The sequence below is a fragment of the Phaseolus vulgaris genome, chromosome 3 (genome assembly GCF_051622355.1).
Source record: "Phaseolus vulgaris cultivar YP4 chromosome 3, ASM5162235v1, whole genome shotgun sequence".
NCBI classification, from domain to species: domain Eukaryota; kingdom Viridiplantae; phylum Streptophyta; class Magnoliopsida; order Fabales; family Fabaceae; genus Phaseolus; species Phaseolus vulgaris.
Genome location: NC_143500.1, coordinates 18239025 through 18310537, shown reverse-complemented (window position 1 = coordinate 18310537; position 71513 = coordinate 18239025). Strand labels below are relative to the sequence as shown.

At 39.0% G+C, this 71513-nt stretch overlaps 4 protein-coding genes and 2 pseudogenes across 21 annotated transcripts; 2 read left to right on the top strand and 4 right to left on the bottom strand.

Annotated features, from left to right (window-relative positions):
* Positions 1 to 14114: 14114 nt before the first annotated feature.
* LOC150028730 (uncharacterized) lies at positions 14115 to 29448 on the bottom strand (annotated as a pseudogene).
* A 5588-nt stretch (positions 29449 to 35036) lies between these two features.
* LOC137808877 (small nucleolar RNA R71) lies at positions 35037 to 35142 on the bottom strand (annotated as a pseudogene).
* A 9271-nt stretch (positions 35143 to 44413) lies between these two features.
* PFK2 (phosphofructokinase 2) lies at positions 44414 to 46557 on the top strand. Its single transcript, XM_068607111.2, has 2 exons — positions 44414 to 45087; positions 45501 to 46557. The coding sequence occupies exons 1-2, from the start codon at positions 44527 to 44529 to the stop codon at positions 46320 to 46322; spliced, it is 1383 nt and encodes a 460-aa protein (XP_068463212.1). The 5' UTR covers positions 44414 to 44526; the 3' UTR covers positions 46323 to 46557.
* Positions 46558 to 52069: 5512 nt separating this feature from the next.
* Positions 52070 to 54745, top strand: LOC137806811 (glucan endo-1,3-beta-glucosidase 5). The gene is made up of 2 exons (XM_068607110.2): positions 52070 to 52592; positions 53428 to 54745. Exons 1-2 carry the CDS (start codon positions 52243 to 52245, stop codon positions 54539 to 54541), a joined length of 1464 nt encoding a protein of 487 aa, XP_068463211.1. The 5' UTR covers positions 52070 to 52242; the 3' UTR covers positions 54542 to 54745.
* Positions 54746 to 55869: 1124 nt separating this feature from the next.
* On the bottom strand, positions 55870 to 62751 carry LOC137806810 (calcineurin B-like protein 3). Its single transcript, XM_068607109.1, has 9 exons — positions 62412 to 62751; positions 60827 to 60981; positions 60105 to 60187; positions 59805 to 59864; positions 59314 to 59422; positions 59062 to 59114; positions 58197 to 58277; positions 57475 to 57587; positions 55870 to 56526 (listed from the first exon to the last, which is right to left on the bottom strand). Exons 2-9 carry the CDS (start codon positions 60948 to 60950, stop codon positions 56469 to 56471), a joined length of 681 nt encoding a protein of 226 aa, XP_068463210.1. The 5' UTR covers positions 60951 to 60981; positions 62412 to 62751; the 3' UTR covers positions 55870 to 56468.
* A 1239-nt stretch (positions 62752 to 63990) lies between these two features.
* On the bottom strand, positions 63991 to 70277 carry LOC137806809 (BTB/POZ domain-containing protein At5g47800). Of its 18 annotated transcripts, XM_090300286.1 has the most exons (10): positions 69730 to 70135; positions 69563 to 69604; positions 69004 to 69100; positions 67295 to 67357; positions 67046 to 67102; positions 66625 to 66728; positions 66465 to 66534; positions 65971 to 66375; positions 65145 to 65885; positions 63991 to 64673 (listed from the first exon to the last, which is right to left on the bottom strand). In XM_090300286.1, the coding sequence occupies exons 6-10, from the start codon at positions 66681 to 66683 to the stop codon at positions 64158 to 64160; spliced, it is 1791 nt and encodes a 596-aa protein (XP_090156412.1). In that variant the 5' UTR covers positions 66684 to 66728; positions 67046 to 67102; positions 67295 to 67357; positions 69004 to 69100; positions 69563 to 69604; positions 69730 to 70135; the 3' UTR covers positions 63991 to 64157. The 18 variants fall into 18 exon arrangements, with proteins under 18 accessions (XP_090156412.1, XP_068463207.2, XP_068463206.2 ...); XM_068607106.2 differs by having other exon boundaries at positions 65971 to 66369; positions 67046 to 67357; positions 69730 to 69903; XM_068607105.2 differs by lacking the exon at positions 69004 to 69100 and having other exon boundaries at positions 65971 to 66369; positions 67046 to 67357; positions 69730 to 70008.
* Between the last annotated feature and the right edge of the window lie 1236 nt (positions 70278 to 71513).

The following is a 71513-nucleotide window of genomic DNA, read 5'->3' as shown; positions in this document are numbered from 1 at the left end:
CCCTGGAAAAGAGCAGGCACATCGCCGATTTAGAAGAGTTGTTCGTAACCATCGCCAGGTACAAGCTGAAACTGAATCCTGAGAAGTGTGTTTATGGCGTGGAGGCAGGGAAATTTCTGGGATTTCTCTTGTCGGAAAGGGGAATCGAGGCCAACCCCGAAAAATGTGCTGCCATATTGGCGATGAAGAGTCCCACCACCGTGAAGGAGGTACAACAGCTCACGGGACGGATGGCCGCTCTGCTCCGATTCGTGTCCGCCAGTGGAGATAAGGGCCACCCATACTTCCAATGTTTGAAGAGGAATAACATATTCATCTAGACGAGGGAGTGTGAAGAAGCTTTCATAAAGCTCAAAGAATACTTGGCGAGCCCTCCAGTTCTATGCAAACCTTAAGCAACAACGCCTCTCAGGCTGTATTTCTCCATAACTGAGAGGGCAATAAGCACGGTGCTCGTCCAGGATCAGGACCAGGTCCAGAAACCCATCTACTTTTTTAGCAAGGTGCTGCAAGGCCCAGAAGTGAGGTGCCAGGCCTTAGAAAAGGTGGCGCTGGCAGTTGTATTTTCGGCGAGGAGGCTGCGCCATTACTTCCAGAGCTTTACGATGTTGGTAATGACTGACTTACCCATCCAGAAGGTTTTGAAGAAACCGGATGTAGCTGGGAGAATGGTGAAGTGGGCGGTGGAACTGTCGGAATTCGACATCAAGTATGAGCCCCGGGGACCGATCAAGGGGCAAATCTTCGTCGATTTTGTGGTCGAGCTGTCTTTCGGAACAACACAAAACGCCAAGGATGACTTTCGTTGGGTGCTCTCGGTAGATGGGTCGTCTAACCAGCTTGGTAGCGGGGCTGGGGTTATTTTGGAGGGACCCAACGGGGTGTTGATAGAGCAATCACTGAGGTTCGCTTTTAAAGAAAGCAACAATCAAGCGGAGTATGAGGCTTTGATCGTCGGTATTCTGTTGGCAAAGAAGATGGGAGCAAAGGTGTTGATGGCCAAAAGTGATTCGCTGTTGGTCACTGGGCAGGTAAATGGTGAGTTCCAAGCCAAAGATCCGCAGATGGCTGCCTACCTGGAGTACGTGCAAGAGTTAAGGAGATCCTTTGTTTTGTTTGAAGTGGTGCACGTGCCAAGAGAGCATAATGCCCGAGCTTACTTGCTAGCCAAGTTCGCCAGTTCGAGCAAGGGGGGCAGACAGAGGACCGTTATTCAAGAAACTTTGAAGACCCCTCGGGCTTTTATCGCAGATCACCAGGTCCTTCACGTTTGCAGATCGATGGAAAGGACGGCAATGAGCCATAGATCTCTAACACAGGAGACCTTGAGGACGCCGAGGGTCAGAGCACGCCCAGTGGAAAAGGTAAAAACAATGCAAGTTTGCGCTATCCACGAACCAGATACGTGGATAACGCCATACCAGCGCTACTTGGCAGATGGCATGCTCCCGATGGACTCAACAGAGGCCAGGAAGATAAAGAAGAGCTCCAGCAAGTTTACCCTCATCGACGGTGAGCTGTACAGGTTCGGATTTACACACCCTCTTCTTGTATGCATACATGGAGAGAAGTGCACGAGAATTATGGCCAAGCTCCATGAAGGGATTTGTGGGAGCCACATTGGAGGTCGAGCTCTGGCAACAAGGACTGTCCGTGCAGGTTATTACTGGCCCACAATGAGGGAAGATTGCAAGAGATATGCCCAGCGTTGCAAGCAATGCCAGCAGCACGCCGATTGGCACAAGGCGCCCCCAGAAGAGTTAAAGTCAATCTACAGCCCCTGGCCGTTCCACACATGGGGAATCAACATTCTGGGACCCTTCCCGTTGGAGATCAGGCAAATGAAGTATTTGGTTGTGGCGATCGAATACTTCACGAAATGGATTGAGGCAGAACCAGTAGCCCAGATCACCGCGCACAAAATCCAGAGTTTCGTGTGGAAGAATATTGTGTGTCGTTTTGGCGTGCCCAAGCGTCTAGTATCAGACAATGGGACTCAGTTTGCAAGCTACCTGCTGAAGAAGTTGTGCGAGGACATCGGGACACAACAGGTGTTTGCTTCCGTGGAACACCCGTAAACGAATGGGCAAGTGGAGTCCGCTAATCGGGTTCTGCTGAGAGGCTTGAAGAGGAGGTTGGAAAAGGCCAAGGGGTCTTGAGCCGAGGAAGTTCCCCGCATAGTGTGGGCATAAGAGCAATCGGGAACCCATGAAACCCCGTTTAGCTTAGTGTATGGATGCGATGCGATGATTCCAGTCGAAATCCAGGAAAGCTCGCCGAGATTCCAGAACTTCGTGGCGGAAGACTTGAACGAAGAAAGGAGAATGAACTTGGATTTGCTGGACGAGGTCAGGGAGGAAGCACGGGTGAAGGCCGAAGCAGTAAAGAGAAGAGTTGAGCGTAAGTACAACTCCAAGATATTGCCGAGGCAGTTCAGAGATGGCGACCTAGTGATGAGGAAGGCCCACCAGTACGAGATGGAGAACAAATTGTCACCCAAGTGGACAAGACCGTTCAGAATAATCGAAGCACTCAGGAACGGCGCCTACCGCTTGGAGACGCTGGAAGGAGGGGCGATTCCTCGCACTTGGAACGCCACCCATCTCAAGTTTTACTACAGTTAAGGCGTTGTAAGTAGCAATTAACTCAAACAATTTAAGATGAATCAGTTTAAACAATCTTTCAAGGGGACACTCTTTTTTCCCTAAGGAGGGTTTTTAATGAGGCCACCCAATAAAGAAGGTTTCAAAGTTTATCGAAGTTTCCCAGTTATTAAGTTTGCATGTTGTTTGTTTTTCAAGCTTGTGGGGAGAGATTTTATTGCCCTTATGTAGTTTTAAACAATGGTAAATCCAAATCGCATGCATCCAGTACAAAATTTTCGAAACATGAAGTTTTAAACCCTCATCGCCACCCGGCGATCGGAGGTGCAAGTTTAAGTTTTAAGTCCTCACCGCCACCCGGCGATCGGAGGCACAAGTATTAAATTTTCTGATCGCTACTAGGCAAGAAAGAGATTTAAAAGACCTCCTCGCCTTGAGCGAGTGTAGGCGAGAAAGAGATTTGAAAGACCTCCTCGCCTTGAGCGAGTGTAGGCGAGAAAGAGATTTAAAAGACCTCCTCGCCTTGAGCGAGCGTGGGCGAGAAAAGATCAAAGACCTCCTCGCCTTGAGCGAGTGTAGGCGAGAAAAGATTAAAGTCCTCCTCGCCCTGAGCGAGCACAGGCAAGAGCAGATCACAAGACCTCTTTGCGTGAGCAAATTGAGGCAAGTTGAAAGCCCTCAATGCATCTAGGGGAGGAGATGTATTCCCTGGGCAAGTTGAGGCATCCAGAAAAGTTCTTCTCACCCTCGAGTGAGTTCAGGCAAGATGAAACTGAAAAGTCAAGGGTGTTAATAATCTTAAGTATGGGAAAGGAGGGTTGGAGAAGAACTCTTTTCCCCTTGAGTGAGACATCAATATTGACCTAGTAAGACCAGTTAAAAAATAGGTTAAAGGGTGGTCGGGGAAGGTTCACAGAGGACACCTCACCACCTAAGTCATTGTTCTAAAACTCAGGGAGGTAGAGAAGGATCCGAAAGGCGGCTCTACCCCCAGATGAGGGGACAATGATTTAAGCTATCTCAAGTTAAAGACTCGGGGAAGGTAGAGGGAGATCCGAAAGGCAGCTCTCCTTCCAGATGAGCAAAGGTGAAGTCATGAGGTGGTCCCGCAAGGGATGTTTTCAGTCAAAGGAAAATGGCGTCGCCAAAGGCCCATGGCTTTGAGATCGAAATAGTAAGAGGATCACACGGAGAGAGCCAGATCAGCGAAGTTTGGGCGATAACATAGAAATACGCTTGTCCTTTGGCAGATCAGGCGAGTGAGATTTCAAATGCTAAGATCGACCTACGCCTTTTTGCCAAGTAAGTGATTTCGCGTTAAACGTTATTGCTACAGACTAACCGTTTGTTCAAGTTAAGCTGATTTCAAGATAATCAAGTACCAATTTGTGCAAAGTGCATTGGGTTGAGTAAAAATCAGCCAGTCAAACCAGGTAATCGCACAACAGATAAATTAGAAGACCACATATATTTATATATATATATATACACACAGGTATATGAAACAGTTCAAGCAGAGTGAAAGTTATTACATACAAGTCAAATTAGATACAAGAATTCCAAAGATACAAGAGTTTCAAAGGCAGTAAAGTTGAAGTGGCAGATGGGAGCAGCAGTTAAGTCGGAGGCATGATCTTGCCATCCACCACTTCATTGTACACTGAAAACTCAGAGAGGTCGAGATCAGGAAATTTGCAAGCGAACTACATCAAAGCCGAAGTAAGAACTTGGGTAGCCTCAAGCTGAAGCTCGTCGATCTTTGTCTTGAACCCGTTGTTCTCTTCACGAACCCGGGTGATTTCAAGTTGAAGCTCGTTGATCTTTTGCGTGAACCCGCTGTTCTCCTCACGAACTCGGGCAAGCTCGGTTGCTGTCTCACTCAAATCTTTGGCTGCCTTATCCCGATCTTGCTCGACCTTGCCCAAAAGAGTTTCCCGCTCAGTCGACCTTTTCTCCAGTTTAGACATTTGCTCCGCGTCGGACCTTTGGGCCTCCTCCAGCCCCGCGATTCGCTTCCTCATAGGAACGATTTTGCTCTCCAGCTCAACGGCGTCCTGAAGCTTGTCGTGCAACTTCTTGCGCAATTCTTTCTTGTCCTTACACAAGCTTCAGAGCTCTTCATTGAGAGCGTTCTCGACCCGCGAGAACTCTAGGCCTTGCATCATCATGTCGCACTTGACTTTCTCGGCCTCGGCTCTCGCGGTGCTTGCCACCTCCTGATGGATGTGGCAATCGAGCTCAAGTTTCTCCAAGGAGCCCCTCAGCCCTTCGGCGGCGATTTGAGGGAGGCATTCATCGGCCATGGCGTGTAGGCGCACGTTGAAAGTTCTCAAGGCTTCTTGGAGGGAAGCTGGGAGGCCCGGTGTTAGAGGAGGAGGTGGGGGTTGGTGCTCACCACCACCCTCGCAAGGTTGGATGGCAAGGTGAGTCTCGAGGCGTGGTGGTGAGGAGGGAAGTTCTTCGGCGGCTTGAGAAGAGGCTTGCGTATCGGCAAGTTGTTCAGGCATAGCTTCAGCAACTAAGGTGTTTGAAGCAAGAACGTTCCCTGCAGACTCGAACGGCGTGGAGGCGTTGGGGGGGGGGGGTTCTCGACGAAGTCTGGGGTGGCGCTCTCAGTTGCTGGGGGCTCGATCGCAGCTCTCCTCTTCCTCTTGCAAACTAGCCCATCCTCGGTGCTTTCGTCTGCCTCTTCGTCCGACACCACCCTGGGGGCTTCCTTTTAGCCTTTTTTGAGTGGTAGTTTCTTACGCTGGGGGGCTGGAAGAGCAGCGGCAGCGGGTGGGCTGACTGGCGGAGATTGGGCTTGGGCAGCGGCGATCTCTGCAACAGAGTTCGGAACAGTTTGGGAGCCCGCTGCAAGGTTGTGGAGCTTGGCTATAGAGCGTAGCTCAGCCATCCTATCCTTCCCCAGCATCATATCTGCATAAAGAGGCCAACAGTTAGCAACCAGCACAAAAATTCGGTAGTTAACAATGCACAGGAAGATAAGCAGTGTAAGACAATGCATGGGGAAAGTTAAAACCGTACGCAAATCAGAACAGCAACGTCAAAGTAAAGACAGGGCGATGCAAGTGTAAACTAGGGGAACTCAAGGACTTAAGGACAAACCTATGTGAACATCCAGCTGGCCTTCGAGAAACTCGTAGGCGATGATGGAGGAAGTAGGCAGAGTCACGTTGGAAGAGGCAACTCTTTTCCAGAAGTTGCACACGTCCTTGTCGAGCTCCCCCATTTTTTCTGGCTCCCTGGCCTTCCTGAAGCTCGACTCTTTCTTTCCCTTGTTCACCCAGTACAAGGGAAACCCGTCGAGGAGGGAGGGGTCTCGGTCGTTGCAGCGAACGCGAACGAATTTTCCCTTCCAGTGCTTATAAGATTGCTGAAAGATGGAAAGGACAGACCTCCCGGCGACCCCGTTCAGGCTAACCCATAAACGATCGCCCGGGTTCTTGGCCTCGAACAGATAGAGGAACACGTCCACTGAGGCCGGATGTCCCAAGTGCACGCAAATGATTTGGTAGGCCAGGACGAACGCCCAGCTGTTGGGATGAAGCGGGCAGGGGCTATGTCGAGTTCAGTTAGGAGTTTGGTCACCTTTCTTGAGACGGAGGATATCGTGGTCAGAGTTGATGGATGAAGTCTCACCCAGCAATGTTGCGGAGGCCCACGAATATAGTTGTTTGTAGTTGGGAAGGGGCCTCACAGCTGCGCTGGTGTGAGGTGGGTTTGGCTGCGCTTCGTTGGGTCGAGAAGGCACGGGTCTCACGACCTGGCTCGAAGGGACGTTAGGGTCCCTTGGGGGGTCGCGGGAGGAGGAAGGGTTTGCCCTACGGGTGTTCGCCAGAGGGTTGCGAGGAGATGGAGGAGGGTTTGGTGTAATTTTGGAGCGAGCCATCGAAGAAGATGCAAGAAGACGAAAAGGGAAGATATGAGAGTTCGTAAGCAGAGAGACTCGACAGAAGAGAAGGAGATAGAAGAACAAGGGGGGCTCGTAGAGAAAGATCCAGAAACCCTAAGCGCAGAAAAAAAGTGAAGCAAGAAAAACATCCCACAACGTATGCTCCAGACAATTAATGGATGATGCAAACAGATTAAAATGCAACTAATATCAGTAAAAGTGATAAAAAAGTTACCTTTTGATGATCGGAAGAGCGCTCAGAAAGATGGTGATTAAGGAGACGAAGCATTCGCTAGAGTATTTTCTCTAGAGTATTCAGGGAGTTTGGAGCGAAGAAGAAGTTAATGAAACAGTGACGTGGCGCGAAGTGTTTAAAGGTTGAAGAATCCCGAACGTTGTGAGAAGCGCAAGCGACGCAGAATTATGGTCGTTGATACGTCCACGTGTCGAGCGATCGAAGGGGGTTGGTGAAGTGTCAAATCGATGAACAGAATGAGCGCCAACGCGCAAGGCCACGTAGGTCGCCGAAAATTTAACTGTATAGCCTTTTCGCTGAACAAGTCGCAACTCAAGACTGGGGGGCTTGTGTACCGACCAGGTCATCGGTTGTGATGATGTGCCTGGCACGTGACCGTGTGGGGCGTGCTCAGCAGAACACGTGGACAAAGTGAGAAACGAATGGTCCAGGAGTAAGCATAGTCGCTGATTCATGGAACTGGCGTTCTATAATGAACGTGGTCAGTTGTCGCCGGGTTTGTGTGTCATCGACGTGTTAGATAATGGGAGATCAGGTGGTCTGACGTCGCCGCGAGGAGCACATCACCGGATCTCCCAGTAAACTCAGTTGAAGCTGCTGGAGGCTCGGAAGGGTAAGTTCAAGCGTATAATTTCAGTAAGATGATTGTTGTGCCAACACAGGGCGTGAAGGTCGTGTGGGTTGAAGCGAACAGCTTGCCCATCAGCGACAGGATTCCCATAGTGGACATTCGTTGGTGGCAAGGTTTCCTCAGCTAGAACGTGCATGGCGCAGTGATGAGGAAGGTGCCACTAGCGACAAGCGATATCACAGAGATGGCGCTCTTTGCTGCACCCAATACTCGCCTTGTCAGGTGGTGTTCTAGGGCATATTGCGTGCTAGCTTGCTCCTTGAGTAGAGGACTTAACCGCGCAGCTGGTTACTACACAGAAATAACGTCCAAGTTGCCCCAACCCAGATGACGACACGTGTAAGGTTGGATGCTACCTGTTACTCCAACCCAGATGATAACACGTGTAGGGTTGGATGCAATAGAGAAATGACGCTCGGGCTATCCTAGCTCAGATGATGACACGTGTAGGGCTGGGTACTACCTGGGACCCCAGCCCAGATGGTGACACGTGCAGGGTTGGATGCGAGCCACGCGTCCAAAGTGTAACTTCCTGGAGAGAGAAAAAACCTAGCTATAAAGGTAAACTTAACAGAATCTGGAGAGGTACATTTTTCATTACGGCTCATTGCTAGGGTTGTGTGCACTTTAGTACGGTTCTACAGAGTATATTTTCTCTCAGTTTTTGGGTGTTTGTGTCACTAACTTGAGCGTCGGAGCGCCACCGGCCGCAGAGGCGCCACCTTATGTTTTTCAGGTTCTTAGAGAGGCTATTTGTGGTGTGGACTTGAAGGGCACGTGGTGTCAAGCTGGTGAGGAGGATCGTGATGAGGCAACGCTCTTGCGCTAGGTCAACCGGTAGGATCAGAAATTTTTACCAGACATTCCTTATTTTTTGTATTAAGATGTGACTGAGATTTGAGCCTCATATTCGTTCCACAATATTTGCAATGATTTTTTTTTATTCATCATTGCCACGATTGAAAGGAATGTTCATTTCTGTGTGAAACCCTTTCGTCATTTTCCTAACTGAATACTCGTCCGTTTGAGCTAAAATTGGTCGCGTTTCGTTCTAAATTCTGTTGGGGTTCTTCCATAAGATTTTAACAACAAATTATTTATGGAAAATGTTCTAGAAAATTCTTGCACTCCAAGGCACTCCGCTTTCCAGATTTGCGAAATTTTCTTTAGTTTCTGCAATTTTATTCTTACACAAGTAATTTCATATGTCCTCTGTATCTAGTCAAGGAGGCACGTCCAAAAAAGAAAACACAAAAAAAAGATATAATGAAGAAAAGCCAGAACGTTCTGCTTTCAGAAAAAAAAAAAAAAAAAAAAAAAAGATTTTCAAGTTTTGTTTGCTCTCGGTCTGGGACTTACTACGCCTTATTCCTTGGGTGTTTAGATTTGAAATTTTTACTAGACATTCCTTATTGTGTGTATTGAGATGTGGCTGAGATTTGATCCTCAAATTCATCCCACAAGATTTGCAATGAATTTTTTATTCATCATTGCCACGACTGAAAGGAAGGTTTGTTTTTGTGTGAAAGTTTTTGATCATTTTCCAACTGAATACTCGTTCGTTTGAGCTGAAATTTGCATTGATTTGTCCCAAATTTTGTTGGGATTCTTCCATAATATTTCAACAAGAAATTAGTTTTGGAAAATGTTCCAGAAAGTTCTTGCACTCCAAGGTGCTCCACTTTCAAGATTTGCGAAATTTTGCTCTAGTTTCTCCAATTTTATTCTGAGTTCATATGACGTTGAAAAGTTCTCAAAAACACTTACAGAAGTAATTTCCTATGTCGTTTGTATCTAATCAAGGAGACACGTTCAAAAAGAAAACACATAAACAAATATAAGAAAGAAAAACAAGGACGTTCTGTTTTTAAGAAAAACAAGTTTTCCAGTTTTTTTGGTTTCGGTCTAGGACTTATTACGCTTTTTCCTTGGATGTTTCGATTTGAAAGTTTTACCAGACATTCATTATTGTGTATATTGAGATATGACTGAAATTTGAGCTTCAAATTCATTCGACAAGATTTGCAATGATTTTTTTATCGATCATTGCCACAACAAAAAGGAAAATTCGCATGAACTTAAATATATCGTGTTTCGTCCCAAATTCTGTTGGGATTATTCCATAAGATTTGAAAAAGAAATTATTTTTGAAAAATGTTCCAGAAACTTCTTGCGCTCCGCTTTCCAGATTTGCGAAATTTTGCTTTAGTTTCTGAAATTTTATTATGAGTTAATATTACGCTAAAAAGTTCTCAAAAACACTTACACAAGTACTTTCACATGTCGTTTGTATCCAGTCAAGGAAGCACGTCCAAAAAACAACAAAGAAAAAGATATAAGGAAGAAAAGTCAGGATGTTCTGTTTTCAAGAAAACAAGTTTTTGAGTTTTGTTTGCTCTCAGTCCGAGACTTATTATGCCTTATTCCTTGAGTGTTTATATTTGAAACTTTTATCAGACATTCCTTATTGTGTGTATTGAGATGTGGCTGAGATTTGAGCCTCAAATTCGTTCGACAAAATTTGCAATGAATTTTTTATTCATCATTGCCACGACTGAAAGGAAGGTTTGTTTCTATGTGAAACCCTTTGATCATTTTCTAACTGAATACTTGTTCGTTTTAGCTTAAATTTGTCGCGTTTCATCCAAAATTCTCTTGGGATTCTTCCATAAGATTTCAAAAAGAAATATTTTTTGGAAAATGTTCCTGAAAGTTCTTGCACTCCAAGGCGCTCCTTTTTCCTCTTTAGCGAAATTTTGCTCTAGTTTCTGCAATTTTATTATGAGTTCATATTACGCTGAAAAGTTCTCGAAAACACTTACACAAGTACTTTCATATGTCGTTTGTTTCCATTCAAGGAGGCACGTCCAAAAAGAAAACACAGAAAAAGATATAAGGAAGAAAAGCAAGGACGTTTTGTGTTTAAGAAAAACAAGTTTTCCAGTTTTGTTTGCCCTCGGTCCGGGATTTATTACGCCTTATTCGTTGGGTGTTTATATTTGAAATTTTTACCAGACATTCCTTATTGTGTGTATTAAGATGTGGCTGAGATTTGAGCCTAAAATTCGTTCCATTTGATTTGCAATGAATTTTTTATTCATCATTGCCACGATTGAAAGGACGGTTCGTTTCTGTTTGAAACTGTTTGATCATTTTCTAACTGAATATTCGTCCCTTTGAGCTTAAATTTGTCGCGTTTCGTTCCAAATTCTCTTGTGATTATTCCATAAGATTTCAACAAGAAATAATTTTTGGAAAATGTACCAGAAACTTCTTACAATTTGTTCTTGTCGGTTGACTCGATTGCCCTCGTGCCTCCAACGAAAATCACACGCCCGATTCCCTCTGCATTGGTTCGTGCTTTGCTTTGATCGAAACACTTTGTACCTGCAAAGACAAAGGGGCGCCCTAGAGGGCGTTTGCACTCCGACGCTCAAGTCAATATTGGGGAAAAGAAACAGAATGTGTGTAATAGTTCTAGTCTCAAGAACTGCATACCGTGTGGGTTTTCTTACTACCCTTTATATATTCTAGGGTTTCTTCTTGTTTCTGTTACCCGCATTTAGGGTTTCTGGGGGAATGCCCTTGCGCCGCTATTGCCCAATCTTAGTGCAATCTAGCGTGTAAGGCTATCCTATTGGATTGCAACCTCTAACAGAATGGTCGCCTGGGTACCTACTTGTGCACCTAATCTCTGGGGGCATCCGTTCTGGGGGTGCCTTAACTATCACGTGCCATGCATGCAGCCTCCCTTGGAAACCCTAACCCTAACAGGCATTCACGGCTTACAAGGCTCTTTAGTCGTGTCGTGCCCAATGGCGCCATTCACACCGCTTGCATGGGCACCCTGTGACTTAGTCTTTCCCCTACTGATAATTGATGTGTTGTCTGGGACCCACCTTCCGTGGTTCAATTCTGTTGTTTGAATCACCGATGTCCGATGTCACATAGGCCTTACTCTGTTGCCGAGGACACACGACACATCCTAGTGATCGACATCCGACCACTAATCGGTACCCTAGCTCATGCCGCTTGCGAGACACTAGCCCATGCCGCTTGTGGGACCCAACTTACGTGACCCACCATTACTAGCAATCAACGATGTCCGAGGAAATGTGGAACATTCTTGAAGTCACACATGAAGGGACAAATGATGTCAAGAGAGCTAGAAACATGCTCTTATCCAAGAGTTTGAGCTCTTTAGAATGCAGAAAGGAGAAACCATTTTTGATGTGCAGAAAAGGTTCTCCCACATAGTCAATCATTTGATGAGTCTTGGTAAGTATTTTTATAAGAAGAAGTTGAACATTAAGATCTTGAAATGTCTTGATAGAACATGGCAACCAAAGGTCACTGCCATCTCAGAATCAAAAGATTTGACATCAATTACAGCTGTTTCCTTGTTTGGTAAGCTTAGGGAGCATGAGCTTGAGATTAATAGGCTTGTTGTCCAAGAAAGTGAGGACAAACACAGCAAAGGCAATGCACTCAAAGCTTGCAATCATAAACAAAAACAAGACTCAAGTGAGAGTGATGAAGACACCATGAGTTTGTTGTCAAGAAAATTCAGCAAGTTCTTGAAGAAGAAATGCCAAGCTTCAAAAAGGTATAACTCTAAAAAATCTAGTGATTTTAATCTTAACAAGTACACTTGCTATGGCTTTGGTGAATAGGGTCATATCAAGGCAAAATGCCCCAACAATGAAAGCAAAGAAAGAGCAGATTTCAAAAATGAGAAAAGGTGAAAAGCCAAGAAGGCATATGTTGCATGGGATGACAATAAGGTATCTTCCTCTAGCTCTTCTGATGATGAAGAAGCAAACCTGTGCCTTAGAACATTTGTATCCAGTAGCATGAGTTTATCCTCTTCAATCAAATGTAACAACTATTATCAATTGCTTGAAGCTTTTAAAGAAACTCATGAAGAGGCTAACCGATTAGCACTATCTCACAACCGGTTGAAAGGTCTAAATAACTAGCTGGAAAATAGAGTCAAGTCTCTCGAAGAAGAGTTGGGAAAAACAGGAAGATTTTGAAAACATTGATTTCATTTACAAAAACTCAATTTGCAGTTGTGACTCAAAAGTTTGTGAAAATTGTGAAAATCTTGAAAGAAAGATTCACTATCTTTTGAAAACCTTTTACAAACTTACAACTGGAAAATCCAACTTAGAAGATGTTCTTGCATCTCAAAATTGTGTTTTTGGAAAAGCTCGTTTAGGTTTTTATCCACAAAGCAAAGGAAAAGAGATTTCAAAACCTTTTTCGTCTGTACCAAAAAAACAATCGGTTAAAAGGTCGATTCAACCGGTTCTTACATGCTTCTATTGCATGAAGAAAGGTCATTCAATTACGTTTTGTAGGTTTCGAAAGTCTCTTATTCCTAAAGGGATCTTTAAATGGATTCCAAGATGATTTGATGGTTCCAAAGACAAGTCTAACACAAAAGGTCCCAAGTTCTTTAAGGGATCAAATCTTGTGATTTAACAAGTTCTGTTTTGCAAATTTTTTACTCTACTTGAAGGGTCAGAATGATCAGGATCTCAAGAAGATTTGCTTGTAATTCAAAGCCTTGTCCTGACTCTATGTACTGCTTACTTTTGTGTATCTTAAATCTGAAGGATAATTACTTGTTTTTTTCACTGTTGAACATTGGTTCTTAAATCCAATTCTATGTTGTTATCTATGCTTATATTATAATTAGCATGTATTCCTTTTGTTCTTATATAAATTTGTGTGCATTATAAACCTTGATGTTTGAATATAGCATGACTGTTTGAAAATATGATTTTCTCAAAACTTTTTATCAATGCAGAAATTCAACCGATTGTTTCCTCCTTGTTAGCACTAGCAAATCTGTTTTTAATTTCTAAGTCTTGATTTGTAATTTTGTTCAAACACAATGATATATGTGGTCAATATTGTATTAATTACATGTTTGAATACAAATTATCTCTGCTATAACTACTCTTTATGAATCAGATTCCTCTTAATCTTGGAAATTAAAACTACTTTTAAAGTTTGGTCAAATCAACATGTGATTTTCTATACTTTCTGTTTGACTGACAAAAACAGTTTTATGGTTCTGATTTGATTTGTTTTTCTGTTTTGAAAACAACCCACATAATGCTAACTTTAACCAAGGGTTATGGCTATATAAGATCATAATGATCATAGGACTTCCTGGTTTGTGTAATCTCAGGTGTTTTTTATTCCTTTCATGATTCTTGTTATTGTACTTTCATAAACTTGTAAGTGTGTGTGAAATCCTGCACAGTCAGAGGGTGTTCTGACTTGAGGTGTGTAGTTGCAAAGAGGGTGAGTGGGTCTTGTGGTTTTCAAGGTCACCTCTTTGTGGTTGGGTGTTGTAATATGTGAGTGATTACTAGTGGAACTCAGAGGTTGTTCTGAGTTCTGGATGTAGCTCAAGGTTGAGTGAACTAGTATAAAATTTGTTGTGTAAATCTTTCTATCTAAAACTGCTTATAACTGTTTGTTTTAATTCTGCTTTTGTTGCTGATATAAACAACCGATTAAAACGTAATTTCAATCGGTTAAAATTATGTAAATAGTTTTTGTATCATTGTTTGATTGCTTTCCTTAATTTCTTATCTGTGATTGTTTGATAAAGGTTCATTCTTAAATCAATATTTGCAAAAATCTTAGATAAATAATTCACCCCCTTCTTGTTTAAGCCATCAATTCTTACATTTCCTTCTTGAACCAAAATTAAATGAAGTTGATTGGATCGAAAATGACAAATTTCATTGCAGAAAGTGCATGACAACAAGGTATTCCAGTCAACATCCATTTTTGGCAACTACAGTTATGTATGTCCAAGTTAACCGTAAACTTTTCTCCAATGGTAGAGGTATGTCTCAATTCAAATAGATGATCTACGGAAGAGTTGTGATGATGAAATTGGTTAGACATATGTATCAAGTAACCTGCTTAACTTTTTTAAAGAGTGTATCAATGTTGTTGTTCCGGCCGGTTGACCTGGGTACGTCTTTGTGCGCAACCTTGCCCGTCAGCTAGGGACACCTTCCCTCTGGCAATCTGTGGATAACTGCAAAGAAGGACAAATGGGCGCCCTAGCGGCCGTTTGCACTCCGAGGCTCAAGTCAGCTAGCAAGAAATACCAAAACTCTGCACCTCCGTATCGGAGCAGCAAGAATGGTACTCTGAAGGTGGTAAAAGGAACTGTGTATTGTGTATATTTTCTCCTTCTGGCAAACAACCTTTCTCTAGTCCCTTGTGCGTAGCCTCAAGACTCGAGCAAGCAACTAGAGTGTGTTCTGGGAAAATTTTCCAAAAGTTCCAACCGCGTTTCCAACATCCAAGGTTCTATTTAAACGCCTCTAGCATTTAAAGCGTCTTAAAGCGCATTTAAGGTTATGAAACGTTCAGCGCCTTTAAGACGTTTAAACCGCCTAAAGCATTTAAAGTACCTTAAAACGCTCGAAACGTAAACTTTAATTACCTTTAAATAGCTTTAACTACCTTATACCTGACAAATGGATGTTTCTGTTCTGACTTGGCTGTTATTCCACGTGGAGGGCCTCACAGCATTGTGACCTAACTTGGGGGTATTTCGTCGTGTGAGTCCTCCTTCTTTGGAGTGCATCTGGCGCAAGGGGTGACTTTTTGGATGCCAACTCATGCCCCCAAACCTCTAGTCACGCGCTTTGAGAGCGTATCTACCTTCCTCTCGTACGCTGCACCCGGTTAGCCCTTGGCGTGACCCTCTCATGAGTCGTATCTATCCCAAGGGCCTCTCTGGGGTGACATGGGCACTTCGCGAGTCAGATTGCTCTCCATTGGCGCTAGTACTATGGCCTTGAAGCCACCCTTCTCTTCACTTTATCATTGTTTCTGCACTTGGCGGGCCCGAAGCCTCCATGGCGTCACTCCCTCCATGGTCTTTCCTACCCACGGGTATCGGGGAGTGACACTACCGGTGGCTTGTTTGGCGACGCCGTATCTTGGCGGCACCTTGTCTAGGCGACGCCTTATCTCGGCGACGCCATGTTAAGGCGACGCCCCTTCTTTGGCGACGCCTTGTGTAATTATTCTATTGACTTCCTTTCTTTGACCCCTTCGCATGGTCTCACCACATGTTGACCTTGGCCCCGACGTTGACTTTGACTTTGGTCAACGCCCAGGGGCGGGACGGTACACAAGCCCCCCCAGTCTTGAGCTGATGACTTGTCTTCAGCGGAAAGACTAAGGCCTCGCCCACACCATCCATGTGGCATCCTGATGATGTGTTATTCTTGCTAACACGACACTCCTCAAACCATTGACGTGACATTCCCTGAGTCGTTGAAACGTTCTTAATGGCTGATGGGACATCCTCTGAGACGGGAAAAGTGATGCTTTTTGGGCCATGCTTAATCGCTCTCACGTGGCCCATCACGCGGTCATCATCAAAAGTCCCTTGCGCTCCCAGCGAGCGCTTAATCCTACGACACGTGGCATCATCGAACGGTCACCATCTATTGCCCCTCGCGCTCCTCGTAACGTTTAAGTTACCCAAACTTCGTGCTCGAAACCACTGTTTCATTCATTCTCTTCGCATTTCGCACTGTTCATCTCCTTCGAGCTCTCTCTCTCTGCAATCTCTGTTCTCTCCTTCGCTCTTCCACTCCTCCCCTACTTCGACACTCAAAGGTACGGTTTTTCTGCCCTTGCTGACTCTCCTTCTTCACTGCATTGCTGTGATGTATGTATGAACTGCCTGGGGCTGTTTACTTTCTTGTGTTCTCGTGCTGTTCGCGTGTTTCTTTGTTTCCCCTCGTTCTTCTTTTTCTCGCGTGGGTAGGGTTTGCCTAGGGTTTCTCCTTTTCCCCCTTTTTCTTCTTCAACAACCCCTTTTCGCTGAACCCTTTCTTTTTTATTCACTCTTCAGCTTTTGATCTGATGGCACGAGACAAAGCTACTACCGATCCTCTGCCCCCCGGGTCCCCCTACAAAGAGGAGAATCGATGGGCCTCCGATGACCTCCTTGCGGAGTGCTCTACATTGAACTCCGTCAAAGACGTAGAGGCTCACAGGGGTGACCCCACGGTCTATAACTTCAACGCCTTCCACAAAACTCATGATTCCCACGTCTTAGTATGTCGCGTGAAGCCTGGGGAACCCGTTTGTGTGGACGCAAGGGCTACTGGGGGAAGCCCCTTCTTCTTCGTTTACCAAATGGTATTCAAGAGAGTGGGCCTGCGTCTCCCCTTTACTCCCTTCGAACGGGAGTTGCTCACCGAAATCAACACCGCCCCTGCCCAGCTTCATCCCAACAGCTGGGCGTTCGTGAGGGGTTTTCAAATTCTTTGTGGATATCTGGGCATCCCTTCCTCCGTGGATGTCTTTCTTCACTTTTTTGAGGTAAAGAAACAGGGCAAAAGCCTCTGGATGAGCTTTTCTGGCGTCGCCGGCCGCATTATCCTCTCCCTCTTCCAGAATTCATTCAATAGGTGGAAAGGGAAGTTCTTCAAGGTGCGTGCAACCAAATTCGATCCCACTGCACTGGAGGGCTTCCCTTTGTACTGGTCGGAAAAGCCCATATCGACTAAGCCCCTGGCCTTGGATGATCTCGCTCCCGCTGACAGGGAGGTGTGCAAGGCTTTGGCTGGGCTCGGGGTGGTCTTTGACACCGCCAAGCTCATTGCCAACGAGTTCAATGCCCACGGTCTCTCTACCTATTTTGGTACTTGCTTTTGATTTCCCCCACTAGAACTTGCTTGTACTCTGCTTGGTTTTATTTGAATGTGATTGCATTGTATGAACCACTGGGATTATATGACCTTACTCTGCATTGCTTGATTGCTGCTCCCGTTCTGCCTTATCTGAATTAGTCTTTGCTATGATTTTCGCAGGTTCGGTGATGGCTTCTTCAAGGCGCCTTGCACTTGCCAAGTTCCTGAAGAAGGAAAAATCCACCAAAGGAGATGGGGATTCCGTCGCTCTTGACGTGCCGCCCACCACTCCTTCAACTCCCGTCGCCTCCCTACTGACTCCAACATCTTCTCCCCAAACCTGCCAAACTCCTACCTCCCCTCCTCCCATTGCTGCGATCCCCCTGGCCGCCGCATCAACACATGCTCCAGCACGCCCAGACAAAGGAAAAAGGGTGCTGGAGATAAACTCTGACAGTGAAGACTCAGGTAGTCCCCTGGTCTTCAAAAAGAGGAGACATGCGAGGGTTCCTACCATGTCAGCCACATCTCCCGGTGGCAGGAACTCTCTAAGGGATGACCCTCCCAACGCTACGTCGCCATCGACCCAAGCAGTCCAAGAGGAACAAGATGAAGGGGCTGAGTCGGTTCCTCCGCCGCTAACCCTGTCTGAAGTGGCTGCGGCTTTGGGCTCTGTTCCTCCCGCGCCGGCTCCCGCTCCTTCCTCCCGCGAACTACTGATTCCCCCCCCCCTGTCTACAGGCAGTTGGCACAGGGGTTCAATGAAGGGATGTCGCCTGAAAGCCCTCATAGGGGAGGAGGCATGCCTTACTATATGGCGGCGTTCTTGGCGGTAGCCCTCGATTGGCGCTCCCAGGCTCAAAGTGCTGCCAAAGGGAAGGAGATCCTCCGAAAACTGAAGCAAGAGATGGGGGCGCTAAAACAGGAAAAGCAAACTTGGGGGCTCAGGGAGGAAGCTCACCAAGCTTCGCTGAAATTGGCTCAGGAGGGTAAGGAGGGGGCTGAATCATACGCGCATGAAGTTGAGCAAGCGTATGTTGACATGCTAGCCCACCTTACCTCCCAGCAAATCCAAAATATTGGTCTCCAAGAGGTGGCTCGTTCCTCCGAAAAGCAGCAGAGAAAGCTTGAAGAACTGAATGCTGCTTGGAGGCAGAAGCTGGTTGAAAGTGAGGGCGCCTTGGGGGTGAAGGTCGAAGCATTGAACCTTCTCCAAGTTGAAGTCAATAAGCGTCGGGTGGAGAAGGAGTTCTTGGACAAACAGCTGGTGTCCAAGGACTCTAGGATCGCCGAGCTGGAGAGGGAAGTCCAAGAGCTTACCGGAGAGATGGCGGGCTTATTCAACGAGGGCTTCCAAGAGGCTCTGGTTCAGGTGTCTTGTGAGAACCCGGGAATCAATGTTTCAAACTGCGACCCTACCCACCATGTCGTCGACGGGAAAGTTGTGCCTCTCTAATTGGGCGACTGAACCGCAAACTCACAGCTTCCACCTTTACTCTTTGTGCTTTTTTCTTTGTTCTTGATAACCTTGTAAATATTTTGAACCATTTGCACTTTGTTGGAACAATGGGTTTTGTAACTGACATTAACGTTTGCATACTTTTGAGGCGTTAAGCATTATTTGGCTGATATCTTCACCTTCGTTCTTCATTCTTGTATGCTTCAATTGCTTCACCTGTACTTCTATCTGTTTCTTTCGCTGTATTGGGCGATCCTGTACATATGGCGCTTAGGTAGCACGTAGCCTTCTCTCCTCTTTCTTTTACCCCTCACTTCTAACGTGCACCTCAAAACCTGTTCAGCCTTCGTATCTATGAGGCCTCTGCCTCGTGAAGGCGTTGGCCGCTCCGCCATTGCTGCAAACGCAAAATTCGAGACCTGCTCTAGGCCTAAACACTTGGGACAAGGTCTCACTTCAGTGCTCACGCCCATGGAGAGGCCTGTCTAACAGCGCCGTATCGTCCATGGAGTGTATCAAACACCAAGGCGATCTGTCCCTTAATTCTTGGTGCTTGGCGCCCACGCCTAAGGAGAGGCCTACTAAAGCAGCACCGTATCGTCCTTAGGGTGTCTAGAAACGCCAAGCACCGGGAAGGCTCGAAGCCCCCCATAGGGTCACTCCCTCCATGGTCTTTCCTTCCCATGGGTATCGGGGAGTAACCCTGCCGGTGGCTCATTTGGCTTCTGACAATCTCGTCTCCCTCCACAGTCTTTCCTACCTGTGGGTATCGGGGAGGCGACGCCGCTGATGACTTGTTTGGCTTCTGGCAATTTTGTCTCCCTCCACAGTCTTTCCTACCTGTGGGTATCGGGGAGGCGACGCCGCTGATGACTTGTTTGGCTTCTCGCAATTTTGTCTCCCTCCAGTCTTTCCTACCTGTGGGTATCGGGGAGGCGACGCCGCTGATCACTTGTTTGGCTTCTGGCAATTTCGTCTCCCTCCACAGTCTTTCCTACCTGTGGGTATCGGGGAGGCGATGTCGCTGGTGCCTTATACTGGCGACGCCTTCAGCGTCTTATACTGGCGACGCCTTCAAGGTCTTGGCGATGCCTGGTGCGGTCAATCTGTTGACTTTGGCTTTGGCATTGACTTTGACTTTGACTCTGGTCGACGCCTGGGGGCGCGACACTTGCCGTAGCGGAAAGCTTAGGGTCTCGCCCGCACCATCCACGTGGCATTTCCCATATGGCTGATGGGATGTTCCCTTGCTTGATTTGATCTTGACATTTTTTTAGCTTTTGACAAGATGCTCCCATCTTCGACGGCGCATCGTACCCTTGGGCATTATGTCGACGCGACGTTTTCTGAATGTTAACTAGTGGCGCCAGGGTCATCCTCCCATCCCCTGACACGTGGCTAGATCGCACGGTGCTCTCTTTTGCGTTGTTTGGCGCTCCAACTGTAATATTTGGGTCTTTGAAATATTGCGCCTGCACTCATCATCTCTGTGTTTTCACACCCTCCTTGCACCGCTCCTCTTCCTCACAAAGAGTTCCTCCTCCGTTTTTTCTAGTTGGCGTTTTTCTTCCGCATTTCTAACACGTTGTTCTCCTTCGATCTTCCAGCTCCTTCACTGATACTTTGTACCGACATGTCTACCCATCCTCCTCCCCCTAGAGTCAACCCCAAGGACCTTTACGCATGGGCCTCGCGCGAGCTCCTCGACGAGTGCTCTAGCTTACTTTCTACCAGGGCCATAAGGGAACACATGGGGGATCCGCGCTCCTACGATCATCGTGCCTTCGCGAAGAGGCATGATGACGATATCACCGTGATCCCTTGCACCTTAGGGGAGCCGGTGTGCGGAGACGAACGGGCCAACGATGGGGTCCCCTTCTTCTACTTCTACCAGGTGGTCTTCAAGAGCATCGGCGTGCGCCTGCCCTTCTCCAGGTTTGAGAGGGAACTACTGACAGAGATTAACGCTGCTCCAGCCCAGTTGTATCCTAATAGCTGGGCTTTCGTCAAAGCCTTCGACATACTCTTTGGCTTTCTGGGGTGCGCACCTTCGTTGGACATCTTTCTTCACTTCTTTGAGGTGAACAGGCAAAGGAACAACCTTTGGGTGACCCTCAGCAATGTTCCCGGTAGGGTCCTCCTGACTCCCTTCCAAAACTCCTTCACAGGGTGGAAGGGTAGATTTTTTAAAGTTTGTTGTTCTGATCTCGTGCCTTCCGCCCTGGACCGCTGTACTGGGTGAGAGAGACGAGAGACTTGAAGTCCAAACCTTTTAACAGGCTACCTTTGAACGACCAGGTGGCTTGCCGGATCCTGGCTGAGGCGGGGGGCTTTGACGCTGCCGCTTTGATTAGTTTGGAGTACAACGCCGAAGCCTTGGAGAAATATATATGTACAAGAGATTACCTTAAAACCTCCCATTCTTCATCTTTACTAGATCTTTGCATGACTTATCTTGTGGTGCCTTTACCATGCTAGTTTCCTTTGGTGCAGGTTCGAAGATAAACCGGCAACAGAGGTCGCAGCTTGCCCAGGCGCTAAGGACCGAGAACGAGGCTTCGTCCTCCTCCCATTCAGACTCCAAAGGCCACTGAAAGGTGGCCTGATTGCACTTTCATACGAGCGTAGGGCATATACATGTTTGTCTCATTTGTCTCATTCGTCTTTATCTCAAACTTTATCTGTAACCTTAACTCTCGCGCCCTATTTTGGTTTTTGTAAACGCCGCTCCTTTATTTTTGCGCACTCTCGTCTACATTCGCTTCCTCTGCCACGCTGTGCGCGTTCCCTCCGTTGTGTTTGGGAGGGTTTATTTTACCTGTACTGAGTGTCCACGCTTAAGGGGAGACCTGCTCTGGGTGTCCTTTGCGTGTCTGACACTAGGGACAAAGTCGCGCTTTGGTGCCGGCGCCCACGGAGAGGCCTGTATGACAGCGCCGTATCATCCATGGGGCGTCTCAGACACCAAGGCGACTGGTCCCTTATCTCTTCAGTGCTTGGTGCCCACGCCTGAGGAGAGGCATATTACCGCAGCGCCGTATCGTCCTCAGGGTGTCTAAAAACACCATGGTCGGGGCTAGTTATACTCCCATATGGCGATGCCTACGTTTTGGCGACACCTCACGCTGGCGACTCTTTATCTCGGCAACGTTCCATCCTGGCGGCATCTCCTGTTGGCGACGTCTCGTTTAGGTGATGCCTATGCGTGGCGATGCCCCTTCTTGGCAACACCTATGCTTGGTGACGCCCCCTTCTTGGCGACGCCTACGTTTGGCGACGCCTGACGCCGCTTCGAGTCTTTGTCTTTTATCTCTTTACCCCTTGATCTTACACTTCGAGTGGAAAGAGAAAAAACTGAGGCAAAGTTTTTCTTGAACTTGTTTTTTACTTGGGTGACCTCATTAAAAATCCCCGATAGGGAAAAAAAGTGTCCCCTTTGATAATATTGTTACATTGTTGTTCACTTACATAATTCAACTAAAATAAAATTTCAAATTGGTCGCATTCCAGTTGCGCGGAATGGGGCCCCCTTCCAAAGTTTCTAGGTTGTACGAACCATTCCCCTTAGCCTCGGTGATTCTGAAGGGTCTGGTCCATTTGGGAGACAATTTGTTCTCTAGCTCATATGAGTGAGCCTTCCTCATAACTAAGTCGCCAACCTGGAAATGTCGGGGCTTCACCTTGGAGCTATATTGTCGCTCCACTCTTCTCTTCACTGCCTCGGCCTTTATTCTTGCTTCTTCCCTGGCTTCGTCCAGTAAGTCCAGATTCACTCGCCTCTCTTCGTTGGATTCTTCAGCCACAAAATTCTGGTAACGTGGCGAGCTTTCGTGAATCTCAACTGGGATCATCGCATCTGACCCATATACTAGGCTGAAAGGCGTCTCCATGGTGGAAGATTGGGGCGTGGTGTGGTATGCCCATACAATCCTTGGCACTTCCTCCGCCCACGCCCCTTTAGCTTTTTCTAGCCTTCTCTTTAGTCCTCTCAGCAAAACTCTATTCGCTGACTCTACTTGCCCATTAGTCTGGGGGTGTTCGACTGATGCGAACACTTGCTTGATGCCTACCTCTGCGCACAGGTTTCTCAATTGTTGGCTAGCGAACTGTGTGCCATTGTCGGACACCAGCCGCCTAGGCACGCCAAAGCGACACACAATGTTCTTCCAAACAAAGTGTTGCACCTTGTGCGCAGTAATCTGGGTCACGGGCTCCGCCTCTATCCACTTGGTGAAGTATTCAATGGTGACGATTAGGTACTTCATCTGCCTTATCGCCAGGGGGAATGGACCTAGGATGTCAATCCCCCACGTATGGAAAGGCCACGAGCTGTATATGGATCTCAGCTCCTCTGGCGGCGCCTTGTGCCAATCAGCGTGCTTCTGACACTGCTTGCAACGCTAGGCGTGCCGCACGCAATCCTCTTTCACTGTTGGCCAGTAGAAACCTGCGCGTACCACTTTAGAAGCTAAAGACCTTCCCCCCACGTAGCTCCCACAGATACCTTCGTGGAGCTCCGCCATTATCCTGGTGCACTCGTTGCCGCTTACGCACGTCAGGATGGGGTGGGTGAACCCGTGTCTGAACAATACTTCGTCCACTAGGGTATATCTTGCAGCATTCCTCTTAATCTTCTTGCCCTCCTCTGGTTCCGCTGGGAGAACCCCATCCGCCAGATACCGTCTGTATGGTGTCATTTAGGTGTCTCCTTCGGCTAAAGCATATATCTGCGTATGCCTTCCTCCCTCGGGCGTGTCCGCGTATGTGCTGATATGGGGTGTCTTTACTGTATTTTGAGTCAAGGAACGATGACTCCTTGGCCTCCCTCTCGCAGTGCTAATATGGACGACATCCACCCTGTTATCTTCCACGAATTTTCGCGGAGCTTTGAGCGTCTCTTGAATTACTGTCCTCTGCCTGCCCCCCTTGCTTGAGCTGGCCAGCTTGGCAAGCAGGTCAGCTCTGGCATTCTGTTCTCGTGGGACATGTATTAGCTCAAGAGCGTTAAATGCTCCCTTCAGCAGCTGGACGTACCTTAAATACGCCGCCATTTGTGGGTCTTTTGCTTGGAACTCACCCGACACTTGTCCCGTGATCAGTTGTGAATCACTCTTCACCAAGAGGTTTTGCGCACCCATCTCCTTAGCCAGGAGCATCCCTGCGATCAGTGCTTCGTACTCAGCCTGATTGTTACTCGCTTTAAAGGCAAAACGCAGAGCTTGCTCAATCAGCACACCATTGGGTCCCTCCAAGACTATCCTTGCACCACTTCCTTGCTGATTGGAAGAGTCGTCGACCGAGAGCAACCACTGCGATCCCGACTCCACCCGCCAAATGTTCCGGTCGGTTGCCCTGGGTACATCCTTGTGAGCAACCTTGCCCGTCAGCTAGGGACACCTTCCCTCTGGTAATCTGTGGATACCTGCAAAGAAGGACAAATGGGCGCCCTAGCGGCCGTTTGCACTCCGACGCTCAAGTCAGCTAGCAAGAAACACCAAAACTCTGCACCTCCGTATCGGAGCACCGAGAATGGTACTTTGAAGGTGGTAAAAGGAACTGTGTATATTTTCTCCTTCTGGCAAACAACCTTTCTCTAGTCCCTTGTGCGTAGCCTCAAGACTCGAGAAAGCAAATAGAGTGTGTTCTGGGAAAATTTGCCAAAAGTTCTGATGTGAATGTAACTACAAGAACACATGATTCTTGACATTCTTAGGAACAACTTGAGCTGGATTTGAAAGGCACTTTACTTTAGAATTGGATCAATGTTCTAAATTCAAGAACTCACCAAAACTAAGCACCAACCAAGACTCATATGGAAGTTCATGTGTTGTCAACTTGAATCAAAACAAAAGGAAAGAAGAACAAGAATTAAAACTGGACAGAATTTAAATGATAGCTATTGAACCAAAACAGAATTAAGAACACAATGCTGGAAACACAAAATTAAACGGTAGAAAAAGAAGTAAACTCTAGGAATCAAAACTACCGAATGGAAAATTGAAGAAAAGGGAAGAAGAACACTTATAGAAGAAGATGCTTGCTGGATTTTGAGAATTGGAAGAAGCCATTCACGCCACTTGGAACCTTGAACCAAGATAAGTGATGGAGTGCCACCACTTGAAGCTCACCATAGCTCACAAGATAAGGCAAAGAAGAGGAAGACTCAAAACTCACAAATTCTCTCCAAAATTGAGTATAGTCTCTCTACTATAAAATTCCAATCTGAATTGTACAAGCTAAGCACCTTTATTTATAGCCTAGAGGTGCTGAAAATGCAAGCTAAATGGCACACAAATGCAATGAAATTCGGCGCCAATCTAGACAATGAAGGAAGTGTGACTTTCCTTCCTAGATTGGCACCCCCTAGGTTCCTATCTACACTCCCCCCTAGACTCCCTTACTACTTACACCTTTTTATTACATTCACACCCCTAATCTACAAAAGAAATAAGAAAAGCCATTTTATTATACTCTTGTCCCAAAGCTCTTGCCATGCTCCTAGTAATTCGTTGGGCTTGGGCCCCTTGTTGGGCTTGGGCTTCATGGCCTTGAGCATCCTCTACTTGGTTTCCATCAAGTTCCAACCGCGTTTCCAACATCCAAGGTTCTATTTAAACGCCTCTAGCATTTAAAGTGTCTTAAAGCGCATTTAAGGTTATGAAACGTTCAGCGCCTTTAAGACGTTTAAACCGCCTAAAGCATTTAAAGTACCTTAAAACGCTTGAAACGCAAACTTTAATTACCTTTAAATAGCTTTAACTACCTTATACCTGACAAATGGATGTTTCTGTTCTGACTTGGCTGTTATTACACGTGGAGGGCCTCACAGCACCGTGACCCAACTTGGGGGTATTTCGTCGTGTGAGTCCTCCTTCTTTGGAGTGCATCTGGCGCAAGGGGTGACTTTTTGGGTGCCAACTCATGCCCCCAAACCTCTAGTCACGCGCTTTGAGAGCGTATCTACCTTCCTCTCGTACCCTGCACCCGGTTAGCCCTGGGCGTGACCCTCTCATGAGTCGTATCTATCCCAAGGGCCTCTCTGGGGTGACATGGGCACTTCGCGAGTCAGATTGCTCTCCACTGGCGCTAGTACTATGGCCTTGAAGCCACCCTTCTCTTCACTTTATCATTGTTTCTGCACTTGGCGGGCCCGAAGCCTCCATGGCGTCACTCCCTCCATGGTCTTTCCTACCCACGGGTATCGGGGAGTGACACTACCGGTGGCTTGTTTGGCGACGCCGTATCTTGGCGGCACCTTGTCTAGGCGACGCCTTATCTCGGCGACGCCATGTTAAGGCGACGCCCCTTCTTTGGCGACGCCTTGTCCTGGCGACGCCTTGTGTAATTATTCTATTGACTTCCTTTCTTTGACCCCTTCGCATGGTCTCACCACATGTTGACCTTGGCCCCGACGTTGACTTTGACTTTGGTCAACGTCCAGGGGCGGGACGGTACAGTTGTCATCTAACCTGGGTATCCAAGATCAAGTTTGATATGCTTCCTTTTGTAACCTGCTTAAAATCTTTGGACATACTGATCCTTCAAATGAGGCAATTTTCAATCTATTATTTGCCCATCTTTGCATTATATAAGTTCTTATATCTTCTAGCATGGTAATGATAGGTTTTGCACGTGCAACTACAAGCACACTATTAAAGCCTTCACAGATATTGTTGACAAGTGAGTCACATTTTGGAGTGAATGTGAACCCTGATCCGAACCAGAACCCTAAAGGAAAATAAATGATTTCATAAAAATTCTCTACATACCATCTTAGACTCTGCACCACTTAGGACCTGTGTGCTACTACTACTAAGCATCACTTAGCTATTGTTAGAAATAGCTAACAGCTACAACAGAATGACAATTGTACAAATGGACAGTTGGACATCTTTATAAACTAACTAACTTATTTGTACTAACGAATCCTATACAACATAAGCAAGAAGATATGGATCAGTATTAAAATTTTAAACCAATCTCTTCCAGCCTACCTTTTGGGACCAAACTTTAGCCTAAACAAAGATTGGACTGACATGCACAACAGAATCTCAATTAGCCTAATTTGATACCAACACAACATTAGATTTTAGTACTGACATGAGTAGACACCTATTATTCCTATACACTTATTTACAAGGTTAGCTGGTATTCTACAATTACAAGGACAACAAGGAATTTACTCTGTTTTCAATTGGTACCATCAAATATTCCAAATTCTGATTTTACACATTTTTATTTAGGATAGCTTATACCAGATAACTTATACTAGATAGCTTATACCATATAGCTTATACCAGATAGCTTATACCAGATAGCTTATGCCAGATAGCTTATGCCAGATAGCTTATACCATATAGCTTATAGCAGATACCTTATAGCAGATACCTTATTAGATAGCTTATAGCAGATACCTTATACCAGATACCTTATATGAGATAGCTTATAACAAATAGCTTATACCAGATAGCTTATACAAGATAACTTTAATTCTCAAATCTGACATGAGTAAAAGAACAAGTATGAATGCTTGTCTGGGAGGTAGTGCAATGAGATGTTTGAAAGCCTCGTCATTGACTTCCTTTATAGCCCTTATCTCCCTCTCCCATGCTTGGGGTTATGTGCTGCCAACTGCCCTCCACATTAAAGTTTTTAATTTTTTTCCTGGGAATTTCTTTCTAAAGTTTGAGTACAAGTGTCGAACACAGAACCGTTGCACTGCCTCAGGTATCAGTTCTTGAATGGCAGACAACAAACCTTGTCAAAATATATGCAATAGTTAAATATATACAATATTTAAATGAAAACTATACACAGACAAAATCAATAATTGACAGCAAAGAATATACCTTTTGTTGGTCAGACATGAAAGCGACGCCTTGACATACATCTTGATCCTGCCGGCAACTCAAACGTGGAGGAATCGCTTCGTGGCACTCTCTGCCCTGTCTTCGCGACTGCGTCTCCTGAAGAATCACCCTCTGAACTTTCTTTCAGATGTCTTCAAATGTGACCTGCAAAACACACAGACGGCGCCTCTAGCGGCCGTTTGCACTCCGACGATCAAGTTAGTCCAACAGAACCACCAGAAACTGGAAACTAGTAATGTGTGTGTGAGAAAAAACTTGCACTCTGTTTTTCGTCTATCTTTTTTCTCCCCCTGCTCTCACTCTGATTCTGCCTTTTATCTCTCTTTCCCTGCTTCTGGGCATAACAGAATTTTGTTATGCTTTTCTGGCATGTGTCAGAACCCTGTCATGCTTTTCAGAGAAAGCGTACCTTCAGAATCAGCGATGGGGAGCGTGAGAGTCTGCGCATGTCTGCGCTTGGTTGCGCCTGTCTGTACCTTTAGCGGTACGGAGTGCTCTTTTGTCTGGACCGCACCCCTCTCAGATGATGACACGTGGAGGCCTGCAACTCACATCTAACCACACACGTGTCACTTACTGGAAGGGCTCTAGCGCCTCTCTTTGTCTGCCTAAGTTACGCCCTTGCGGAGTAACTTAGGATGCTTCTCTTATCTGGGTAAATTGCATACTCTTAGGAGAACGTCGGGTGTGGCTGGTCTAGGCGCACTCACCAAACGTTACTCTCTGCGTAGGCGACTTACCCTTCAGGATGACACGCACGTAATGGGTTGAGGGAATCACCAATCACCGACTGGCTTACTAGTTCCCTCAGGCCACTCTCGTGCATGATTCCTTGAGGTGTGCTCATGCGAGGTCCATGCGTAACGCTCTCGCTGGGAACCTTAGTCCCAATTTAACTGCGTGTAACACGAGACCCCGATGACAGTACACCCAATGACTGATCAGTGTTTATTCGCTACTCGCGCTCTGCCTCCAGGCGCGAGTCTGGGAACTGGTCTGCTGGTGGTCACTTGGCTACTGACCACCGATCACCATTCTGGGTGATCTATCCCCCGACCTCTCTGCCGCCTGATCTGTCGGTGGTAACTTGGTTACTGACCACCGATCACCTCTCTTGGCGATCGTCCCCCTACCTCTCTGCCACCTGGTCCACGTGTCACCCTGCGAGTGGTCCACGTGGTTCTCTGATGCTGACGTCATCGACTACCGATGACCGATCGGATCACATCTACATCCCCAACATCTTCAATTAAAAGCTGCAAAAACCAGCTCCAAGATTCTTTGCATTCAACCTCTACCACAACATATGCTAGTGGTAGCATCTGATCATTTGGGTCCCTCCCAACTGCTGTCAACAATTCACCACCATAAAAGCCTTTCAAGAAGCACCCATCCAAAGCAATTATGGACTTACATGATATAAAACTATCCTTGCAGGCTTTTAAGCACACATAAAATCTCTTAAAAACTTTTAAGCCATTCATGTCTTCGACTTTCACTTTCACTGTAGACCCCGGATTTGCACGCATCAGCTCATTTGCATACTCATAAATTCGTTTGTACTGCTCTTGATATGAACCATGGAGATTCTTCAACGTCATGGTCATTTTCCATTGAGCTTTTGACTTACTTATACTTGTGTTCCATTTTTTTACAGCTTTATTCCTTACATCATTACTTCTCAATTTTGGATTCTAACTTAAAGAACTCTCCAACCTCCCACTCAACCATTTAGTGCTCAACAAATCAATCTTAAACTGCCTAGTACAGGTATGTACATTATTTACTTTTCTTAACTGCCAACAACTTGTTGAGGGTAAGAACCCACAATACGCAAACCATTCACATTGTCCTTGTGCTCCAATACAACACACCCAAACTCTCGAATTATCATTTTTAACTAATTTCAAGTTCCTCCCTGAATGGACAACCACCATCATTATCACATTCCATATCTTCATGAATAAGCACACCAATACCCTGACCACCATGACCTTCGTCCTCCTCATCATCTTCTTCAACCACACCTTCCATACCATGATGATCACCAATGTCCACACTATTAGAATGTATGGCTTTAAACTAGAGGGGAGGTGAATGGTTTAAAGGGGGTTTTCGCAAACTTTTTAGAATAGAATGAAATTCTCTGCAAGAAACCAGATTTAGGAATTCAGTTTGCCAAGAACAAAGCTCAAAACAGAAAAGCAACAGAAAAACAATCGGTTGTTTCGCAGAAAAACAATCGGTTGTTTATACCAGTAAAATAACAGCAACTGAAATTAAAGAGTTTAAGAGAGAGAGAGAGAATTACACAAACAGTTTATACTGGTTCACTCTTAACCCAAGAGCTACATCCAGTTTCCCAGAAACCACTGGGGAATCCACTAGGTAATCAAATTCAGATTACATACACACACCACCAAAGAAGTGACCTTGATCCCCTCAAGACACACACTTCCTTTGGCTCAGCACATACACCACCAAGAATGTTGATATTGACAACCTCAAGAGCACACAACCCTTCTTGGCTTTACAACACCAGAATGTACACAAATCATAGAACGAATTACACTGTTACAGAATGAACTGAAATCAATATAGAGTAATCCTATTCCACTTCTCTCTTAAATAACCAAAGGTCAAGTTCAAACACAAAATGCTTTCAAAACTCTTTGAAAACTCTAATCTGTTTTTCTGTCTTGTTGTTTGCTATAAAACATTAACAAACTATTTATTGTATTCAAATCTTGGTCAAAGCAATTAAAGCAGGAGCGTATTCAGTTATGAAATTAATTAAAGCTCTTTTAACAACCAAAACTGTTTTTCTGTTAGGATTCCAAACCAACAATCGGTTGAAATAGCGAATCAATCGGTTGTTTGGGTTTGACAACAAGTCAAGCATCCAAAACAGTTTTCAAACTTTTTCAAAAACACCTAAGTATAAAACAATCGGTTGTTTCGATAAAACAACAGGTTGTTTTTCACTTAGTTTGAAAAACACTTTAAACTTAAAAGATTTGAAAACACTTAAGCTTTAGATTCAACAAAGAGTGGATTACAAATATAATCTACCCCAGATCTTATTCTAAAGCACCTCAGCAACAGCAAGCACATCCAGCCTTCCATCAAACTCAAAGGATTTGGATTCTTCAAAACTTGAACACACTTGATTCAACAAACACCAACACCATCCTCAACATCAGCTTCAACACCTTCGGGTTCCACATCACCACCATCCTCAACATTATATTCAACACCTTCGGGTTCCACACCACCACCATCCTCAACATTACCTTCAACACCTTCGATTTCCACACCATCACCTAAAGTCAACAACACTTCTGCCTCTGAAACAACATGCACTTGAAATAAATGAACTTCACCATGTGTATTTGCAATTTTTAGCATTTCTGTTGCACCACGATCATCAACCAGAACATCCAATCTATTTTCCAAAACCTTCACGTGAATACCATACCTGTACTGTTAAAAACCTCATCTCCTTTAGGATGTCAAGTATTTTAAAGTAACTTCATCTATCACCGTCACATGACCATGTTGATGTATCACCACCAACATATCTCGCATCACAAAATGTCCCACTATGGTGGACCACAAGCTGAAAGTAACCTTTTGCCATGATATGGACTTTATAAAAGCTATCCCTATAAACTATAAATATACACATACAAAATGTTGAACCACATGTTATGTCAGAAACCAAATGTTGGACCACACATAGAAAAATCTTGCACATGGTGAACCCTAAATCATAAACTACTTTGTAAATGTTCTCTCAAAGTAATCACAAACAGAACCACTCTGAAAGTAAGTGAAAAAGTTCTAACCTTAGAAACGACCACCCACGAAATTGCACCACGCTCAATAATGCCTTCGGGTTCCACAAACGTTGCCCCACACAATCGCACTTCACGAGCTCGGGATTGCACCACAGGATCACACCTCACAATCCAACCACGAGATCAAATCGCAAAATCGCATCTCACAATAGCGTACCTCAGAAACCCTCAACCTTGATTGCAATTAAAAATTCGTAACCCCTAATTCAAATTCCCTAAACCCTAATCCCAATTCAATTTTCACTAAACTAATGTAACCATCCACGTCACTACACCTCACACGTCACACTAAACCCATAACCCCTTCTCTTTGCCACATAAGCAACAGTTGACGCTGTTTGGTGCGACTTAACAGAAAGGACCATTTTGCATACGTTTAAAAAAACATAGGGACCAAATTGATTTTTTTAAAAACCACTATACTAAATTGACTATTGGCCCAAAAATAACTATACCTAAAATAAAAGAGAACAATAAATTATTCCTAAGAACCCAATAACACCTCAATAGAATAACTAATTAAAAACCAGAACCTAGAATATACACAACCGTTTTGAGATGAAACACTACCCTCTTCTTGAATTCAAAGTTAACACCGACTCTATTGCAATATTGGCCACAACACCAAATCCAAGGTCAAACAAAAGAAGTCCTCCCAGTAAGTGAACTAAGCATATTCAAGACACATAGAAAACTAGGGGAAGAAAGAAAGTGTGTGATAAGTGTCTAATTTTAGTAATATTTCATATTAAAATATAGGCACTTATGAGGATTTATTGCTAATTTACATATAAAATAATCCCTAATTTATGAATTTATACCTTTTTACATTTTTTATGATCTTTATTTGAATAAGAGTATTTTATTCCCAAATTTGGTGTTAATTGCAGATTTCTAAGGAAGATTGGAGATTTGGATTAAAGATGAATGATTTGAGCTAAAAAGATAAAGATAGAAGGTCCCAGAATGGAAAAAGATGCAAAGGAAAATTGGGCTTTTTTTATGTTTTATCATTTAGCCCATTAGCGCGACACAATAAACAACCTAACCCTAGAAAACTAGGATAAATAGAGGGCTAGAGGCTCAACCTTAGTGTGCCAGATTGAGAGGTGTACCGCCCTGGTGGTCGGGTGTGATGACGTGGCATCCTGCTACGGTATAGGCGTGTTGACAAGGCGCCAGGTTGGCATAAAGGAAGAAAGTCGGGGGGCACGTGTAGTCGCCAGTTGTTAAGCTGGCGTGTTCCGACTTCCAGCTTACCAGAATAAGCGATCGCCAGGTTGAAGATGAAGTCGCCAGATGTAGACCCAGGCGACCAAGCGGTCGGAGATCGCCAGAGCGAGCACATCGCCGAAGATGAAGGAGAAGCAGATTATGAAGGCGGCCGGCGAGACCACAGGGAAGGTGTATGAAGGCCCTAACTCGCCAGTTCCAGTAGAGATCGCACTCCTAAGTTAGCTATGCACTGGGCAGTACCATGCATAAGTAACTTAGCCAAAATGAGAGTAGAAGCAGCGCCAAGTCAGGGAGCCTCCAGATGATGGCACGTGTACAGTTGGATGCGAGCCACGTGTCCGAGTCTGTAACTGCCAGGAGAGAGAAAGCCACCAGGTATATAAGAGTTCTTAACAAACTTTCTGAGGTACGCACGTTCAGTTCATACACTTTACGCTTGCGAGTGATAGAGCTGACTGTGAGAGAGGATTTGCACGGTTCTAGTTCTCTTAGTTTTTGGTGATACCGTCACTGACTTGAGCGTTGGAGTGCGATCGACCGCAGCGGCGCCGTGTTGTTTCTTTGCAGGTTCTTGAGATAGATCCCGAAGAGGAACGGAGGTGAGAAGCGGTGCGCACGTCGATCCTTTGACGAGGCAGTTTCCAGCGTTCCGGTCAACAGGCAGGATCAAGAGGAAAACACCATAGAGTGAGTTGTAACCCAATTGGGAGAATGGAAGGTGATAGAAGTATGCGTGGCTAATTCTACCCTTTGGGATTGAGAGTAATCTGCTCAAACTCTTATGTATTGAGGTGATATTTTATATATTAATATTCAGTTCTTGATTGATTATTGGTATTGTTGTTTTACTTTTAATTTTCCGTGACAAATTGAGAATCCTAAATCTGACCGGGAGGTATTTTTAGGGTTCGGACCTAAACAACAATACTTAACATATTTGAGTGCTAGGAATAGACTTGAAATGTTAATTGCTATTAAACGTCTGAGCTTCGTTCTAAGTTGTTCTTATAATTATGCGAGGGATCGATAGTTAGGGGACATTCTTAAGGATTTTATATGCGAGGAATCGATATAAATGATTTTTATACGGGCATCAATTTCAATCAAAGAACTTAATATTGACATGCTAATCAAAATACTTGAGAGTGAGAGAGATGAAACTAATCCTTATTTTTCCAATTGAAACAACTAATTCTTTGTTTGTTTTCTTATTGATCAGTGCCAACACAATTAATTCAAAACTCTTTTAATTGTTCTGTTTTTATATTTAGCGATTATTGTACTCGATAATTCATTGTTCCTTGTGGGATCGATATCCGTCCTTAGGGACAATTATTACTTTTGACAAACGCGGTGCTGCCGTAAAAAGTCATCAAGTTTTTGGCGCCGTTGCCGGGATCAGATTTGATTTGTTGAGTATAATTTCCTAAATATTGTAAATATTTTATTTTTTTTATTTGTTTTGATTTTGTTTATTTTATTAAAATTAGATTTGATTTGATTTTAGTATAATAGATTTGTTGTTTAAAAAAAAGAAAGTTGTTGATTTTATATTATTTTTTTTTCTTTTCTTTACGTTATTTAATTTAGTTTATTTTTATTTTATTTTGTTTTGATTTTGATTTTGATTTTGTTTTATTATATTTTATTCTAGTTTTTTTAGGATTAGTTTAGGTAGTTTTATTTATGTTTACGTAACTGTTATTTATTTATTTTAATTATATTTTATTATTAGTTTTAGTTTTTATTTCTACGTAAGCTAGTTAGTTAGAATATTAGTTGTTTACAATTATAGTTTTCAATTTTTTTTTTAACTTTATTTTATTTTATTTTATTTCTAGTATTTATTTTATTTTTTATTTTTTTAGTACGTTATTTTTTGTTTTTAGAGTTTTCTTTTATTCTGTTTTTAGTTTTTATTTTATCTATATTTTTTTTTAATATTTTTGTTAATTTTCTCTTAACGTCATTTTAGTGTTTTATTTTTGTTTTTTGGTTTTATTTATTTATTTATTTTATTTTACATATTTTGTTTTTATTTTTATCTTCAAATTTATTTTATTTTATTCTTTTTAAAGAAAAAAAAGTTCTCTTTTTTTTCTCTCCACTAATATGTTTTAGGAAGAAAGCAACATGCAACATGACAGAACAGCAAGCACCACCTACTAAGAAGACACTTGGAGATTATGTCATGTACCAAGGACCAAGACATTTTTCTAGTATTGCAATACCTACTACTACCAAGGCCTTGGAAATAAATCCCGATTTTCTCACTCTCATTCGTGCCTATCAATTTACAGCAATAGAACATGAGGATCCATATTCACATTTGGATACATTTTATGAATTGGTAGGAACAATGGGTTTTCAATCAGGTGATCTTGAAAATGTTTATATGCGCTTGTTTTCTTTTTCATTGGCAGAAAAGGCTAAGGAATGGCTCAAATCACTTCCAAATCAGAGCCTCACTAGCTGGAAGGATGTAGAGGAAAAAATTTTGCAAAGATTTTTTCCAATTTCTCGCTACATCAAAGCAAAGTCTGAAATCTCTATGTTCAGACAAGGAGCAAATGAAGTCTTTTGTGATACATGGGAAAGATTTAAGATGATATTGAGAAAATGCCCAAATCATGGGTTTGAAGATATTTCTCAACTGAGCATATTCCTGAATGGTCTTAGATCTGACATAAAGATGCTCCTAGATGCTGCAGCTGGTGGCACAATAATGGCCCTTGATGTAGAACAAGCGACAATAATTATTGATGCATTGGCATCAACTGATTATAAAGCCCAACATGATGGACAAGATCTTCAGAATAAAGGGTTGTTAGAAAATGCACTCTTGGCTAAAAATAAGATTCTGACACAACAGATTAAGCAACTAACTGCACAAATGGCTAAATTGCCCCAACAATTATATGTTGTTCATTCATCTCAAAGCCAAAGTCAGTCAATCAGGTGTGATTTTTGTGGAGGTGTTCATCCTAATGGTCACTGTTTTTATCAGAACAATTCACCTGAAGTTGAGGATCCATCCATGCTTGAAAGAATGAATAAAGTTGAAGACGCTCTGACAAAGATTGTGAGCGCGCAGGACAATATTGTGAGAGCGCAGGACAATAGCATGGCCATGATTAGGAGTATAGAGATCCAGATGAGACCGCTGACCAAACAAATTTCACAAATTGTGGAGGAACAAAGTGGCCAGTTTTCAGTCAATAGGCAAACCAATTCAAAAGAGCATTGCGATAATGTAGTGGCTGAAAAAGAAGAAAAAGATGAGATAGAGTGGAAGAGAGATGAGAAAGAGAGAGGTGAGGAGGAAAAAATAAAGAAGAAAAGTGAAAATAAGGAGAGAGGAGTTTTTGAAAAAGATTTATCATATCCTCATTCTCCTTCAAAAAGCGAGAAGGAAAGAAAATTCTTTAATAAATTGCTCCCTAAAAATTATTTTGCAGGAAATTTGAAGCAAGATTCAACATTTGAAAGATTTTGAAAGAATAGGAGCTATATTGAAGAAAAAAAATATAGAGCTGGAGGATAGATACAGTGTCATTATTCAAAAAGGCTTGCCTAAAAAATTCAAGGACCCAGGGAGTTTTAACCTTCCCGTGTCTATAGGTGCTTTATTAGTAGCCAATGCTTTATTGGATTTGGGAGCAAACGTAAATATAATTCCTTTGGCAATGCTGAAGAAAATAGGTGATTTGGAGATTAAACCCACCAAGATGACTTTAAAGTTAGCTGATCAAGTAACCAAGTATCCATATGGTGTGGTTGAAGATGTTCTCGTCAAGGTGGATAAATTCATATTTCCTGTGAATTTTGTTGTGATGGACATGAAAGAAGATGAGGAGGTTCCCTTGATACTTGGAAGACCCTTTATGAAGACTGCTAGAATCATAGTTGATGTCGACAAAGGAGAACTTCAAGTTAGAACTCAAGATGAGGAGGTAACTTTAAATCTTTTTAATGGTCTTAAAAATTTTAATGCAGGGGAAGAATGTGTACAGAAGGATGGATCACAGAGATATTCCACCTTGAAATAAACAGGCGTCAAGCTAGATGACGTTAAACGAGCGCTTACTGGGAGGCAACCCAGTCCACATTTTAGTTTTATGTTGTTTTATTACCTTTGCTGATTTTATTTAAAATAAAAAATAAAAAAGAAAAGTAAATAAGAATAATAATAAAAAAATCTTATATGCCTCCTAATCATTTTGCAGGTTATGTATTTTTGACCTGGGGACAGATTCTATTATTCAGGGGGGCAGATCCAGCAAACGAAGCAAGACTGTAGATAAAAATTTTAACAAAATGCTGGATGACTTCTTAAGAATAGAGGATTGAACAAAAATATGGTTTTATCTCTCTAATTCTCTTTTCTTTTCAGTTATTTGGATTTTTTCTTATTTTATTTATTTTATTTTTCGGTTATTTTGTTTTTTGTTTATTTGCTTATTTGTTTGGTTTGTTTTTATTGCTTATTTTGAATAAATTTCCTGTTTTATTAGTTTGGTAATTTTAAGTCTTGAATTATCTTTCTTGACTAAATTTCAGTTTTAATTTGTTTGTTTTCTAGTTTATTTTTTTCAAATTAAAAAGAACTAGAATATTAATTTTGAATTGTGGAAAAAAGAATTTGTGTTTAAATATTAAGTAGTGAGATGAATTAGACACAGGTTAGAAAAGAAAATATGATTGAATCCCTATTCAAATGTAGTTAAAATTATGATACATGAAAATTTAACAGGATGATTGATTAGGACAGATAATGACAAGACAAAAAGGAATGAGACCATTTAAACCAAGTGAGTGTGTGAACCTTAAACAGTTTTGAGAGTTTTACTGATGATTTGACAGTTGTGGTTGCTTAATTTTTATTTTTGTTGCATCATAAAAGAGCATGAAGATGATTGAGGCATTTGTTTGTGTTAATTAGGAGCCAGGGCCAAAAAGCCAACCTTTATATTAGAATTCCATTTTTGTATATCCCCTTTGGGCTAAGAAATTTTTTGTTAATATTGCACCTTAACCTTTATTGATATAATTTTCTACCCTTTAGCATGTCTAAGGAAGGAGAATATAGATGCAATACATATAGAAAAGGGAATGGTTGGTTCTGATTTTGAAAGTTCAAAAAGTTGAAAATAGGAAGAATCTTTTCCTATTATTGAAAAAAAAAAGAGAAATAGAAGAAGAAAAAGAAATAAAAAAAAAGATAAAAAATTCATGAAAATCATGAAAAGAAAGAAAATGGGGAAAAAGGTGACATCGAAAGAAAGTGATAACTAGATAACATATATGTTCTCTATAATTGAATTGTAGGTATGTTCTTCTTCTTTAAGATGTGCATTTTGTTATCTAAGAAAAACCAATATTTTTTGGAAGCCCAGCCTCATTACAACCCTGGAAAAGACCTCAAGATTCATGTTTCTAATATGTTTGTGATTTGAAGATGAAATGAAAAGCAATTGTGATTTGTTATGATTCAGTGAAAATATAGAGAAACACTTACCTGTGAGCATATGAGAAGATATTCCTTGATGAATTGAATTGTCATTTATTTGTTTTGATTTGATCCTGGAAATTGATTGTGTCTATAATTTTTTATATTTGAATTTGGAAACATCATAAGTTTCTAATTTGATCTGTTGTTTAGTGAATTAAGCTATTTGATATTTAAATTCAAATATATTCATTTACTTTGCTTGAGGACAAGCAAGATTCTAAGTTGGGGAGAGTGATAAGTGTCTAATTTTAGTAATATTTCATATTAAAATATAGGCACTTATGAGGATTTATTGCTAATTTACATATAAAATAATCCCTAATTTATGAATTTATACCTTTTTACATTTTTTATGATCTTTATTTGAATAAGAGTATTTTATTCCCAAATTTGGTGTTAATTGCAGATTTCTAAGGAAGATTGGAGATTTGGATTAAAGATGAATGATTTGAGCTAAAAAGATAAAGATAGAAGGTCCCAGAATGGAAAAAGATGCAAAGGAAGATTGGGCTTTTTTTTATGTTTTATCATTTAGCCCATTAGCGCGACACAATAAACAACCTAACCCTAGAAAACTAGGATAAATAGAGGGCTAGAGGCTCAACCTTAGTGTGCCAGATTGAGAGGAAAACACCATAGAGTGAGTTGTAACCCAATTGGGAGAATGGAAGGTGATAGAAGTATGCGTGGCTAATTCTACCCTTTGGGATTGAGAGTAATCTGCTCAAACTCTTATGTATTGAGGTGATATTTTATATATTAATATTCAGTTCTTGATTGATTATTGGTATTGTTGTTTTACTTTTAATTTTCCGTGACAAATTGAGAATCTTAAATCTGACCGGGAGGTATTTTTAGGGTTCGGACCTAAACAACAATACTTAACATATTTGAGTGCTAGGAATAGACTTGAAACTAATCCTTATTTTTCCAATTGAAACAATTAATTATTCTTTGTTTGTTTTCTTATTGATCAGTGTCAACACAATTAATTCAAAACTCTTTTAATTGTTCTGTTTTTATATTTAGCGATTATTGTACTCGATAATTCACTGTTCCTTGTGGGATCGATATCCGTCCTTAGGGACAATTATTACTTTTGACAAACGCTGTGCACTTGCCGTAAAAAGTCATCAGTGAGTCATCTAGAAAACAAATCAAAGAGAGAATTTCAACATTATTTTATACTTTAAAATAATCATCAAATAGTGACACAAGTTTCACATTGACTATGTCATAAAATAATAATAATAATAATAATAAAATAAGAATGATATTGTTACAACATTACATTAAAAGTAAATAGACAAATAGTACATAATTTTGATAGAAAAGAATATGCCTACGTCAAGCATGTAAGTGAAGGAAATATATAACTAATAGAATCCAACTCCGTGGTCTTTATTCATTATGCCAAAAGGTTCTTCTGTATTTGTTTGTTCGCAAGGAAGTGAAATATATAAGTAATAACATATGCCACACTATAATTTTAAAGGAGGTTAGTGATATTATTAAGACTAAGATTAGTATAGCTAGATAATTCCATGATTGAATGACTGTTCCTAGCATTGTCTTTAAGGCATATTAATGGCTATAAGAGCTATCCTAGAGATAAAGGGTTGAGAAAAAAAAAACAAGTGAAAATAGTTTGCGAAGTAGGGGAGTACTATTAGGCTCAACTAGTATTGGGTGCTATGAGTGCTAAACCCTTCATAGAAAGAGCAATGACTCAAAAGTGTTCAGGCTTAAGGATGACATAGGTGCCCACTTGGAGCGCTACAGGGGTTCCTTATTACAGCAAAACATTATAACACTCATCTCTCATATTAATTAATATTTGATACATACAAGGCTATTATATTAACTAATATTTGATACATTATGATAGTTTTGGGAACTAGAGTTACACACAAAACATCAATAAAACAATCAGCACAAACATTGAACAGAAATTAAACAAACTATGTATCTTAATGCAGTTTGACAACTTTGGTTTGAATAAAAAAGTCTAACTGATGCAAATTTTGACTATTGAATTACCCATGGACAGTTGTCACATGTCACCTAAACATATCAATAGTTTCATTCAAATCCTAAAGATGTAAAAGGTTGCTTAATTATTTGATCATACAAAATTATGCAGAAACAAAACTAGGGACACTATTTTGATATGTTTGTGTTGCTCTTATGCTAATGTACCGTAATAAGCCAATACCTCCTAGTTGCATTGCTTTCTTCACTTAATATCATAGCATTTGTCGTATTTTCATGCATAAAAGGTAAAACTCTATTTTCATGATTTCATTTACATTTACTTTATGTTATTGAGATTTGCAAGACACTTCAATAGAATAAAGAAGAACCAATATTACATAATTCATATATTCCAGATGAGGGAATCATTGTAAAAATGAAATCTTAGTTACTGGATTGAACCAATATGGGACCAACCCTCTCATTCTAATTGCACCCTGTAGTTATTCTGGTGTGATTTTTCTAGTACCAGTTCATATAGCAAGAGAAATAAGATGGGGTAGAATAGGACTTTGGTACGGAAGAGCAATTAACATGCAATGCTTGCATAGTGAGAGAGGAGAGAGGAAAAGTTAATTTGTCATTGTAAAATTTATTCAGCAATATATTAATCTCAAGTCCTTTTTCATATATGGCTATAAATAGTACTAACACTAATGAAAAAAACACAAGATAATGATAATGAAAAACCTGGAAGCAACAACCCTTTGTCTACCAAATTGGATAAGGGTTTCGGCTGCCAATTGCTGGGCATGCTCAATCTGAAACTAGTGTTTATTTTCATTGTTAACTTTTCTTACAGTGATTATATTAGAACAAACATCACTGAAGCAAAATTTCCCCATTATCAGTAGAAAATTATTTGATTTTGCTATATTTAATATAAAATGTTACCCTGAATCTTCAATCTCTCATTCCATTTGTAGAAGCTACTGTATAGGTCCAAGATAAGGTCATTTGCTTTGTCCCCTATAGCATGAATAACAACTTGTAATAAATCAACAATTTGGTAACTGAAATCTCATAGAATTTGGTAATAAATCAATAATTACTTAAACTTATAAGAAAACCAATTTCAACGAAGGACAATGTACACTAACAATAAAAGAAAAATCACAAATAGACTTAAATAAGAGAGCCAGCAGCGGATGCATCATCGGGGAAGAGGTGAGGTTGTTGTAATCAATGGAGGGATAGAGTGTGGTTTGCGAAGAGGATGAACGATTGAGATGAAAGATAAAGAAAATTTCTTTGATTAGGGTTTAGAGAAGCGATTAAAGAAGAGTGAGTTTCTTGTAGTAACACGGTTGAGTTGATGACGCGGGAGAGGAAAGGGAAGGCGGCAATTGAGAATAGTAAAATTAAAATAATAAAAATACTTTATTGAAGTTTATTAAAAAAATCATTCACATTTATGGAGGTTTTTATACTTTGTTATTTTATCACAGGGTACTCCGTTAGTGAACTTCTCCTAAAATTTGTACCGACCCCGTAATTGGACGTTGACCAAAGTCAATATATAGTGGGATCCATCAGGGTGCAATGAGGTAAACAAGAGAGTTGACCGACCTTGGGCGTTGACTGGGTTCAGACCAAGAATGTGCTCGTATCTGAGAGGGGTCACCTCCCGATACCCACGGGTAGGAACGACCGTGGAGGGGACGGTACAATAGGAGGCGGCACGCCGAACAGTGATAATAGACGAGAAAGGTGGTTTCCAAGCCACACGCCCAGTTCCAGCAGGGAGAGACCCAACTCACGAAGGATCTGTGCATGAGGTGTGGGGACGCGGCAGTACGCGCCATCGTTAGAAATCCACTGGGACAGAAACGACCCATGGGAGGGTCACGTCCCATAGGGTAATCTGCATGCATGGCACGTGAGGAAGGCAGAAACACTCCCAGGGCGAGTGACTAAAAGCTTTGGCGCATGAGTTGGCATCCACACAGTCACCCCCCGCGCAGGATGCACTTCGAGAAGGGAGCCTTACACACTGGGATTTCCCTAAGTTTGGGCTACAGTGTCGTAAGGTTGCACCCACAGATTCGCTTAAGTCAGAGGAAGACACGTGGCAGAAGCACAGGCAAAGGTATATAAGGTCTCGCTACTAACAGACTAAGGTACGTTTTCACACTTTACATACAAGTGACTGAGAGCGAGAGAGTTTGAGTTACGCATTTCCTTGAGCACGGTGTTAGTTGTGTTCTGTGACGGAGGTGCAACGGTGTTTTCTGTCATAACTAACTTGAGCGTCAGAGTGTAAACGGCCGCGAGGACGCCAATTTGTCTCTCTGTTTCAGGTATTCACGGCGGCGAATGGTGAAGATTGAAACGAAGGCAAAGGAATCCTTGAAACTCAGTTCGTAGCTACGCACGAAGAAGATCGAGTCAACTAGCAGGAACAAAATTAATTTTTTTTTATGGTATTTTCGTATTTTTTTCATTTATTTTGAAGAAAAATAATTAGGATTGTCAACTGATTTTTTTTACTTTTAATGTGATCACAAATAATTATTATTATTTGAGAGATAACACTAGATTTCTATCTAACATAAAAACTTTTATAATAAAAATAAAAAAAAATGATTTTTTATAAAAATGTGTTTTTTTTTAATCTATTTTTGATGGCAAATAAATAGAATTACTCATCATCTCTTAACAAAATTTCTCATTAGTACCTTTACCTCATGAAACAAAAGATTTTGAAAATTATATTTATTGACTCGGTTAATAATTTTTTATTTATAAATGTTAACACTGATAATTAATATATATATATATATAATATTAGTATTAAATTCAAAATTTAATAACTTAAATTATTAATAAAATAATAAGAAATTTTTTTATTATTATTGTATAATAAATAATAATAATGTAATTATTATTAACTGAAAAAAAGACTGTTATAGACTATTCTTATTAATTTAAACTTATTATTGTCGATAAATTTATAAATTTAATATCGATTAGAAAATTACCATTTAGAAAATATACAATTATAAATATTATTATAATTTTATTGATAAACATATTGTCACGTTATAAATGTGTCGTTATCATTAGTTTAATTTATTAATATTAATAAATATAACAATTTAGTTTGAAAATTAAATATATTATTTTTAATTTGAATTGATCAAGGTTACACGAGAATGAATGGTATCAAAGTCATATTTACTCATTTTATGCTTAAAAAATAGTGTAATATTTTTTACACAATGAGTAAAAGATTTATAATGAAGGAAACATAAGATTTATGGTGTGATTAAGTTACAATAAACTTCACCGTTCACATATATTTATTACATGCAAACAAAATACAAGCATGATTTTGACTTGTATACATTTTTGAAATAAATATCTAAGGTTTCTGGAGGATTGTTTGGAAATAAGAACAAAAATGAAGATTACGAAACAACCTTTAATATGTACATCAACTCACATCATTGACTATTGTTGTTTTAAATTAATTATCATTTATAACTAAGTTTATAATAATCTTATCAAGAAAATTTTAATTTATGTCTTTCATGAAATTTATAATTACAAATTAATTATAATTATTTATTTCAATTACTATTATATTAAAAAAATACAATTTCTATATTATACAAACATTTTAAAATTAATATTAAATTTTTAAGTAATAAACAATTTTACATTTTTAACTTAATATTAACACACCATTTAATAATATTTTAAAAATATTAAATATTATTAATATAATATTTAAAAAAGTCACAATTTTAAAAATAATTTTTTTTTACTAAATATTTTTAAGAGATTAAAAATATAAATCCAAATTATTTTATCAGTTTTGTGTGTTACAAATGTCTTCTGTTGCATTCAAAGTAGTGGTTCACATTGTATCAAATGAATCAATGAGATGAATAGTTACACATCATTGATCATCTTATTAATGTTATATATATGAATTGAACAGATTAAATTCATTAGGTCACGTCTAATCTATATTGTTACTTTAAATTGAAGTTTTTGATATATAAACTATTTCATCAAATTCATCTTTCTCTCTAAACAAAAGAAATTTACCTTTATCTTTATGATAGATGATAAATAAGTTTTTAAAATATTTAGTAAAAGGAGTGCATTCTTCCAATCCTAAATTTAAAAAATCTATACTAAAATTTTATTTCTCATTTTAATTTATATAAAGTAAACAAGAACCTAATTTTCCCATATGTTATAGAACCTGATTTTAAAATAATTATTATAAAACTTTAGAAAATTTGTGAATTTATAATAGAAAGAAGGTGTTAATATGTTAAAACTAAATTAAAATAAAAAATGGAAATAGGTTGGACAAGTGTCTAAAAATGGCGCACTAGTGTGAGAATTTGGCGTGGCGTGTCAACATCCTGAACCCATGCAGCGCCACCTACTCTGCGCCTTTTTTGGAAATTTGTCTAGAAAGGGAGACTAAGAAGTAGTGAGAAGCTACAGTGATAGCCATGGCGGAATGTTCGAATTCAGAATCAGACATATCCAAGTTGTTCAAACCCATATACCTGAAAGAAGTACCTTGCCTGAGCCACTATGTTCCAAACCTCCAAACACGCCCCAACCCGCTCGACCACAATCCCTACTTCCACACCCGCCAACTGCAACAACATGGCTTCTACCTTACTCAATCCGACCTCGTACTCCGTCAGATCGAAAACGACCCCTCTCCCTTGCCCCGCTTCGCCTACCACCGCGCCGGTCCCCGAAAAAACATCCGCTTCGACCCTTCCCATGTCCGCGTCGCCATTGTCACCTGCGGGGGTCTCTGCCCCGGCCTTAACACCGTCGTCAGAGAGCTTGTGATGGGATTGTGGCACCTCTATGGCGTCCGTCATATTCTGGGCATCACCGCTGGGTACAGAGGGTTTTACTCCTCCGAGCCACTCCCCCTCAACCCCAAACTTGTTCACCATTGGCACAACGTCGGTGGCACACTCCTCCAGACATCCAGAGGCGGTTTTGACCTCAAAGATATCGTCGATGCCATCCAAAATCACGCCTTCAATCAGGTTTAATAACTTCTAATCGAACCTCTCTGTCCTCATGCCAATAATCACTCAATGCATATGTATTAGAGGACTATGTTACGTGATTGTTAACTAAGCTGCGACGTAATTCAAACTAGAAATCTATTAATAGAAGAAAACCCTTTGAGCTCTTCTGAATTTTCCCTTGTTTTCTATTGATTGAAGAATTGTGCTGATTATTATTCTTCTATATTGAAATTGCGTATTATCCCTGTGTTTTGACTTTAAATGTTGTTCAAAATAATGCAAAGAAGCTCTAGTGAGGTAGTAGATTTTGTTTAAAACACACACATGTGTATTTGGTGGAAAAAAATTATGTAGATACAGAAATGCAAAAAAAGGAAGAAAGAAAAAAACACTAAATGACCATGTTGATTATGCACATGAACAAACAGGTGTACATTATAGGAGGAGATGGGACTATGAGAGGAGCAGTGAAGATATTTGATGAAATACGGCGTCGCAAACTGGAAGTTGCAGTGGTTGGAATCCCTAAAACTGTGGATAATGATGTGGGAATAATTGATAAATCTTTTGGATTCCAGACAGCTGTTGAAATGGCTCAGGAAGCAATCAGTGCTGCTCATGTGGAGGCGGAGAGTGCAGTGAACGGCATAGGCCTGGTGAAGTTGATGGGTCGAAGCACAGGCCACATTGCTCTACATGCAACACTCAGCAGCCGCGATGTTGACTGCTGCTTAATTCCCGAAATAGATTTCTACTTGGAAGGGAAAGGAGGGCTCTTTGAGTTTCTTGGGCAGAGACTGAAGGAAAATGGACATGCGGTGCTTGTGGTTGCTGAGGGTGCTGGCCAGGACATAATCCCCAGAACTGATTCACAGAAGGAAGAACGAGATGAATCAGGGAACTTGGTCTTCTTAGATGTTGGTGTATGGTTGAAATCAGAGCTAAAGAATTGGTGGGCCAGGGACCACCCCCATGAATTATTTACGGTGAAGTACATTGATCCTACCTACATGATTCGTGCAGTCCACGCAAATGCCACTGATAACTTGTATTGTACACTCCTTGCACACTCTGCAATTCACGGTGTTATGGCAGGGTATACTGGATTTGTTACTGGTCCTATTAATGGAAACTATGCATACATTCCCTTGGAGGATGTCGCACAAGCAAATAACCCAGTTGATACCAAAGATCATAAATGGTCGTGGGTCAGATCTGTCACCAACCAACCTGATTTTGTAAGGAGGTAGATAAAGACAGCATCAAAGTATGTCGATAATTATAGCTTTATGCCATAATCTTCCTAATGGCTCAAGAAGAGTGAAACACGTATTTGCAAATCAGTGTAATTTATGCATACTCTGTAACACTAGTTTTTATGTTCGAATTTAACTATATATCGACTTCCTTTCTACCAAAATTTGAACTTTATTTGAGATCCCTTATCAAATATTAAATTATATATTATGGGACTGTATTAAACTATTTTTAATTCTAAATTTATTATTTTCCATTGAAGTTGGAATTCACTTTACAAGTTGGTTATGAATGTGGGCGAGGTTGAACTCCCGAACTTATTGTATCTATTTCACAAATTAGAAGGGAAAATGATACCTTATCCTCAAAAACTTGTGGTGCTTTATTTTACAAATGCTTTTTCTTTGTTTATAGTATTTAGATTCGCATTTTAGTGTCTGCAGATAACATTGAGGTTTCCTTTCTGGGAAAAATGCGAGCAACACATTTTTTAACTTTTTTTTTATTTTTTCCAATCATATACTAGAATTTTGTGTAAAATTATTCAGAGTTTATAAATAAATGTGAGTATCAAAGAGAATGGTAGGTGTTAGAAAGAGTTATACGTTTAAAATATTATCTTTTTGTTGTAGTGGGAGACAGCATAGTCAAAAAATGAGGATAATGAGCTTCCAATATTCTATGCTAATGAGCCCAAATTCCCAATTGATGCTCGATTCCTAAAAGCGGTTTGAACGCCGAAGGAGAGGAGAATAAGAACAAAGGTTGAATGAAAATTTTGCCCAAAATTCTGCTTTGTCAATTTAAAAAGGAAGCAACCATTGCGCTTGCAAATGCAAATATACTTATTGCCTCTTTTTTTGTGTTGATTGGGATTGGGAATATTAAAACCCCCTAAAGGACAAAACATAGTTTTAATAACTTCATTAATTAAAATAATTTTATAATACAATTAAAATTAACCGTTGCATACATATTTATGTATATTAATTAATAATTTAAAAATAAATATTCATTATGTGTACTATATATATTAAATATTATTTTAAAGTACGTTAAACTTCGCGATAAACCGCATCTCTCTCTCTCTCTCCGCATTGGTTTTGGAATGTCACTATAAGAGGGAAAACAAGGCTAAAACATATTATAAATTTTATTAATAAACTTGACTTCATTTTAACAAATGAGATAAACATTAGCACAGTGTAGCTACAACATTAGAGTGTAGGAAGAATTGGAGAAGAGTACCAATTCTTTTGCTCGTATTACCCAACCTTTAAATTAAGGGAGTTCCTAAAGTAATGAAATCAAGCATCATATGTGACTTAGTTTCCATGTATGTGTGTTTATAAAGTTAGGGAAGTCGGAATTTTAATAAAAAATTAAGTATATCTTTAAAGAATAAGATACCAATAATAATAATAATGGTCAGAGAATATTACTTATCCAAATCAATAACCTTATTGAGCAAACAAAGTTTTATCAGAATATTTTGTTTTTCTCTTAATAAATTAATGACTTAGTTGGTTTTTAATACTAGGCTGGTTCTTTTTCTTTTTCTATTTCTTTTATTTGTTATATATTTCTTATTTTGTTGTTATTATTAAGTAGGGGGAAATCTTTTTGTGGTCCTCTTCTCTTTCGCTTGAATATTTTATAGAGTTAATTTGTTTTTACATAGTTTATAGAGGTACAATATAAATATAGCATGCATTAAAACATACTCTTGTTTCTTTTGCAACCATCTTCTTCTCTTTCTCATTCTTCATATGTTCTTGTTTTTCTTTCATATATTCTATTAATCAAAATTTTAAATCTCATTGATCAATCTTTGAATCCAACCAATCTTTATTACTTGCACCTGGAAGAAAATCTTAGTAAAGTCATTGTCACTCCTCAACTTAATGGGACTGATTATCACTTCTAAAGCATAAGCATTAGAAATGTTCTATTATAAAAAAAGAAGTTAAAATTCATTAATGGAAGTATTGAACCTTATTACAAAGTGAACTTTAAGTCTAACTCAACCCCATAAAACCGGTTTGCACCCACTTATATACAATGAAATGTCATAATCTCTAGTCGATGTGGAATCTCCAATACACCCCCCTCACGCCGAGAGTGACAACTCGTGCATGTGATAACATATTATAGGTGGTCCGATAACGGCCCGATAGCGGGTTGCCTGATCAGCCCAACAAACACTAGCTAGGATAGACTCGAAATGGCTTTGATATCATATTATGAATTGGACTTTAAGTCTAACTCAACCCCATAAAACCAGCTCATGGGGTGAGGTTTGCACCCACTTATATACAATAAAATGTCATAATCTCTAGTCGATGTGGGATCTCCAACACACTCCTCTCATACCGAGAGTGACAACTCGTGCGTGTGATAACATATTATAGGTGGTCCGATAATGACCCGATAGCGGATGGCCTAATAAGCCCAACAAACACTCGCTAGGATAAACTCGAAATGGCTCTGATACCATATTACGAAGTGGACTTTAAGCCTAACTCACCCCCATAAAACCGACTCATGGGGTGAGGTTTGCACCCACTTATATACAATGAAATGTCATAATATCTAGTCGATGTGGGATCTCCAACACACCTCCCTCACGCTGAGAGTGACAACTCGTGCGTGTGATAACATATTATGGGTGGTCCGATAACGATCCGATAGTGGGTGGTCTGATAAGCCCAACAAACACTCGTTAGGATAGACTCGAAATGGCTCTGATACCATATTACAAAATAGAACAAAGATGAATAAAAGAGAACAAAGATGAACAAAAGAGTAAAAAGTCTTCTCAAAATTTAAAGAAGACATAAAATAACGAGAGGACCAAGCCTAAAGCCAAAGAAGTCTACAAGCTTTCAAGAATGGGCTTCAATTAATGTCTCTCTTTATAGTTTCTTTTGTATAAATTTGTAAATAATATAGAATAGTGTGTAGGTAGATGCTAAGAGGGAAACCTAAAGATAACTCTTTTTGTAAAGCATCTTTAGACATTAGTTTAGAACATTCTAGAGTGTCCCTTCATACTTCACTATAGGCGCTAGAGTGGGTAATGTAGAAAGGGACTTTTGGTTAGCTTCTTATGTAAGCTTTGTATACTCTTTGACCGGTCATTCTCCTATATAAGGAGGACTTGGGTCCTTCTAAATACAGAATTGATTTTTGAAGTAACAAAACTCTCCCAAATTGGTGATTGAGTGAGTGAGAACTTGCCTTCTCCTCTTCCTAGTCTCATCTTGAGTGCCTTGGTTCCTCAAGTGGCGGCAATTCACACTTATCTTGGAGCATTCACACTTCAAGTGGCGTGTTCATCAACCAAGAACTACAACCACATAAGTCTTCTTTCTTCTCCATCTATTTCTTCCATTTCCATGTCCATATGAACCCCTTAAACATGTCTTAGGCCTTTTCTTGCAATTCTATTCGGTGTTTTAGCTTCATTTGTTGTTTTGTTCGGTTCATCTTCTTCTTTGCTGAATATAATCGGTTCATCTTCCTTTTCTAAGAATTTGTTCGGTTCATTCCACTTTTAAGGCAATTAATCAGTTCAATTCAATTCTTATACATTTTAATCGGTTCAATTGACAAGAAATGGACTTCCATATGAGTTTTGGTGTTTTGGTGCAAGTTTTGGTGAGTTCTTGAAACATAGAACATTGATCCATTTCTATAAAAGTTCCTATTCAATCTCCAACTCAAGTTGATTCCATAAAATGTCAAAGAATCATCTCTATCTTGTTATTGGAATCATATCAATTCTTGCCATGAAAAGTGAAATATAAGCATTATAAGCTAACAATGCAAGGTTTTTGGCTAACTTACCACTCGAAAAGAAGCCCATTAGATGTAAATGGATTCATAAAATAAAGCATAGAGTTAATGTAAATGGATTCATAAAATAAAGCATAAAGTTAATGTAAATGGATTCATAAAATAAAGCATAGAGTTGATGACATCATTGAGCATCATAAGGCCAAACTGGTCACAAAAGGCTATACCTAACTTGAAGGAGTAGACTACCTAGGCACCTTTTCTCATATTGCCAAGCTCACAATTGTTCAATTCTTGCTTGCTCTAGTTGCTATTCAAAACTAGAACTTGGAACAATTAGATGTTAATAATATTTTCCTGCATGGAGACTTAAATGATGAAGTCTATATGGATTTATCACCTAACCTGCTTTTAAACCCAATCAAGTATTCAAGCTAACAAAGTCTTTATATGAGTTAAAACAAGCTAGTAGGAATGATTTGCCAAATTATGTACCTCTCTTTTTTTCATTGGTTTTGTTTAATCCAAATCTGATCACTCTTTGTTTACTAAAAATACAACATTTACTTTCACAATTTTACTTGTGTATGTTGATGATATCATCATTATAGTCCAAGATTCCATAGTTGAAATACAAATTGTGAAACAATTTCTTGATAGAACCTTCAAGATCAAGGACTTGGACGACTTAAATACTTCCTCGATCTTGAAGTAGCTCAATCACACAAGAAAATACATATTGGTCAAAGAAAACATGCTCTTGACATTTTAGTTGATATTGTAATGGTTGCTTCTAAACCATATTCTATGCCAATCACACGCAATACCAAACTTCTTTTTGGGACAAATGTTCCTCTTTATGATAATGATACCTATTGTAGACTTATTAGATGTTTACTTTACCTCACCAACACAAGATCATAATTTTTTTTGTTATGTAGTCTATCAGTCAATTCCTTTAGAATCCAACTAATCACCATCATCAAGCTTTTCAATGGATATTAAGATATCTTAAGTCCAATCCTTCTCAAGGTTTATTTTTTCTTCAAGTTCTTTAATTCAACTTAAAGGCTTTAATGATTCTGATTGTGCATTGTGCATCAATATTATACGTTCCATTACTAGTTACTGCATATTTTTTTGATCATCCCTCATCTCATGGAAATAAAAGAAAAAAACTAAATATTATATCTAGATCATCATCTGAGGCTAAATATTGTGTGTTGGTCACACAACTACTTATAAATTACAAGGACAGACTTATCTCCTCCGTGATTTTCGTGTATCCATTTATTCCCCAACCAACTCTTATTATGATAACTAAGCTAAATTGCTAGACACATAGCTAATAAATCCAACATTAATGAGAAAATAAAACACATTGACATTGATTGTCATATGATTTGTGACAAAATTCAAACTAAAGTTCTTCACCTCTTACCCATAAAATATATTCACCAAACTACGGATATTTTCACAAAATCTTTTGATCAAAGTTCTTTATCAATATTGTTTCTAAGCTATACACACTTCAGCTTTAAGGGAAGGTGTTAGAATACCTTTATTTTTTTTTCTTTAATAGATTAGTGACTTAGTTGATTGTTAACAATAAGCCGATTATTCCCTGTTTCCTCTTTTTCTCCTCTTCTCCTCCTTCCATGCATGAATATTTAGAGAACTAATTTGCTTCTACATAACTTATGGAAAAAACTAGAATAGGCCCCAAACAACAAAAATAAGTGACTAATCACACAACATAAATGATGGTGTGTGTGAACAAATGAAAAGTGGATTTCAGAAGCATAACAATTTTCTTAAGAAAATCTGAAAACAACAATATTCTGTTTGCAATGTTAGAAAGAAATAGAAAGACACGAAGGGTATTTAGGTAAAGCTGCATAAATCCCGCGTAGAAATAATCTTTATTGAGCTAAAAAAAGGCAAGGAAGTTCCCATTCAACTTCAGGTGCTTTACTGTTAGCAGTTAACACAGTTAGTGTGTGAGCACTGAGATAGTTCTAGCTCTGCATTCCGTGTCTCTTCCCCTGAAATTGCTGCAAAATCTTTGTTTTGAGCCGTTAAAGCGTGTTTGTTTATTCTTTTTTGAGTGTTAGAATGTTGGAGGGAAGGTTGTTGGGTGGTGCTATAGTGATGTGGCTGTTGGCATGCAGATGGGTTGTTCCGATGGGAGAATCAGCAATAGGAGTAAACTGGGGCACCGTTTCTTTCCTCAAGTTGCAGCCTTCAACGGTGGTTGATCTCTTGAAAGATAACAAGATTCCAAAAGTAAAGGTGTTTGAGGCAGAGCCTGAGGTGCTTAAAGCTCTCATGGGGAGTGGGATTCAGGTGATGGTTGGGATCCCCAATCAGATGTTGGCCCTCCTCGGCACTTCCCCTACTGCTGCTGATTTGTGGCTTCGCCAGAATGTTTCTGCTTACATCGGAAAAGATGGTGCTGATATCAGGTTTTTCTTTTCCTTTCAAAACCATACTTTGTTTTTATTACACCAAGCACTCCACCAACCTTTACTTAGAGACAAGTTTCTTTTGAGTGTATGTAGAGATTATCAAGAAGTGTGTTTTGTCTTTTCCAACAAAGTTTTTTTAGTATACATGAACAACTTGTTTAAGAATCAAACCTTAAGTTTCAAAATCAATAGCTATTTATTTCCTTAACAATGTCTAACATTAATATTGAAGCCATGATAAGAGTGTGGAGTGGTTTATTTTGTTGCATCCACATGGAGGAAGTTTGCTGAATGATAAAGCTATCTTTTACAATCAAATGGTGTCAAGAATCAACTCCTTACTTGATTATCTTCAACCTTATATATTTTTAATTTATTGAAGAAGAGTAGATAACACACAAATTGAGTTTTTCTGCTCTCCCTGAGACGTGCTTTGCATATTGCACTGGAATTTCTTATGGCAAACTGTTTACGTAACCGATAATATCTAGAAACGTTGCCATGAGTCGCTTAATGCAGTCGTTTAAAGTCTGGAATGTTATTATTATGTTGAAGTCTTGAATTTGAGCTCTGCCAATCGAAGACTATACCTTGAAGTATTTGTCCTAATAAGAAAGATCCTATTCATTTAGCCTGAAGAACATTGTCTGTAAGTTTAACTAAAATATCATGTATACAGTTAAAGAACTTTTTCTTTTGAACCCTGGCTTCTGTTAACTTTCCGCTTCTTCCCCAGCCATAAGTATTAGCTGTTACAGACTTACAGCTAGTTTTTTTCTTTAGAATATTTTGATGTTTAACAGCATTGAAACCATTGTTGTTTTTGTTACAGGTACATTGCTGTTGGTAATGAACCATTCCTCACTAGTTATAATGGTGAATATCAGAACTTGGTGATGCCAGCCATACTCAGTCTACAGCAGTCTTTAGTGAAAGCAAATCTTGCTAGTTACATTAAACTAGTTGTGCCTTGCAATGCAGATGCATATGAGTCTTCACTTCCTTCCCAAGGGGCATTCCGGCCGGAACTGACCCAAATCATCACTCAGCTGGTTCAGTTTCTGAACTCAAACGGTGCCCCATTTGTTGTTAATATCTACCCATTCCTCAGCCTCTATGACAACAAAGATTTCCCACAAGACTATGCATTCTTTGAGGGAACTAGTCATCCTGTCACAGATGGAAACAATGTGTACACCAATGCATTTGATGGAAACTATGACACTTTAGTTGCAGCCCTAACTAAAGTGGGATATGGTGAGATGCCTATAGTAATTGGGGAAATTGGTTGGCCCTCAGATGGAGCCATTGGTGCAAATATGACTGCATCAAAGGTTTTTAATCAAGGTCTCATCAGTCATGTTCTAAATAACAAAGGGACCCCTTTGAGGCCAGGTGCTCCTCCTATGGACATCTATCTCTTCAGTCTGCTTGATGAAGGAGCAAAGAGCATACTGCCAGGAGGGTTTGAAAGACACTGGGGGATATTCTCGTTTGATGGGCAAGCTAAGTATCCTCTAAACCTTGGCCTTGGAAACAAGGAATTGAAGAATGCAAAGAATGTGCAGTATCTTCCATCCAGATGGTGTGTAGCAAGCCCCTCCATAGATGCTCAAAACGTAGCAAACCATATGAGAATTGCATGCAGTGTTGCGGATTGCACCACACTTGATTATGGAGGTTCATGTAACGGGATTGGGGAGAAGGGTAACATTTCATATGCTTTCAACAGTTACTATCAGTTGCAAATGCAAGACTCACGAAGCTGCAATTTTGATGGGCTTGGTATGATCACTTTCCGAGACCCTTCAGTTGGTGACTGTCGTTTTCTTGTGGGCGTCACAGACAAAGGCTCTCACTCCTCTGTTTCTCAGACCAGGTATCGGTGGTGGGTTCTACTACCATTTCTAATCATAATTCAAATTATCTCTTCTTTTTCATTGTGATTCCGAGGTTTCATAACTGGCTTTTTCATAGTAGTAGTCAAGTAGAATATCTGATTTATATGGGCTGATAATATAGTACAAAATATTCAACTCCATTCTTGGTTCTGTAACCACTATAGGAACTAGGCATTGTTGTATCATAATACAAGTGATGATCTCAACACCACAGCATTCAATATTACACATCCTTTATCATTTCTACTTCTTCTCGTGACTTCTATTACACTATTACCATTTCTAATTTCTAACTTGGGCATGTGGAGAGGATCCAAATCCATGTTTACGTCTGAATAAAGTAAAAGTAAAAAAAAAAAAACATTTTATAGAAGCTTCCTTAAAAACTGGCACAATCATCAACAAAGCTTAGCAGAAAACAGCATAAACATTGAGGATCATAAAATTGTTTCAATTAGTAATGGAGATCATTCATTTCATGATTGTTCTACTCCTAGTCTGTTTCCTAACTCACCATTCACCAACCACTTCGATACTTTGGAAATTTCGACTACACTTAGCTCTAGGTGCTTCTAAATATGTTTTTTTATTTATTTGCTCAGCCAAATAGGAAATAAGATATGTAATACTTTTTTATCTATAAAAATGGAAAGTTTACAATAAGTCGCACGTTTATTCAACCAACTTAAGTATGCATTATACAATAAAAGTGTTGTACCTACAAACTTCTAAATTTTATTACTTACCAAAGAGTTTAATTTATAAATCAACGCAATTTTCAAATTATATGATTACAAACATACTCAATACCTTTTAATAAATAATGGAAAACAAGTTAACGAAAATAACTTTTGAGGTAGTACCTAACTATAACGAAGTCTAAATTTATTATAATTTTTATAAAGTTGAGCTATTTAGATTAATATTAGTTCTACGTTTTTATTTATTTAAATTTCTCTTCCTACCAATAAAGTAAGGCGTTTGTTTTTCTTTCACTTCTTTAAGTTTTAATTCCTATAGCTTTTATTCGTTAAAGTACCACGATTTAATATGTGCTACTGATATTATTCAACTGGAGTAATTGTTAGGAATTTAAAATATATACATATATGTAATATTTTTTTCTGACAAATTAAATTAATTTATACATAAATTAGAAAAAATAAATAAGAAAGTTTTTATAAATTAATTTATACATAAATGAATTTTAACTTATACAAAATTTAGTTTAACCAAAAATTACAAAGAATAAAAACACTTTTTTTCCTGTTATCATTAGATTTACCTTTACACTTCTGCCACAATTACATCTGCACATTTCTGAGTGGCATATTATCAATCTAATGATTTTGTAGACATTAAAAACAAGAAAAGAAGACAATCCATCTTTTGCTTTTAGACATTCATAAAAATAATGTTTCAAATAATATCTCAAATACATACCCTTGCAAAAAAATTGTAATTACAAGAAAACATACGCTGCTAACTGATTTTTAATCACCAATGACCTACACAAAAATAATGGCAAATATAAGAGCAAAAGAAATTGGATAGAAAGGGACATTATCCTTTGGTCAAGGAGGAAAGGCAAAGGTGGTTAGGCACAACAGCTGGCATGCACTCATGTTTCTGGAGCAGCAATTCTTAACCTGGGCAATGTTCAAAGAACTCTTCACAGCTTGCTGAAGCAATTGCACAAGACTTGTGGTAAAACATATTTCTGACCAAAAGTAATGCCAAGGTGCTAATGCTGAAACGCCCGAATAATCTATTTTGTTCCCCCTTTTATTCTCAAATGAAGTAAATAAGCAAACCCATTCATTCAATCTATAAACCTCATCCATCCAAAACGGGAAGACAAAGTTCTACTCATAATGAAAATATAAACAAAGTCCACATCCACCCCTTAGTGAACCCTTCACATCGAACCCCAGTCAAGAACACTGAAACTGACATGCATGATCTAGTTGCGTCAAGTATCATCAACTTGTGAGTGAAAAACAAAACTGGGAAATGTAGTGGTGATATCTCTGCCAAGGAAACAATTTAAGTCAGATGTTAGATGCTTGAGCTTGTAAAATAAAATAGTTCGTGAGAAGTAAAACACAGATATATTATTAGAAATGCCATCCAGGACAAAATCAATCATAAAGGTAATCGTATTGACACCAAAATCCAAACAGCTACAATTTTAAACAAAACTTCTAATATGAATGACCCATGTACAATTTTACATGCATAGTCGAGATAGGTCATGAACATGTGGATATATTTTGCTTCTTTTTAATTATTCTTCTAATGATACGTTGCATTAGCAAAGAACTTCTAAACTTTTAGTTACAATTTTTATTTCGAAACAATTTGGTTAAGTTTTTTCTTTTTTTTCCCTTTTTCATTCCTAACTTGAAAGTGGAAAACAATACACATGCAATTATGAAAGTGCTGAGAATAAGAGGGGACAGGGGAAGATGAAAGATGCATGGATTGTAATAATTTTAAAATAGTAAAATATCATTTCCGTTATATTATGATTTTACTTAGAATACCTATATCAATCTTTTAAAAGACATTCGAGTCAGTAAAGATTTGAAACTTTTACTATAAAAATGAGGTCATTAAAAAGAAGAAGAAAAAAGAAACACCCCCTGTTCTCTTTATTAGATATTATTATAGGCTTTTGGTATCCAGTTTGAATTGGTAAAAAAATCAATCGAGCCAACTAACAAAACAATAGTAAATTCCTATTGAGAATTGTGTAAGGAATATAATATAAATCATAGAAGGGATTCATTAATAACATTTTTTAATAAAATTTGGGGGTTGTGGTTTGCCTTAGAACACTGGCTAGCATTCACGGTTTGCATTAATAATGTTGCAACTCATTTTAACAAACATATCCCAATATGCTAGGTAACATTTCACTAATTTCCGAGACAAATTCAAAATCCAAATAGTGGTCATAGCAGGAAGGAACTCACTTGAGATACTGAAGTGTCATATTTTTCAGAAGAGATGGATGCCGCAAGACAAGGTTTCGCCATTCTTCCTTGTCAATCTTCCCATCATGTTTGGTATCAGCTTCCTCAAATGTCTAAATAACTCAAGAACTATCAGTGACAGATCACCAGAGAAGATTATAGTAACACAAGAATGATTTTATATACCAACCTCATCATTATCAACTGAACACACAAAACTCTAGTAATTTATGATGTTCACAAGAATAAGGCTGAAGGAATGGTTTACTTTATTTAATAGAAATTCTGTAGCACTTCGGACAGACTATGAGGAACGTTGCATTATTTGCGTAGAGTACACACAATTGTTGCATTAATGAATCACTAATGTGAGATACAATGAAGGATGGACATAAACTGTCAAAAGGACATACATACTTAAATTTGAGAAACAACAGAACTAGCTGCCTGTCGTAAACAATTACAAACACAAATTACACAGATTTTTACTTCATAATTCCCATTGCATATATATATTTCACATGCTTCGTAATATTACTTTTACTTCTATAGATTTTCAAGAGTAAAAATATAAACAATAAATGCCATGCTTACTCTAACACAAAAAGAACTTACGAAAAACAGAAAGCAAGCAAAAAACAAGTACTTATCAAATGCTTAAAATATACAGTCTAGTAATGAGCATAAGTTTTGACATGCAAGTTATCAGGTAATTTAAGCACCTTGTCAATAATACTTTCGACCACATCATCTGAAAGATTCATGCCAGATTCAGCTAGAGTGGCCACTACCATTTGCTTTACCTATACACAAATAACATCAATCATCAATTATCATAGTATGAAACAGATTCCAGGGAAAGAGACATTTTTTTGCCCTACAATTATTCTAAAATATGATTTTAAATTCATTTGCAGTTAAATTATAAAGATACTCAAGTTTTAAAGAGGCAGAAGGAAAAATAAAACTAATGTGTAAATTTTGAGAATGCTTAACCTCCAATGTTAAAGCTATAAGATAAAAATGGTTATTTCAACTCGGGTATGATAATTTAATTCTGATTTTAGGCATCTAACTATATCTCTTGGTAATTAAACATATTCAACCCATTTTCCCAAGTGAGGTCCTTGCAATACATTACCAGTTTCATCTAGGTTGTTCTCAGCTCTCACATCAGTAACTGATAAGAACAATTTGTCAAATTATATTCCAAGATAAGGTCATGTATATTAATATCACCAAAAAAATCATAAAGTTGTTTAATTCCTGACAGGTTATCACCTATAGTTGAACTATTTTTCTCCCAGTGTCAAAGCCTTGGCCTTTAGATAAGGATGGCCAATCAACCTTTGAAAACTCTTGAGCTAGACTTGTTTTCAGCCCAGGATGATGGACCACAAAATAATTGAAAATAAACATGCGATTGGCTTAGGAAAAAAATTATGCAACTCAAGGCTGATTCAAGTTCCCAACAGATGACTCTGTCCCACATTGGTTGTCAGATGAGCCAAACGCAATTAAAAAGTAGTCCTACATGGTTGGTAGACAAAAACTTCATTATTCAACATCATGAGAAAACAAAGTTACCTCTTGCCTTTCAATGAAACCTTGCTGTTTGAGATCATACAATTGGAACGAAACTGCAAAAGGGAAAAGTTGGGATTCCTCAACAGGCATATACATTACAATCAATACCAAATGCAATAAAGAAATAAAAAGACAACTACAGAAACAACACATGATCTAGCTCCCTCTCCAATAAATGCCCTTTCCATTCAAAACCCACATTAAAAATGTAGACCAGATAGCAGAAGTCTTCTAAAGAATTTTCATCCTTACACTCAATCTTATCATCAATTGGTGCATTGGGATGAAAGACAGAGAGAGCCCGTGCAAACTCTTCAAAATCAAGTATGCCATTGTGCTTTGTATCAAACAAGTCAAACACCTACAAACAGGAAAAATAAATTTCTAAGGTTCATATGATATGTATATGCTATGCAACTAACTTCATAGTAATCAGAAAATATATAGCACGCAGAAAGGGGCACCCACCTAACAAATCAAAGATTAGACAATAATAGCATAGAGTGTCACATTTGTTAGGCCAAATTGTAACATGGTAAAAGAAACCAACCAGATTATAAAGTATATAAAGGTAGTTGAAAAACAATTTACTATGGAAATTGAAAATATTATCAAAAGTTATGGCATTTTCAGAAAAACAGTGCGCACAAATATTTGTTATATAATTATATTGTTGTTTCTTTTTCATCAGGGGGGAAATGTAAAAGGCAGATGGAAATTAAACAAGTTAATGCTCTATATACCCTATCTGCAAATAAGCTCTCTTTCTTGTTTGTCTTGAACAATGCCAACTGAAATTCCTCCTGCCATGTAAAATAAGGAAACCATCAAAACAAACAAAAAGGCAACATTTAGACCTACAAAAAAATGCCATAAACAATATAAATATTGTGATTTGTACATAAAACATAATGCCCATGTGAAGTTATGATTAAAAGGTTAGACTAGGAAGGATGTCATTATCCAGAATGTTGAAAATACAAATATCAGAATTTCATAAAACAAAATGACAGAAGGACAGAGCAAAAGATAACATAAAAAACCTTATTAATCAGACCATCATCAATCACCGCACTGCTGATCTTCTTGAACAGTTCATACAGCGCTTCAATCTCACTTACACTAACTGCATTTACAATAAAACACAGGAAAATATTATTTTGTTAATATCTCTTTCCTAGTATTTTTATAAAAAAAGAAAATTGAGAAGAAAACAGATGAATATTCTATAACTGAATCAAGTCTTAAAAAAGGGACAATAACTGAACAAGGTTATATAGATTCATTTCCATCTAACTGTTACCTAAGTCTTCAACAGCTTTCAACAATTTCTGTAGCCAATAAAAGGAACTAAAATAAAATAAAATGGTAATATTGAAGTGAGCATCATCTCCCATTCAGATTGTACAAGTTATGTGTTAAATTATGAATCTCAGAATCTAATTGTATCCTAGAATCTTTTATTCCCATCTTCATTATGTAATTTGGTCCTCAATAATGTATGGCCTCCATCTCCAGTTAACAGTAAAAGACATATATAACTAAGTGTTTTCCACTTTAGTCTTCCAAATATTGAGACAACCAAAGAGGGAAGATAAGGAAAAAAAGAGATACAGGCACAATTAGACACAAGAAAATAATGAAAATGGGGGCTAATTTAATAACTGTCAATGGCAACACTGAAATAACAATAATAACTGGTCTATTTACTCCCACAAAAAGCTCCTCACTCAACATAAGAAAGAAATTCGGGACAATGACATACACACTGTCTCTCTTGCAAGAAGTTCTGGATTTTCTAAACCTCTAGGTTGCTTTGACGAATCGGCATCACAACAATTTACCAGAGCAGCACACAAATGCTTTAATCCGTCTAGGCACTGAACCATGATCTCTTCCAGATGTCAAAACACTCCATACCTGAAATCCAGGAGGTTAAAGGATAAGCTAATCATATGCATATATTTTTATTTTTGCTTTAGTCATTGATAAAGAAAAACAAAGTGATGTGTTAAATGTAAGATAATCATATCGAGTCTACTTCTGCCCTTTGATATAACAACTTTGAAAGATTTCTCAACATATAAAGGAAGACACCTACAAATCAATTTAGTTTTAAGCAGACATCTGCACAAAAACACCTATAAAGATGGTGCAAAGAAGAAGAAGAAGAAGCACACAAATGACTACTATTTATCCTGAGAAAATTGCAGATAACCAAGCCTAAACTTATGCTTGACTTGACACAATGTTAGATATGTGATACTGCCAGCAATAAGCAGATTCTAGCTTGTGTTGACAAACAGAATGAAACATTGTCAATCTATGTTTTGAAGCTCAGACAGTTTAATGGATGAAAACCTTTTATTTCTCATTTCCTTTGAAACATAGCTTCGTCGCAACTCAGACTTAGAGGAAGAGGCATAGAAAAGGATTAGGATACAACTTTATTTGTCTGACAACAAACTAAGCAAAATCTAATGCAACAGATGCTTCTACAATTAGCATAACTAGGGTACATGCATAGTATTAGAAAGCAGTATGTATCAATAAAATGTTTGCACCCCATAGGAATCTATAACAAAAACATCAACCTTTTGTTTGTTACCACTTTCCTAGGGAATTTAACAATTCAATATAATTTTAATACCAGACCGAACTTGACTGAGCCTTCTATCCTCCACCTAAAATTTCTATGCAGTGTGCGGAAGGGAAGTATTTCTACTACCCTCTAAAGATTGCTTTTTAACAGTAAAAGGTGCCAGTAGTACAAAAACTAGCAATTAAAGAATGATTCTATACCAGACACAATAAAACAGAATCACCCCATTCCAATTTCAAATACTCTACACCCTCAACCATGGAAAGCAGAAACATGACATCAGAGAGAAATCAACGAATTTAATCTGCCAATAAACTTGGTTATAAAAACAAGCGACAATCCGATTCAATGCGACGAAAACATATTAGCTAACTGATAACTTCCAAAGCCAGGTAATCGAATATCACAGTTTCAACAGCAGAGCACAAAATTGAGACGGGATTTTTAGCTGGACATGAAACAATCAAGGCAAAAATAAAGCAACAATGTGACACAGGGCACGTCCCTCCTGAATTGGAGAAACACATCTCATTGCAGATTTCGAATCCAGAACCTAAACGCATACTGACCGTGCAACGATAAACAGATACATCTCCATTGATTTTTGATAATACACATCAAAATAAAATATAAAAAAAATTGGGGATTTCTAACGAGATCTAAAGGGATTAATTAAACAATACAAAAAAAAAACAGAACTTTAACAGAATTGAGGTGAGAAGAGTTGAAATGGAGAAGTGGGGTTTACCTTTCAGAGAAAGAAGAAAGAGAGAAGGGGAAGCGAAGGGGAGTTGGACTGAATATTCTCGGACATGTTGGTCTGCCTTCGAAAATCGTAATCGCAATTTAGGAACAGGCAAGCATCAAGGTGGGTTTTTGGTTTTATATATATTTTTGGTGAAAGAAAAAACAAATTGAGGGTTTGATGAAATTGTTGATGAGCAATGGAAGTGTAAGAAGGTATGCAAAATTGAACAATCTTGTTTGCCCAACAAAACTCACTCAATTGATTCTGAATTGTGAATTGTATTTATGGAAAGAATGGTAGAAATGAGAATATCATAACCAAATAACCCTATTTCATATTTGAAACATTACCTTCTTTGGAAGCCATATGTCATGGATCCTAGCACGTGCACACTAACCTTCCCACGTGCCTAACTGTCTCTTCATTTTTGTGTTCCAATTCTAATGCATCTTGATACAAGATTCAATAAATTTAATTATTGTTCAAATTTATTTAAAGTATAATTTTTTTATTCAATGCAAAAATCATACAAAATCATTCCAATTTTGAATACCTTCTTAATATGAAACAAAGGCACACTTAATGCTTAGCTATCTTCATAATCCTCAACCTACAACAATTACTAGTTCCTCCATAGTTGACAAAATTTATAAGGCAAATGAATAATAAAAATGATGTATAATTAGTATTTTACAAAATAGATATATATTTGTAGATTAAAATTTATAATAAATAATTCAAATTACAAATTATATTATAAGAAAGATATGTAACAAATAAATATTTTTGGTATATATAAATTCTATTTTAGATTTATAATAAATAATTTATATTGTAATTGTTGTTTTAATTATTGGTATTTTTTATGCATGTTGAGAATCAAATTAGAAATGACATTAAAATTAACACACACACACACAACTACTGTTGTTATTTTTCTTTCACAATCTTCTTTATATTTTTCAAAACATTCAGATCATCTAACAATAGATCGCATTACAAATCACTTATTATTTGTTGGATAACTATTATTTTATTTTATTTTACTTTTCGTTACATGAAGAAAAGAGAACTTGAAATTCAAGGAGGAAATAAAAGCTTATCCCAAACAAAATTATTACTAGTTGATCTAAAATTATTCTTAACTATCTAAAAAGTAATAACGAAGAAGATATATAAGCTCATGAGCTTATAGAGAAAAGTTAAATAAAATTTTTTTAGAGAGATAATGAATTAAAATGAATAGAAAATAAAGTTGTTGTTTTTTATTTATAACATTAAACTAAACTTAAAAAATAAATATAATTTTTTTATTTAACATTTAATTTTTTTCACTTAATATTAATAAATTAGGCCCTTTCAAGAAAAGTGAGTGAAAATTAACTTAAGTTGTTTATAGAAATTTGTGATAGGAACAAAACTTAACTGTATATTTTGAAGACTGGTGGTATGAAACTGATTTCCCTACAATGGACTTTCATAGCTAAACTGCATTTGTAATATGAACGTATTGGTTAGAAGGGACATTTTTAATACACATGTTATCTCTGTGTATCTCTCTTTATCAAACAAAAGGATGTAAAATAACAATGTAAAAAAATAATTTCCCCACATAAAACTCTTTCGGGAAAGAGATAGTACAAAGGATTTATACATTGCTGACATTTATGAGACGTTAAAAAAGAAATAATAAGAATTGAAGTTACAAAGATTATTATTACTGTTGCTGTCATGCTGATCTGAATCTTACTTTTTCACACCATGTTCTGATTTACTTCTTGCCCTTCTTATCATTTTTTTAGGATCCTTGTCCACCTTTCCGCTTGAACTACTTTCATCTCTCACAACCCTGCCCTTCTCAGATTGTGTCTCTGCAATGTCTCCTCTAATAACCATTTTTTTTTCCATGTCCAATGCCAACTTGCCATCTGATCTTTTAGTTTTGTGGTGATGATCCCTTTCTCTAATTTCTTCTCCGTTGAATTCTTCTTTGTTTGGACCTAAAGAATGTTTGCTTTGGGTGTCTCTTGTGGTAGCTGCTCTATCTTTTGCTCCCAGAAGTATTTCATGTGGCTTTGGCAGTTTGTGACTGGAGGTTGCCTTAGACCCTTTGTCTTGTTCGAAGTAGAGCAGCTGCACCACTGTTCTTAATGGCAGAAGCTCGTTTTTTACTGCATGTCCACGCACTTCTGGGGACAATCTTTGGCAGTCTAGAATCCCACACAACCGCTTCTTGTCTGCTTTGCTCATTTCAGGATGCATCTGTTCATGAATAAAACTTCAATCGCATCATATAGCACCTTAAATGTGAATCTGACTTACAACTTGTTCATTCCTATAATGTGAGACTTCTTCACTCGTTCTTACATTCTAACAATCTAAGAATTTCGGTCAACAGATCACAACTCAACTTTATATATGAATGAAATTCGCCATCACATCTAATCCAAAATCTTAAAACATCATGTTCGTAGGTACTCTCTCCATTCGTATGCAATTTGGACTTCTTCATTCACACTTACACTCTAACCATAGACTTGTTATATTTATGCTTGTTGTTAAAGAAAAATCATGTTAAAGGAAGTAATCATAGCACTTAATATTTTTTCCGTTAGTAAATAGCACTATTTTAGCTGTCAATGTCATTGATTTTTCACGTGCAATTGTGCAGCATTGAAGCAGGGAACTGTGAAAAATTAAAAAGTGAGTGCAGGAGTGGTATGGGTAGTTCACCTTAAGATAGATGTTAATTGCCCGGTACAGATCATCATGGTCTTCTCGAGCAATACTGGGCACAGTTTCTGCAAGAGAGACAAACTTTGAAACTTGCATGTTATCATCCCTTGCGACCACTTGAAGATAGGAATCAATAAGCTTTCCAACATTTCTAATTGATCTCAAAAAGTAGCTGTTATCCACAGCACCTGGGGACATTCTTTTCCAAAGCTTCAAGAAAGTTTCCAACACTGCTTGAACTAACTCTGTATCATAATAATTCTGGTCAGAAGAGGATGTTGAAGGGTAAAGCAAGTCACTCACTGTTGCCTCCTCAAACTGCAGGCTGGCTCTCCTTATGAGTTCTGTTTTTGTCACCGAGGAGACACCAAGGTGAATTGAAATGCTGAGAAGCCTAAACAAGAAGCCAACCGACACAGACCCTCTATCTGCAGGAATCATGCTTACAATTGTTTCAAGAATTTTTCTGTTTTTCTCCTTAGATTCTTCTGTTTGAGACACTGAACTGCCAGAACTTTTAAGCTTTGTGATGCCCGGTAGCCACCGGCAGGCATAGACATGCAAAGCTTCTCCGATAAGTTGTGGAGGGAGCACATATGTTGATCTAATAGCCATAACTATGCACCTGAAAAGATCTATGTCAAGATCAGAAACATCTTCCGTCCACCAATCTTTTGGCACAGAATGGTGCTGTTTTTTTGTGTAACCTGGCCTGGTGTAGGTGTAGGACCATTTGACCTGCACACAATAATCGTTTATAAGCTACAAAAAAATCCAACGGTCACACAAAACTGAGAAGGTTTGATGGATCTGAGCTCTTGACCTGTGGAGGTGGTGTGAGAATTTTCTCAATAATTGAATCAATGCACTTTCTGACAATACCAAGATTCTCAGACCACTCCGGCAAAGTAGCAGTAGTTTGAAGCGTTGCAATGGAATCCTTCCAACCTTCAAGAATGCATGAATTGAAGAAAGACTCAAGTTTTCCAACAAAGTTTCCCTTCTCAATGGAATCGTTCATTCTAAGGAACTTGGCAGCACAGAGAGCGGATACAAAGTTATGGGCACTTATGTTGATTGCAATTCCGTAACAAAACTTGGCACACAGTTCGAAAGCATCTTCTCCTCCAGGTATATCATGAAGCTCAAGAGAGACACTCTCCGAATCACCAGTGTCATAGCAAAGCCTTTGTAGGAGGCCACATTTGGGAAGAAGCGGAAACTGCAGCTAAAAAGAGCAGAATTATAGATGAACCAATGATTAAATTTTTATTCATCTTTTCCACGCACACCACATTTTCATTCTAATCCCGATACCTTGTGTAACAGATAAGTGATATCATTGATTTGTATCACAAGGTCTGCAGCTATATCTGATATCAGAGTCCTGCATTACGACAATACATGTTATTTTGAAAAAAAAGTTGTATTATGTCGATTTTTTTTTAGCCAAGAGTTGCTGCAAAGTGCAAAATACCTGGTAGCTTGTTCAGTGTGGAATGTATCTGCCTTTGTCCCAAGTTTCATGAACTTCATTTTTATTTGTTTGAAATCGTCAAGAAAAAACCTCTACTTCAAAACCTGCAAGTTCAGGTATGACTACACCTTGAACGACACTACAATAGATCTCATAAAGTCACAGAGAGAGAGAGAGAGAGAGAACTAAATCCAACAAAGGGTTATGTCATGATGCATGACCATGAAACAGCAGAATACGGAAGCACCAACTTAGATTTCTTCATTTCAAGCAAAGGGATGAAGAAAGAAAAGGAAATCAGAAATCACTGTAGATGAAGGTAGAAGAATATGACATGATATCCTGTCCTGGTCACTCTGTCGGTTACGAAAAAGAAAATGCTTCTTAATAAGAGAGAGAGAAATTTGCAGGAAGACCATACCTCAACCTCATTGATTTTTATATACAATCCTGAAAGCCCTTCAATTCGTTGAAGATGCTGCCCTCCACATATTAAAGAAAAAAAAAAAAACAAATTCCAGTTTATGCCGTTATCCACCAATTGCTTAGAGTTTTGCCAATTGACATTCTTTTATGTTTCTCTCTATGGTACACTTTTGAAAGTTTCTGCCTCAACCGTTAAAGTAGAATAGATGAGTAGGTGAAGTTAACTAAAGTCTAAAAGTATTACAGATGCGGAATACTCTCACTGACTAACACCAGGCTTCAGATTTTTCTGCCTCCTCCGCAGTTCCTGACACATGTAACACAAACTGAACAACATGAAATTTGGTAACCCTTGTTGGCAGATAATCTTGTAACTCATAGGATACGATACTGACCATATAGTTTTTGTACCAAAGTATAAAATAATAGAAGAGAAAGAAGGGAGCTGAAATTGGGAAAGTGCTACTTATAATTAGTATTAATTATGTTAAAACGTTGACTCGAGTCATGATAATCCTTGCATGACTTGATCCCTAGCTGATATGTTTAAATTTGTGTCAGAAAGACTAAAAAAAACTCTAAAAAGTAGAATGGAGGCAATAGTATATGTTTTGGGTACTGAATACTGATGCAGCCCCACACAAGTTGATAATAATAGCAAATGAAGAAAGAAGCTGCAGCACGGCAGAAAATGCACTGAGCATGCATAAACATACATGATTACCTTGGCGGTTGGGTCTTGGCTAGAGAACGGGTAGTGGTAAAGCATGTTTATGCAATGTTTGGAAGTTGGGAATTAAGAGTTAGGTGAGGCAACATTAATGATTAGAGCTTTTATACAGTGCTCTCAAAAGTGTAGTAAATCCAAAACAGATATGCACTAATACACACCCCAATGCCAATCTCTTTAGAAGATACACTTTTGATTAATTCCATGTATATAAAGATACGTGGCTTTGTTCAGACAATGATATGAAAATCGGAGAGAAAGTGATGCACCCAGCTAAAAACTAGTGTTACCAAAAGCTTCCTAACCGAAGGCAAATAATTTCTTGTGTGGCTACTTTGTTAAGTCACTTTCGTCGTGTCTCAAGAGAATTTTGATATATTAACCAATGTACTTTTTTTTTCAGTTTAAACTTAGAATAGGCCAGAGTGGTCCACTGCTATGGTCATCTCAATTATCTTATTCCCCACTAAGCATATAGGAATCAAGAAAGGTGGAGGCCAAACTTTTCTCCTTTCTTCAATTTGTTTCTCTTTTATTCTCAATTTTGGCCAGGAATTACTGAGATAGTACACTACTGCTTTATTTCATAAAACCATCCTCACGTTTTTTTAAAGATTTTGACTTTTAAAAAAAACTTAGCTGCATTTTTAGTCTTTTTAATTATTTAAACTTCAATTGCACAAATCAAGTCTTTTTAGTTTTCTTTCATTTAATATTTAATGAAATTACATTATGACAAACTAGGTATGAGATAGTAGTGAGTAAATATAATGTAGCAGTTAAAAAGCACATCTTCAAACTACAATGATTTAAAAAGAAAAGTATTTCCATTTTAAACAAATTAAGAAGTCATATAGAATGAGTTAGATATAAGATGAAACCGGTAAGGATTGAGAGACATAATTGCAAATGAAAAAAAAAACAAAAAACTTGGGAGATTCAAACAGCGCAATTAGAAGAACATGAGATAAAAATTGAGTAATGTTGAGGGATTAAAAATAAGGCAGTGGAAATAAATAAGGGAAGGGGAATCTAAAATTAATTTTGATAAAGGATGTGGTATTAGAGATAGGCTCTCCCTCCCCACTGTTCATTGGTTAAAATCTAACATGCAGCATGGTCTGTGCTTTGACAGACAAATGGTAGTAAAGCAAAAAGTAAAAACCTGTGTTTGTGGCATGGCACTTATTGCCTTCAACTACACAGAAGAATGAAAAACCTACCATTATTGTTCTTTCTTCCAATTAAGATTGCATTCGAAGGCTAGCCATAGCACCTTTTCCATATAGGCAATCCCCACAGATCCCGATTCCATGAACACTAAAATTCAGAAATGTGTGTGCATGGTTAAAGTCAGCTATGTGCTGAATCAATGTTATCTATTTTTATGTTGTTTGATGGCATTCAATAAGGTGTTTAGCCAATTATGTAGACATTCTCTTCTTCTGGAATTCATAAACTCTCTGCCAGTTACCCACTGTCGAAGGGCTTTATCATTTACTTTTGTCCCTTTTCTTTTGGAATTTTTTGAGCACAAATTCCTTTTTGATAAACTTCTATTATCCTTTGACAAAAGTATTCTTCACCTTTTTAAGCTTTTAATTGGTTAAGGAGTGAGAAGTCAAAACCTTAATGCTTTAATTAAATAACTTTTACTTTGTCACATATTTATCTCTCTATAGTTCTTACTCTACACTAACATAATAAAAGACATCAAACACCAAACAAAGGAATTGGAGACGTGTCGAGAATTTGAAAGAGAGAAGGAAGAAGAGAACATACCTGTTGCTATATTATTGGTGCAACTGTAGGAAGCAGAAAAACCTTTACAATTGAAAAGGCTGCACGGTTTAGAAGTAGCTATAGTGTACAAATTGAAGAAATTATATGAAACAGCATGAGTAACCAAACTGAAGCTAGAGAGATACAGTGGCCTAGCACCAACATACATATGAACATGAACATGAGAAGCTGTAAGCTGAGTGCTTTAGTAGTAGTGTTATGCAAGTAATCCTCAGAGAGAGAAAGAGGGAGAGAGAGACTGGGGAATAGGGTGTGTCTGTAACTTATGCTTCGGTTAGAAACAGCCAGGGAGACACCAACTAAAGAAAAATGAGTACCACAATGTCTCCTAACCAAGTGTTACGGGGTACAGCAGGGAATGGAGAGAGAAGGAGTGGTTCGTTGGGATTAGTCAACATGGTAATGTATCAAAAGCATGCCATGATAAATCCATTGAATAGTAAATAGAATGGAATAGAAGAGGGGGAAAAGAAGACATGGGAAAAAAATGAAAACAAAAGGAGTAAGCAGTGTCTTTTCCTTCTTCACCCAACAGCTTGAAATTTGGTGCTCTGTGATTTGAATTACAAAAAGCATGCATTGCAAGTGGGCTATGACTTTGGAGTGCTCCTATACTAATTGAAAAGAAGCTTGTGTGGGGCCAAGTCTGTGCAGAGATAAAAGATCCTCTGTGCATTCCTCATCATGCTTCCCCCCACTAAACCTCAGCAGGATATTCTTATACTTTTTTAAAAGGGTATCTAAATTAGTTCTTCAAAAGTACTAATATCAGGTTAAAAATTTGATTTTTTTTAACAAAAATGTTTTTCTGCTTGTATACACTTAAGAATTGAACTCCTGATTAAAGACTTAAAATTTAGTTATTTATTATGCCGTGTGATATAAGTGAATAATGTTGTATTACTCGAATGGATTATCTGCATGTCAGCCACGTGTCCTGCCCTATGCCGTTGGTTATATCTTGGTGATGGGATTGGTCTGACTTGAGTGTTGGTTGTTTTGGAGGCCAAACACAGACAAGCACTCCTCTTTATCCTGCGTGTCACCCTTTCATTTTGCTTAATACTTCATGCGTGTGCCCTTCTTCTCTGTGTTCCTGTTCATTCACTCGTGCGTCAATCGTCTTGCTAACCCTTTGGGGACCCACTTGATTCCCTGTCACTCACTAGCAACCCCACCCATCCATTCATTCTATCCCTTCACCTCAACTAACATCTACTAACTATGACTTAATACCCTTAAAGAATAAGCTGCTACAAAGATAAAAACAATGGATTTGGTATTGGTGTCAATCTTTGAGACCTACAACCATATGTATATATAATATCTATCTGTGTGAAATAAGCTCAAAGCAAAGCAATTTCCTCAATGGTCCTACACAAATGATGCCTTGACAAGGAGATGACGATGGCCATGATGAGCATCATGATCTCAATAACATGATCATGATCATACAGATCTTTATCATCATTTTCTTTCGGGTTTCTTAGTTAGATTTTGTATTTATTTTGAGCATTAAAACTAATCTTTGAAAAAGGTGAAAAAAGATGAAGCCGACCATGTGCCTTTACGTGAAGATAATAGTCTTTCTGATGACAGTCTGATGGCAATACATTTTGTTCATTCTGTGTGCAGCAGCACTTTAACTGATGTGCTTTTTTGCTCCTTAACCTTATTTCCCCTTGCATCATCATAAAAGGTTGTAAAAGGAAACTCTCTAAATATATTTTACTTCTATAAACCATATATGGATATGCATCGTTTTTAATTAAATTTCAAAGGGATGAAAGAAACTGTGCAACTTTTGATGTAATACTCACTCACTCACACTTTTTAAGTTAATACTCTATCAACTAGCTGTCTCACATTATTCACTTTTTTTCTTGGTTGGATTTCTTAATTTATGCCTGGAAGATCTTCCAGCCCGCAG

Bases quoted from the DNA above. Each gene is read 5' to 3' on its own strand.
- PFK2 (XM_068607111.2), top strand. From the start codon at position 44,527: ATGGCGGAATGTTCGAATTCAGAATCAGACATATCCAAGTTGTTCAAA. The intron at 45,088-45,500 runs GTTTAATAACTT...ATGAACAAACAG, and splicing joins AAAATCACGCCTTCAATCAG to GTGTACATTATAGGAGGAGA.
- LOC137806811 (XM_068607110.2), top strand. From the start codon at position 52,243: ATGTTGGAGGGAAGGTTGTTGGGTGGTGCTATAGTGATGTGGCTGTTG. The intron at 52,593-53,427 runs GTTTTTCTTTTC...TTTTTGTTACAG, and splicing joins AAAGATGGTGCTGATATCAG to GTACATTGCTGTTGGTAATG.
- LOC137806810 (XM_068607109.1), bottom strand. From the start codon at position 60,950: ATGGTTCAGTGCCTAGACGGATTAAAGCATTTGTGTGCTGCTCTGGTA. The intron at 59,865-60,104 runs GTTTTTTATGTT...TTTACATGGCAG, and splicing joins ATGATGGTCTGATTAATAAG to GAGGAATTTCAGTTGGCATT. The intron at 56,527-57,474 runs GTGAGTTCCTTC...TTTCCTTGGCAG, and splicing joins ATGACACTTCAGTATCTCAA to AGATATCACCACTACATTTC.
- LOC137806809 (XM_090300286.1), bottom strand. From the start codon at position 66,683: ATGAAGTTCATGAAACTTGGGACAAAGGCAGATACATTCCACACTGAA. The intron at 65,886-65,970 runs GTCAAGAGCTCA...TATTGTGTGCAG, and splicing joins TTCTCACACCACCTCCACAG to GTCAAATGGTCCTACACCTA. The intron at 64,674-65,144 runs GTGAACTACCCA...ATTCATGAACAG, and splicing joins CAATTAACATCTATCTTAAG to ATGCATCCTGAAATGAGCAA.